Genomic DNA, 72,089 nt, shown 5'->3' with positions numbered 1-72,089 from the left:
CCTGCTTGGTCCCTCCACCCAGAAGAATGGGTTTCTCCTGCGGTTCCAGCTGCCTGTGTTGTCACACTAATCCAGGCTTAGGACACGCCCTGGGGAAAAGTTGCTAACAAAGAAGTTGCCTCTTCACAGCTCACTTCTCTAAGTGTGATTCCTATTCACAATCTTCCCTCTTTTGTTTAGTTTTCAGAGTTCACAGGTGGTTGGTTTTGTAACTTCTTCTGCAGGAATTGGTTGTGTAGGTTTATTCCACCATAGTGGAACCAGAATCAAACACATTTTTGAAAACTGTTAAAATAACGCTAATAGAATTAAGAAAAGAGTTGTTGCCTATTTAAATTATTACAACTACAAAAGACAATGTTATTGGCACAGCAAAAGATGAAAGTTTTTTAAATGCATGAAAGATAATATACCACTTAGGAATCTGGAGGAAAAACACACTGGAGAAAAATAGTTTCACCTGCACAATAATAGACATAACATGCACCAGTAGTATGTTTCTATACCATAAATATAAAAGGCAACTAAAGCTGACCAAACACATGACAAAAACCAGCAACATGAAAGAGAAAGATGAAAATTTAAATAAACAGAAAAAAATTAGACCTTGGAAAAATAGAAGTAAATCAGAGAAGCAGAGATATTTCATCTGTAAGACCAAACAAGTTGCAGTAAAAAAGGAATACAGAACAAGAAAAATAAGATTCTCAAAATAAAATTTTTAATATATGGATCAGAAAAAAAATTTTTCCATCATGTTGAGTATAAAACAAGAAAAATTACCTCTAACAGCTCGATCCAGGAGTTCTAATGTTGACAAATCCAATATCGGAAGTTTGAGAAATAGAGAACAAAGCAAACAGAGAAGAGGAAATTTTTGCTGGTTATAAAAAGATTTCCTAAAACTGGAGTATGACTCTTCAAAAAATACAAGTATTGCTAAGTCCTGAATGAAAAAAGTTTCATGTATCCTTAAAAAATATTTAAATACCAAAGGTATAAAGAATAGTAGCAATAATTGCAGCTAACATTTATTGACCATTAGCTGTATCATCTACTCTTCTAAACACTTAACAGTTATTAACTCATTTTATCCTCGTAGCAACCCTTTCAATTAAATAGCATTATTTTCCAGTCACAGATGACGAAAGTGAAAGAAAAAGAATGTAAGAACTTTGCCCAAGTTTATACTGATAGTTGCTTTAGAAATACCAATCTAGAGTCACTGCTTCCTTTTTTAGTGTATGGATGGAATTTCTATGGTGTCACTACTTTTGGCTGTCTTCTCCAGGTGCAGTTCCATATCTTTCTTCCAGCAGTACAAATAGGACTGTCAACCATTTTATCCTAATAAGTGTAACCCAAACTTGGAGCTGTAATTAGATTTACTAATGAAGGACCCCAAACGTCTTCTTTTTGAAATTTTAAAACTGTCCACCATTTCCAACACAATGCCTTGGGTTCAGTTCAACTAAATATGTATTTGTATCACTAGTATATGATCGGCTCATTGGAGTGGATTCTGAGAGAAATGAAATGATGAATAAGCAATGCCTATCCACAGAGACGTGATAACGTAACAGGGTGAGGGAGAATTAGGCAAATAACTATCAAGCATGATTAAATAATATTTAAAAGAGGAAGAGATCACATCTGGAAAGTCTTTGGGAAAGGCAATGGCATTTGCCGTGGACCTTGCCCAACAGACCGGATGCGGGCAGACAAAGATGTGGAAGGGCAAGCTTTCTAATAGAGACACAAAAACTCAAAGTCAGCAAGGCTTGAATCAGCTTGAAAAGTTACAGTGGTCATGTTTTTTATTGATACAATTTAATGACTGAAATTATTTCATATCAAAATCCCAAAGCAACCATTTGAACAAGGATTAATTTGGTCACTTCGAGATGAAATTTACCCTGAGCTGCAAACTAAATACATTTCTCAACTCCATCTTAAATGGAATCTTACCAATTCAACCTGAGGTATATTACAGGAACAAATGAAGAAGTATTTAAAGTTCACAAATCTTGATCCCTTTTCCTTCATTCAAATGACACTCACAATTCCAAACAATGTGTTCCCTAAAAGCATCGGATTATGGAACCACACATCTGACAATTCTTGTTTACAAAATGGCGTGTAAACACCTCTCAGGATCAGAAAAGCACAAAGAGGGTTTTGGAGCTGGGGTCAATGAGGATATGGGATCATGAGAGATATGCAGACTTAGACAGAAAATCTGTTGTCACATTTTTCACACTTCAGTTGCTAATAAAAACTTGGTAATGATGGCAGAAGTCTTCTGGAAACACTTACGACATTGGTAATGACCCATACTGGATAGATAAATCCAGTACGTGGCCATGCTTAAGTAAAAGAAATTCTTATTACCTCATTTGTCTACTAATAAGTGTGTCTTTGAAGGGCCTTTTAAATATTATTGATATGGTGAGTGATAAAAGAAGACTGTTACTGCCTGAAAATACTGAATAACTTCCCTTCATTATAGCACATCCACTGGAGTTTTCTCAGTTTGCATGAAAGGAGAGTCAAGGTTCAGAAAAGTCTGCTTTTCTTATGAAGAAGAAAAACATGTCCTTGCTATTTTTTTTTTAATTCAGCATTATTTGCTGATTTTAGATGCCTTCTTTAGTGTAGTTGTCATGTCAGCTTCAAAAGTGAATTTAATACAATCCACATCTTGTATTCTACTCTTTGACTTTGAGGCATGACCTATCTTGACTTAAAATGCATTTATTACTTATCACATAGTTACTAAATTCCAATGTATGTCAGGCAGTGTTTTGGACAAAGTGGACTCAGTTGGAAACAATTCAAACAAGAGCGCTGCCCTCCTATAAAGTTTTCATCCTGGCACTACACGTGTCACTAGAGTATCCCTCCTCCCAAATTGGAAACTCCAGCATCCTTCCACCTTCTGCATTCTATTTGGTGCTAGCACAAGGCCTTGAAGGTTAGTGCTTACTAAACATTTACTAAGTAGGATTTTAACTTTCATTCTCCACCTCACATTATAATTAAATGTGTCCTAGTATTCTTCCTAAATGAGTGACAGGATAGCGCCGCAGAGATCTCTGCTGGGACACATATCTAGACTACATGTCCCAGCCTCCCTTCATAGTTGTGACCACAAGACTAAGTTCTAGCCAATAGTACATGAGAAGTGACTCCCTAGAAATGTGGCACCTCCACGCCTACTCATCAAATCCTCTCATAAGAGGTCCCCTGTGCTGTTGAATATTGAGCCCCACAGAGTTATCAGAAGCCAGCACAGCCCCTGCCAGACTAGGTCTCTGAATTACTGTGTGGAGCGGAGCCTCTCTACTCACGTAGATCTGCCTTGCACTCCACAGAAACTAATAAAAAATGTTTAAAAAAAATGATGATAAAAAAGAAAAAAAAAAGAAAAATAAACTCATTTCTATGTTGTATGCCATTAGTTATTTTGAGTATACTTGTTATGACAGCAAACTTATCCAAATTCATAAACGTCTTTGCACCTTGTACAGAGAAAACTTTAGAATTCCAAGTGATAGAATTGAATATTAGGAAAAAAAGAGAAATCCCCTCCCTTTTGTGTCATAAACCACCACTACCTGCAGTTAGTAGATTACTGCTTTTGCTAGAAAACACCAAAGATCACAAAATCACAGATTTGCCTCTCATTTAGATCTTTTATAGTGAAGGAAGTGATAGCCAAAGTGAAAAATTATTTGTATGAAGCATTTTTTCCTCTGTAGTCAGGAATTCAAAGTTGGGGGGAAATGAATATATTTAACCTTTCCAAACTGCCATAGTCTCATTGTTGAAGTTGTAGTTTATCTAGACTTAACCAGGAGAGTTGTCAAAATTTACCAACAAACCTATTTTACTTTTACTCTTCACCTACAGTTCCTCTCTTTACCTTTTACCAATTTCCCTTAAAAAATTGGGAAGATGCCTTTCAAAGTCCCTTTCACTCTGAATCCAAAATACAATTAAACACATTTGATAGAAGTAAAGGTTAAAGCTGATTATCATACACACACACACACACACACACACACTCACACACACACACACACACACACACACACACTATAGCTCTACACTAGCTCGCCAACAAATTAAACATTCTTTTCTAAACAGAGAAAAACATGTATTTCTGAAAAGACGGTATATTTTTTCTACCACTGCGTGACTTCATTGTAAGTGGATATGGCTTAGCTAGAATACTTGGACCAGAAAATAAATGACTCCTGTCGTCCTGTGGGTGCCAACTACGTTCAAGCATGAGGGGTTGCTGGCCCGCCGTGCCAGCATACAGCACCTTCGCAGGGAGGCCAAGGCCCTCATGCTCCAGCAATACCAGACGGCGCTCCGATGAGGCGGGCTGCTTCTGGCAGGTGGTCGCACAGGAGGTAGTAAGTGAAAGCAGCACAGCATAAATAGTTCCAGTGAAATACAAGAATAATATTCTGGCGTCCCCAGCTCGTTCTCTCTCATTCATGACTCACGATAAACATATATTCTGATGGACAAATGGCTAAACTACCCCAAAGAAATAAAGATTCACCTCCAGCCTCTAATGGAAACACTCCGCTGATCTGGAAACCTTTCCCCCTCCAGTTAAGCAAAGTTTGAACAGATCTGATTCTCTCCTCATTGACCTTGGAAATTTGTCCCAGGCTGTTGGCCATTCTGGTCATCTCTTCTAGACCAGCTGCTGTCTTTATATCAAGGGGGATTTGGAGCATTCCATGGGTCAGAAGAAGGTAATGTGTTCTGGGCCATTTCTAATCCATGGAAAGCCCCTGGTGTATAAGATTGAACCAGCCAAGAGAGAGAAAGAGAGGAAGACACAGAGAAACAGAGACAAAGACAGTATTTGAACCAGGAAAAAAAAAATGAACTAAGATTCTAACACATCTATGGACAACTAACGAATTAAAAGTGTACTATCTCTAAGAATTAAGACATTTATTTTTAGGGTAAAAAAAATGTAATTTCAGGGTTTTATACTCTTGGGAAATAAAGATAAAAATTCACAGAGGCTCTTTTCACCTTTAAAATATATCTTACTGAAACTTGGTGATGAGTAAAAGAGAATTCATTATACTACGCTCTCTAATTTCAATTAGAATAGGTTTGAAAATTCCCCCACAAAAATTATAAAAATAAAAAAATAAAACATATCTAAATAAACAGTAATACTAAAATTAACAGGGATTTCTCATCCATTGGCCACATTTATAACTCTATTTCAATGAAGTTTCATTTTTCAGAAATGTCTCTATTTCTACAGATAGAATTATTAAGAGGTTATATAGCTCAGAAACAATAAAAGTACTTTGTAAATGAGAGGAAAACAAATTTTAAATAAAATAAAATAAAACTAGAAGAAACAAAAGTTTCTGGAACTGACTAATCCTGGGCTACAGGAATTGCTGGGAGTGGAGGTGTTTGACTTAGAGCTCCAAAACTTGTCAAGATTTCACAATTTGCATCTTTGTGCCAGACGATATGATATAGGGATGAGCACTGAAATCAAATGCCAACACAAAAGTCGGCCTTTTAAAGTTTCATTTAAAGTTAAATGAAACACAAAAGTCTGCCTTTTAAAGTTTATCTATTCACAGCAAAATTTAACTGGTCTGTTCAGGTAAATAGACTCCAAAGTGAAAAGTAGCACAAACATCAGAGGTTTTAAACCTGTTCTCGTTTAATAGGTCAGAATTTCAAGTTTGATTAAATTTTACTCTCCCCTGTTGCCTGATTTCTGTTCAGCCTAGACTAATTACTTTCAGGACCTTGCTAATTGGGATGACTAGCAAAGACAATTTATCATGTGGCTCATCTTTTTTAATATTTTCAATATTTAGTGTTCAGTGTGTTTATCAAGTTATAGTAAATTAGATTAGTATGCACAAAAACGTCAGCACGCAGTTCCCACAATGTAGCATTTCAAGGTCATCATTGACCCATTAATCGTCAATAAGCCATTTGAGATTATGTTACTAAATTCTGTATGTAATTATAACTTGGCCATAGAAAAGTTTTCCTCCATAGGGATTCCTGGTAAATTGTTCTTTCTTGGCATTCTCCTTGCCCATGAAATGAGGAAAACTGAAGTAATTCTTCTTTTAAATTGAGATGCCCCTTGAGGTGACAAAATCTTAATGTGAGCATAGTGATCAGTGGAAAAAAATAATGACCAATAAAGGACTTTAGTCTGAAAAGTTGGGAAAACATATTTCTATACAAGCCTAAAATTGAAACCAGATCCCAAACCTCCCAGGTGATGCTGGCTACATGCCCCTAAAGTACAGGGGGATGCTGCCACCATCCGTCACTCTTAACTGAGCAACACACTGTCCCAGGGCTCCAGAACCTGAGACCCAAAGCCTAAAACTGTGGGATATTTATACTACCCACTCTGTGGCAGCCCTCCTGGAACAGCAGGTAATTGATCAAGTGAGTGAACTACCCAGGCAATTAATGAAATACTCACATACATCAAACACTGCCTTAGTGAGAGCATATGACTTCTGAGGCTTCACTGTATGCCTGGGAATTTACATCCAGGATCCCACAGAATCCTAACAGCACTGGAAAGCAGTTCTTATCCCCCATTTTACAAGTGAGGAACTGAGACGCAGAGATATTAACTAACTCGTCCAAAGGCATAAGTTGCAGAGCCAGGATTGCAGCCTAGGTGTAGGAGATGTTGTTGGTGCCTTTTCGACATTCTCTTAACCTGTCACTGACTTCCAGCTTACTATCTGCAACTGCACGCCTTCTCCTAATGCTTCTCCTATCTTTGTTCCCTGCTTTGCCAGCTCTTGAGGCAGGCCAGAAATGCCTGGGAAATAACTCTTCTGGAGCAGCTCTTAACCAATGACTGGCAGGAACTGGTGCACAAATACCCCAGTTGTCTCACTCCTCGGTGGGAGAAACACTGGCTCCCAGATTTTCCTACTGGGATCAAGCTTGTTATCCCATAGTGATAACATACCTTTCATTGGCCACCCTTACTACCTGAACTGCTGCCTCTACTCCCCCACCAGGTTTTCCTGGGATCGCCTTGCAAATAAACTACTCGTCTCAGGGTCTGCTTCAGAAGTAAGCTACACTAAGACATAAGGTCTTCTAATTCTATATCCTTATGATGCCTCCACTTTTCTGCACTGGGTATGTGGCAATCAGGAGAGAGACAAATGCCTAGGATCTGACATTATATTAATAATGAAGAAGATTGGGTGTTTAATATACATATCAGTCTTTCTCACTGAGTAGTAAGTAGGCTGCTTATTGCAACGGTTTCATATGTTACACCTTTGACGCCACTACAGTCTGGCACACCACTACTGGATTCCAAGTATTTGTCACTCTTTTCATTTCCGAGGTTGACTATATACCCCTAGGGGGAAAGATGGACATCCCCTTTCCTCCCTGATCACTTTTAGGCCTTTCACTATTGATGCCATATACTTTATTGGAGAGGTCTTTATGTCCCTGAGTGAGAAGACCATCCTTTCATTGTGGGAATGTGAGCAGTTACGCTTCTCTGTTAGACCTCTAGATTAGGAACTCCATAAATGTGTGGGCAGAGTTGAATACGAAGTAGAAGCTGAGATTAATCAAAGAGAGATGATCTGGGGGCAAGCTATTAGAGTTGTGGGAGCCTCACAGAGCAGACACAGAACACTTTGCCCGATCAAGGAAGAGTCTAGTTCAAGTTAAATCTATAGGAAGAACTTCGTGAATTCTGGGGTGCACTTGATTTGTGCCCTTTATCGTGTTCAGCCTTCAAGACTCAGAGGTGGGCACCACACAGGCTCTGGCTCTTGGAGCCCACATTCCATCAGCAGAGACAGATTATAAACCAACACTGATGAGAAGCATACCATGAGAAGTACAAGAAGAGTCAAGTGTTTGAAGTGCTGTGTGATTGGGAGAGGATGAGAAGCATTCTATTTGGGGCCATAGGGGAAGAGGAGAGGTCTGGGAGGCTTCACAGAAGGTGACAGTTGAGCTGGATTTTGAAAGTCTGAAAATGAATTTATCAACAAAAAAAAGATGGAATTGTGTGGATGGTTTTGAGAAGAGAAGATTTAACCCAAAGTTTTTGGCTCTAAACAGGAAAAAAAAATGATATCCCCTTACAAGTCAGATGCTTAGAGATATAAAGTTACAAAAATATTGAAGCTATATATTCCTACCTTGGAAAGATGGGGTGGGGGGGATAATAATAGCTAACAATTATATAGTGTTTAATCTTTGCCAGACACTGTTCTATGTGTTATACGTATAATGACTCATTGAATTTTCTCACAACGACCCTATGTAATAAATATTACTATTATATCATTGCAGATGAAAAAAATTAAGGTATATAGAGGTTAAGAAAATTGATCAAAATCACATAGCTATTAAATAAAGCCAAGTAATCTCACATTAGTCTTTGCTCTTAATTAGTATACTACAGTCGTCTTTAGAAATAAAGGCAAATTAAGACTAACAGAAATAACTACAGAAATTTGAAATAGGTACTAACAAAAGTGAGTAGTATTCTTATGTAAACTTTATTTCTTTTATATGTTTATACTCTTATATGGTCTCTCAATATAGTTACTTGAAGGCACTACAGTATATGGTTAATGGAGTTCTGGCATCAACCAAACGAGGACTTGAGTAATATGGTTATTGTATAATAAAGAATTTGTTCCTGGGAAGTACCCTCTAAATCCTTGAAGTTCCCAAGATATAGGCGTGTCTTTGTCATTCATGACAAACCCTGATAGTTCATGTTAAGGAAATGTCTCAGGATAAGGGCTAGCCACATCAGAAAGACCAATCATGTGAGAGGAAGGTTATGGGTTTGAGCCACATGATACCAGCCCCCCCTCCAGGGAGGAGATACGAAGATTGAGTTCAACCACATGGCCAATGTTTCCTCAACCATGTTCTCATAATGAGACTCCAATACAAACTCTGTACACTGAAGCTCCGGTGAGCTTCCTGGTAGGTGATACAAACACTGCTGGAAGGGTAACACATCCCGAGGACATGGAAGCATCATATTTGGGATGTCTCCAGACTTCACCTCATGGGTCTCATCTTTTAGCTGATCTTGATTTGTATTCTTTATAGTAAAACTTTAATCCTGAATCTTGAGTTCTGCGAGTCACTCTAGTGAATTATCAAACCCGAGGGGGTAATGGAAACACCCAAATCTGTAATCAAGTGGTCCAAAGAGTGAGTTGGTCCCAGAGGCCTGGGAACCACTGAACTTGCAGCTAACGTCTGAAGTGAGGGGAGTACTGTGGTTCTGTGTCCTTAACCTGTGAAGTTTGCCCGAACTGTTGGTAGTTGGCATCAGAATTGCACTGTAGTGATCAAGTTGACAAATAAGTATGCAATGATTACTATAAGTAAGATATTATACTCCATCAGGAAATTTGTAGAAAATGAGATACCGTCTTAAAGCTATCTTAAAGCAAAAGAACACTGAGGCCTTTTGAGAAACATTATATTTCTTTATAAAAGCTTGTTTGCTTACCTGTATTCACATTCATTTGCATGGTTCTTGGTGTAGTCAGTACCCACTGTAGGCCTTGCGGGCACTTACAGGTGCTCCAGGTTTTCAATGAACTAAACCATCAAATAAATGTGACTTCATCCAAACAAAAACAAAAATATTGATTCAACAAGACTTACTTGTTTCATTTAGGAATAAATTTAACCAAGGAAGTAAAAGACATGTACTCATAAAATTATAGAACACTGAAGAGAGGAATTAAAGAAGATATAAACAAATGGAAACATATACCCTGCTCATGGAAAGGAAGAATTAATATAGTTAAAATGCCTGTACTACCCAAGGCCATCTATAGATTCAGTACAATCCCTATCAAAATACTAACGGCATTTTCCACAGAACTAGAACAAATAATAACAAAATTTATATGGAACCATAAAAGACTCCAAACAGCCACAGCAATTCTGAGAACAAAGAACAAAGCTGGAGGTATCACGATACCTGATATCAAATTATACTACAAGACCATAGTAATCAAAACAGCGTGGTATTGTCAGAAAAACAGACACATAGATCAATGGAACAGAATAGAGAGCCCAGAAATAAATCTATGCCTATGTGGTCATTCAATCTCTGACAGAGGAGGCAAGAATATACAGTGCGGTAAAGACAGTTCTATTCAATAAATGATGTTGGGAAAACTGGACAAATACATTTAAAAAACTGAAAATGGGTTACTTTTATGTGCCATATACAAGAATAAACTTAAAATGGATTAAAGACTTAAATGTAAGACCCAAAACATTAAAACTCATAAAAACATCCAAAATTTATTTAAAAAACTCATACAACTCAACACCAAAAAAAAAGCCCAACAATCCAATTAAAAATGGGCAGAAGACCTGAATAGACATTTTTCCAAAGAGGACATAAGATGGCCAATAGACATATGAAAAGAGGCTCAACATCACTAATCATCAGGAAAATGCAAATAAAAAGCCACAATAAGACTGTTTGACTAGTGTCAGAATGGCTATCATCAATAAATCAACAAACAAGTGTTGGAGAGGATGCAGAGAAAAGGGAACCCTTCGCACAATTGGTGGGATTGCAAATTGGTGCAGCCACTATGGAAAACACTATGGAGGTTCCTCAAAAAATTAAAAATAGAACTACCTTATGATCCAGCAATTCTACTCCTGGGTATTTATCTAAAGAAATCCAAAATACTAATTTGGAAAAATATATACACCCCTGTGTTTACTGCAGTACTATTCACAATAGCCAAGATACGGTAACAACTGAAATGCTCATCAATAGACGACTGGATAAAGAAATTGTGGGACATGTATACAATGGAGTATTACTCTGCCGTAAAAAAGAATGAAATCTTACCATTTGAAACAACATGGATGCACCTAGCTATTATGCTAAGCGAAATAAGTCAGTCAAAAAAAGACAAATACCATATAATTTCACTTATATGTAAAATCTAAATAACAGAATAAATGAACAAACAAAACAGAAATAGTCTCATACAGAGGACGAACTGATGGTTGCTGGATGGGAAGGTGGCTGGGGGAATGGATGAGAAAGATAAAGGTATTAGGAAGTACAAATTGGTAGTCACAAAATAATCACAGGCCTGTGAAATACAGTATGACGAATGTAGTCAATACTGTAAAAACTATATATGTATGGTGTCGGATGGGTATTAGACTTATCTGGGGAATCACTGCATAAATTATATAAATCCCTAACTACTACTCTGTATACCTGAAACTAACATAAAATAATATTGAATGTCAACTATAACAAAGATTATATATATATATATATATATATATATATACACACATATATATGTATATATGTATATGTATGTATGTATATATGTGTGTGTGTGTATATATATATATATATATTATATATGTATATATCTCCACAGGATGTAAAATACAGCATAGAGAATATAGTCAATGATATTCTAATAACTACCATGTTTCCCCGAAAATATAAGACCTAGCCAGACAAACAGCTCTAATGAGTTTTTTAGAGCAAAAATTAATATAAGACCTGGTATTATATTACATTAAATTAAATTACATTACAATACATCATATTACATAAGACCTAGTCTTATATTATAGTAAAATAAGACCGGGTTTTATATTAATTTTTGCTCCAAAAGACGCATTAGAGCTGATTGTCCAGCTCGGTCTTACTTTCAGGGAAGCATGGTATGTTCGATGTCAGATGGGTAGTAGACTTGTTGGGGTTATCACTTAGTGAGGTGTAAATGTCTAATTATTATGTTCTTTTGTACATCTGAAACTAATATATAGGACTTAATTGTTTACCTTCTCTCAGTTTGATTCCTAACTTCTTCAAGTTGTGCAAGAAGATGCTAGATGTTTAAGACACCCCTTGGTTATCATCAATGCTTTTATCCAATCGTTCATTCATTAGTCACATACAAATTGGCAACCTACTGTGTATCCAGCATAGGGCAAGAGATTGTGAAAAGAATACCACACTCAGCAGTTTTCTGAAGCTCTAATTGCTAGCTCTGTGACCTGATTCAGTATATCATTTGCCCTTTCTGTAAAATAAGGAGATTGGACTAGATCACATTAGTGGAATTATAAAAGTCCTGTCCAATTCTATATGCTCTTGATTCCTTGAGTCAGCCTGCATTTCCTAGGAGACTGAAGCATGAGGCCCCTCTTCTTCACTGTTTGCCAACTTTCTTGTGAGCCTTCCTTCAGCTCATTCTCAACCCCCCTCCTTGTTCCATAAATCTGCATACGAAAGGACCAGACATCTGTAGTTCTCAACAGCTTTGGTTTTCATCAGTGCCTGTGTCATCCTGCCTGCTGAAGCTGCTTTTTAAAGGGGCCAAGCCTCCTTTCAACAATGCTAAATATTTTTGAAGTTACAAACCAGAACATAACAAGCTTACAAATAGATAAAACTGTAGAGTTTTTCCACAGGTGGTTAAACTAACAAGAGGACTTCTCTGCGGGAGCTATTCTGTGATGTAGGATAATCATGGAGGGGAACAAAGCAACACTGGAGAAGCTAGGGAAGAAAAGCTCTGGGGTGAATGGTAGCATCATGAAAAGAAGCAGGAGAAAGGGAAGGAAACGCATCTTAAGAGAGGACATTCTGCATGTCACATACTCTGCTAGGTGCACTATTTATGTCAATTTAAATTTCCCCATGAAACCCGAAAGGAGTCATAGCTGTTGTAAGGAATGATAATGGAGCTGAAAGGACAGCATTGCTAGAACAGCAAAGACTACTTCTGGTCTTGCTAAACGTAAGCAAAGGTAGAGAAATAGATTTTAACACACTCATACCCTGCCACTCCTTGTTATAATTCTTTTCATGCTAACCTTATCCCACATCCTATATTAAGTTATGTCACCGATTTAGAGATAGTGAATTGTTCTATGGCAGCTGAGATAAGCATACAGCACCAGACATTTAAAATATACCAAGAGAATAGAAACCGTTAGCAAAATATAGCACTATGGTAATTTAATATGAGTTTTGCATTTCAAAGTATAAAACTCGTGGTCCAAGAATGAGCATTGGCTTGGACATGACCTTGAAACCACTGCCAAAGATTCACACATGCAACTTTTATACCTCCGCCCCCTCCAATTGCTCTGAATAACTGGCATTTCCCTTTGCAATGGTGAAATCAAAATGCTTTCAAATACTAGCACTTTAAACTTCTGACTTCAATATATTGTAATGTCTGACCTCTGGTTAATAGCTGATTTTCACTTTTCAGTCCTTTAGGTTTCATCTTTTGTAATTCTCATTGATGCTATTTACTGAAAGAGCAGAGCCAGGGCTGAAGAAATAATGCCCTCAGATAAGAAAAGGAAAAGTTGTAGAACTTTATCAGAAATGTAACACTTAGAGCTTTTAAGAGTAATCAAATCCAGACTTTGTTCACAGGAAAATGAAAAATGTAGTTAGTCACCTCTAGCTTCACTTGTATGATAATGGATACTCAAGTATGTAGATTCATGAAGGTTACAGGATGTAGGTTTCCTGTCATCATTTAAATGATAGACATCCTATGGGATAGGACCCCTGGGACAGTAGAAAATGTATAATCTTTGGAATCTAGAGGGCTGGGTTTTAGTACCCCCTCATCCACTTAGAAGTTGTGTAGCCTTGGGTAAATGAATTGACCTACAGGGACCTCGGCTTTCCTTTTCTCTCATTTATTTATTTGTTAATTAAATTTATTGGAGTGACATTGGTTAGTAAAATGATATAGGTTTCAAATGTACAATTCTATAATACATCATCTATATATTGCATTGTGTGTTCACCACCCAGAGTCAGTTCTTCCATCACCATATATTTGACCCCCTTTCCCTCTTCTACTACCCGTCCACCCTCTTACCTTCTAGTAACCACTAAACTGTTGTCTATGTCATGAGTTTTTGTTTGTTTTTCTTGTTCGTTTGTTGTTTTCAGTTTTATATTCCACATGAGTGAAATCATACGGTTCCTGATTTTTCTGATTTATTTCGCTTAGCATGATCATTTCAAGATTCTTATCCATTGTTTAAAAAGGAGAAGAACAGAAGGAAGGCCGAGGAAAGAACATAGAAGGAAAGTAAATAGTAAATAAAATACGTACCTCTAAGGATGGTAGTGAGAGTTGTATGTTTGAAAGCAGTATATGCAATGCAAAATGTTATATATACAAATGCCGTATTATTTGTAAAAAATGACACTTTAGATACCATTAAAATTCTCTGCATATTGAAAAACAAATCCAAGAAACAAGCTGTGTTTGCCAGAATACATAATAAAAGCATCACGTTGAGATAAATTGCAGAATCTCCACCTTAGGACAACTGAAGCCGGCTCTTGTTGAGTGCCAGTGTACGTCTGCCTTTCTGGGACATTCAGCTGAAACCCACCCCCTCTAAAGAATATGTCCTTTTTCATCAGCACCTTTCACAGATTACAGACTTCTCAGTTTGACTTTCCACTGGATAGGTTTTTCCCTGTAGCCGGAAGTCCTGCACAGGGTAGAAATGCTAGCCCTCAGACTATACAATAAGCACAGTCCCATTGACAATAGCCCCTGTACTGAAATAGAATGTGGGGATGAAGGGTGATCATCTCGCTGCACATTGGAGCTGTTAGTTCTGGTTTGGTGTTCGGTAAAGAGAATACGAATCAGGACATGGAGTCTTGTAATAAAGAGGAACTAATGGAGGTAATTAGGAAAGAACACCTGTCGGTGAGAAATCGCCACCTCCACATGAGCCATAGCCAGCCATATCTCCCAATTGTCATTCACAACAATGGAGAGCCTCTGGACTGTGAATGCTAGCAATGATGGACAGCAATAAAATTCGCAAATGAGTTTTCATATTGTCTAATAAAATTCTATGACTTTGTCAATCTGTGTTGACACAGACCTACACAGGACTAGATGATAAAATGTTGTAATGGGGAGCTAATTGTTTCCTTGCATGTACACATTTGTTTCTATTTCTATGGTTCTAGATGCAAATTCTGGCTTTCTTATAAATGACCATGAGGATAGTATTTGAGTCCCTTGCCATCAAATACCCTATTGCCTGAAACATTTCAAGCCACACAGGGCTATAAATGGGCAGCAAAATGAAAGCCCCAACACATGGATCTGAAGTTAGGGGCATGTGGAATTGGAGTCACTCAAACATGGCTCAGAACTGTACATTTTAAGTAGACTATAAATGAAAGGTGGGTGCAGTCATAGAAGTTGTAGACTAGGGATTGCTTTGTGTCTGTTTCAAAGACGTCACCTTGAAAAAGAATAAGAAAGAGTTTTGTGGTCCTAAGTGAGACTCAGAAGATAGCATTTTAAAAGTCTACTTCTATTTTATGTAACTGCCAATTTGTGCTTCTTAATCCCTCCCGCTTTTTCACCCATCCCTCTAATCCCCCTCTCATCTGGCAATCATCAATTTGTTGTCTGTACCTATGAGTTTGTTTCTGTTTTGTGTGTTCATTTATTTTGTTTTATAAATTCCACATATAAGTCAAATTGTATATTTGTCTTTCTCTGATTTAATTCACTAAACATAATACCCTCTAGGTCCATAGTCAGGAGGATTTAAAATATAGCATACGGAATATAGTCAGTAATATTATAATAATTATGTATGGTGTCACATGGATAGTAGATTTACTGGGGTGATCACTTCATAAGTTATATAAATGTCTAATCATTATGTTGTACACCTGAAACCAGTATAATACTGTATGCCAACTTTAACTAAAAAAATTTTTAATTACAAAATAAAATAAATGAAAAATGAAAGAATATGCCTTAAAAAATCTACTTCAATTCACAAATAACTTTAGAAGTTGTAACCTGTGAAATGGAAAGGAGGAATCAGAGTGAGAATTCACAAAAGACTGCGGTTTGTTATACATATACTTCATGTTTACTTGATTTTACATGCTCAGCACGAAACATAGAAGAACAAATAATTGTGGAAAGAAAGAAGGGAGGGAGGAAAGAAGGAAATTAGGTTTGTATACACCTAAGTTCTATGTGGTTAAAACTTTATTTAGTTTACTACTCTACTCCCATTTGCTAGAACAGGGCAAGCATATAATAAATGTTTGTAAATATCTATTGAATAAACAAATAAAAACTCAGCATATCAAATTTTGTCTTGTTGATTAGACAGAATGTTCATCTAAGTTATTATTTTAATGAAGCCTCAAAAGATATAGAATTGACAACTCTCTTGTTTGTCTATTGAAAATCAATTTGTGAGTCACAAATACACTACAAATATAGTACAAGCTCACAAATACAGTACAACTACCTAGTCATTTTCTGTATTAAAGGTGGGAGGAAACATTTCTGTTAGAATGATCACCTACTAACGTCTGCTTGCTGTGAATGCATATATTATACTTTACTTGGAAAAGTCCTTTATTGATCTTTGCTCCATTTCTCTGAGATAGCTATTAAGGGGTAATTATGCTTGCTTCTTGCCTGTCTCATAAAGGATTATGGAATTAACGCTAGTAGCGTATTTTGGATTGTTGGAAATAGATTAACATAATAATCATTTTAGAAATGAAAATTGAAAAATTGAAAGAAAATCACACTCTTGAACTTGATGGCATCTGAGAATCAGATTTCATAGGGATTTAAATCTCATGAGAATCAGTTTTCAAAGCATTTCACCCAATGGAACCATAGTTCACAAATAAATATAAATCAAGTGTGGAAGCAAAAATTACTTTCAATCTCATATTCTCCTTTTGTGCCAAAATACATTCAAAATAGAAGTATAAATTTATGGGATACTTAGACCCCAAGTTCTTAAGTAAACCAAATATGTTGTAGGACAAAAGAGTATTTTGTGTAAAATTTTCACAGAAGATTTTAAAAAAACATTTGACAATTAAGATTACAAAAAACATATGACAAATTATCTTAAGTAAAAATAAATATGATAATACTATATCAAGACTGAATACATATGATATACAATATAGAATTAGCATTGTGGTTGGAACTTATAAAAGTGAAAATTTGGGAAATTTACACACAGTCTCTCATTAAGGGAGGTTAAGTGATGACAGTTTCTTGGAAAGAAAGAACTGGCAGAGGTTCTCAGCCCAACCCCCTTCCAGATTATAAAAAACAATGAGTTGCCCCCTGAATTAAGAAGAAAAGGTAAGTCTCTTGACTTTAGTAAGAGCACTTAGACAAATCCTTCAGCCCTCCTAGACCTTCCAATTTCTCTGGACAGGCCAATGAGCACTGAGTTATGCAGAAAGTGAGAAATCAACATCAATATGCTGGCCTGAAGACAACTGCAACATGAGTGCTTACAGAAGACACGTCAGGAATGTGAAAAGAGTATTCAACCTGAGCCTGGTGGGGGCTGACCAAAATCGCCCCATGTATAAATCCACCAGGGCTCGCCTGGCCTCTACTCTTCGGCAGCCCTGCCTTTGAAATGCGATGCTCAATCAAAGCTGAGGTATACCTTTGTTCCTATCCAGACCGATTCCAAAATGATAGAGATGTATGTCCACAGCAGCTGGAAGGGCACTGCCTCGAGGACAGAGCCGCCCTCATCCTATCCAATCCAGCTAACGAGGAAACAGATGTGTGTTTCTCCCCTCCATCGCCAAGGTGACCAGTGCTTTCTGTGAAGACTCTAAAACGTCCTGGCACCCCTAAAAGCTGTTTACCCGAGCACAAAACTTAACCATCTACTTAACAACCATCTACAAAACTTAACCAGTAGAACTGTGATCAAGTCCTTCTCTTAGGTCAAAACCACAAGAGTACTTGGCATTCTTCCAGGCTCCACATGCCTTCATACATCCAGGCTTTTGCACAGGTTGTATCTTTTGCCTGCTACACCCTTTCCATTGTCATGACAGCTGAAATGGCCTCTCCTGAAGTCTTCATCGACACACATTTCCTACCCTGCCCAGGCTCAACAATGCCTGTCATCCTGAGTGACTACGTCACTTCACACCTGATGCTATTCTATTAGGACCCTATTCAAATTCAACAATTTATGTGTTTAAATAACAGCTCCATTTACTAACAACTTGCTATGACCTTGGGTAAGTTATTTTCCTTCTCTTGGTCTCACTTTTCTGGTCTGCAAAATTAGGAGATGGACTTGCCAGTCACATCTACCCTTCGATGCACTGATCTTGGCCCTATTTTAGACATTCAGTATACGGTGTGGACAAGGCTAGAGTTTTGTCCTCCTCACCTTGCATCCTATTAGAAGGGAGAAGAAGAACAAACAATAAGCACATGAACAAAAACTAATTTCAGATACCATTAAGAAATGCCAAGATGAAAACAAGGTGATGCTGTAGCTGGTGATGGGGCTGGGGAGGTGGAGGGAGAAGCCTTGCGCCAAGGTGGAAGGGGAAAGCCTCTCTGAGCAAGGGAAACTTCAGTCAAGAACAGAACTGGGAATAGAGGCAGCCTCTGCATCCACATTCTAAGTAGAAGAAACCTCAGCGGTGCTCAAGTGGGAAGGATCTGGGTGTATTCAAAGAGGATGAAGAGGATAGCAGAGACCAGGACCCACTAAAAAAAGGGGGTGGGGAAGATGATGGCAGAGACATGAACAAGTAGCAGATCATATGGGGCCTTGTAGAGGTTTGAATTTTATTCTGTTGCAACAGAAAAACATCAGAGCCTTTTAAGCAGTTCACATAAATTGCTTTATACTTTAGAAAGGTCAGTCTGGTTGCTATGTGGATGAGTGGTTTTGTTGGAAGGGGTAGAAGCTGAAAAGCCATTTAGGAAGATATTTCTACAGTACAGATGAGTGATTCAATGACTTGGGCAGTGTAGTAGCAGTGACATGATCAAAGTCGGGATACCTTTTGAAGGTAGAGCCAAAATGAACCACTGATATATTAGATGTAGAGAAGAAAGGAAATTCATCAGGAATGACTGCTAAGTGTTGAGCCTGAGCAAGTAGACAAACACTGAGGTAGGAGGATGTACAGGTCTCACCCATGCTAGGACTGAGGGATCATTGGACATCTGGATGGAGAACATGAAGTGGGCAATGGAACAGATGAATCTAGAGCTCCGGGGAGAGGGAAATCTGGGAGTCGCCTCTTGAGTCTGTGGTCTCCTGTTGAGAACCATCAGAATGTCCACAGGAAAAAGCCATGGAATTAAATGAACTTGCCGAGAAAAAGAGGGACAGGAGAGAAAATAAAACAGCTGAAGAGAAATACTAGAACTTGACAATATACAGATCTGAGGAGAGCACCAGGAAAAGACGTGGAGGAAGTGGAGAGGAAGTAGGTAGAAATCAAACAGCAGTCATGCACAGTGTCCTAGCTCTGGATAAGAATGTGTTCCAAGAAGAGAGAGAGAACATCTGCTGTTGAATGAATAAGAGAGTACTGAACACTGTCTTTGGCAAGAAGGAGGTCATTTGTTTCATTGTTGTTGTTGTTGTGAAGTATAATGTCCAACAGTTCTGAGTGCCTAGTTAATATTCGTGGTCATAAAGTTGAGATGATTTCAGCTACCCTAATGGTGTAATTTTCTCCATCAACTTTCAGTTTTGTGGTCCAGGCAGGGAGGTGTGGACTGATGAATTTAATTAGAATATGGGCCTGCTTGGCAAAACGTCAAAACAGGTTATTTTAAGTTTCTTCTGACCTCCAAATTTTCATGACGTGAGTTTTATTTTATTTGAATCTAAAATTTCAAACTAATTTTCAAACTAACTTTTTTTTTTAATTTTGCAAATTAAGATTACTTATGGTTACATGCAAAAACTTGACAATGAAATAATGAGGAGAGGGATCGTTATCAAACATGCATGTTATTTAAGTCACAAACGTTGGACTAGAAATACATATTAATCCAAAACAAATGCCATGGTTTAGTCTTCCAATATGTTTTGCTTATATTTTGCTTTCCTTTCTTTTCCAGTTTGATCCTTGAGAAGTTTAAAAGAATGGGCTATGATAAGCTTGATGCCCTGCCAGAGGTGGCCAAGAGATATCCAAAGTCAAAGTTAGAGTTGCCATAAAAATTCTTTTAAAACAAGACTAAAGGAAGCAATTTATGGATTAATAGAAATTATTTATCTCAGTGAATAACTCAAAGATTAACTGTTTCCCAAATTCTGACATCTTATAGAAGGCAGCATTTGTCTTTTTTGCTTTATTTTAGGAAAATCTAAAATTAAAACCTACTGTAAATTCTAAAAAAAAGTGGTTTAACTCCTGAAAATTTATTCAGTCTCATGTTAAACTCTAACATACACATTTCTAGACTTGTAAACATATTTGAATTATTTTAAATTTAAATAGAAATAGATTTGTTAAAATCCGGTTCTCTGAAATGTTAAGGAAAGTATCATCTGGCTTGATTTTTATAAATGATATGTAATGAGTTTTAGAAAATACTATGGAATACATGCTATTTGGAGCAAGAATTAATGATTTAATGCTACTTCTTGTGAAACATTAATTTTTCCTTAGTGTCCACTCAGTGGACAAAAATAAGTAATTGTCATTCTCAGAGTGAAGCGATGTTTAACTCTTGCTAAATTCATTTTGTCATAATAAAGAAAATCAACTTGGATTCCAAACATTATGAGTGACAAAAAATTTTTCAGAGCATTCATTTTGTGTGTAGACGGCACCTGAAGTCCTCCGCTTTAATCTAAATGCAAAAGGCAAAGTGAAGTCAAAAGTCATTTACTGTTGCTTCAGCCTTGACATTTCTTAATGGGACAGAACAAGCTGGTAAAAAAGGAAGGCTGGACAGACAGGCCTCCCTATAATGGGGCAGTCAGGGAACCCTCTAGCTTTCCTCACACAGTGGCCATAACAGCAGCACCTCAACAAGTATAACCATACCTTGCATTTATACCATGCTTTCTAGTTTACAAAGTGCTTTTCATATTGGGCTTGTTTCTTTTTAATGAGAGGGAAAGTTATAGGGAGGGTTTTATTCCCTTAGAAGGCAGGAGACTTTTGGCAAGATTTTGAATCTTTCCTCTGTGGCCAATTAGTGACAATTCCACTTTTGCAAGACAGCCGTCTCCCTGTCCAATTTGACAAGGCAAAGCAAGAAGACTGGCACTGAATTCGATGCCAACAGTAGTTCAAAATCTCACCACCCTCAAAATAGGAATTCAGATGCAAAATTCCAGGGCTTGCTTCATCTGCTCTGGCCACCACAGAGGCTGAACCACAACCAGAGTCGGCTTCTGAAAGAAGCAGGTCGGTGGCACTGTAACTGGCGTAACGTTTCTGCAGAGGAAGTTTGGCAGCATAGTTCTGATGAAGGCAGAATTGCATAATTGTGCAATCACGTGCATACCAATATGTTTCTCTCAGCCTTGTTTATAGCAGGAAAAAAATTAGAAGTGACAATATTAATCAATAGGTGGTTATCTAAAGTATGGTACAATTGTTAACTGGAATATTGTGTAACCAGTAATTAAAATACAATGGAATACCATCTGGGGATGGGTAGGGTAGACTAAAATAGTGTAGGACCTTGTAGGCTATGATAATACAGAACTGGGACTTTTTCTCCGTGTGAATTAGAAAGCCACTGGAGATTTTTCAATGATGAGGAGACAGGGTTTGACTTACACCTGCAAAGGGTCACTCTGACGCAGTGTGGAAAAGAGACTGAAAGGATTGTGGCAGGAAGAGATGAAGTTGTGCCAGGAGCGGGTTGATGATGGCTCAGAGCAGGTGCTGCCACCCGTGGAGGTGGGAAGAAGTGCCGCAAATCTATGAAGAGTGAAGGTCAAGAAAGCAGGATTCTCTAATATACTGGATATCGGGTGTGAAAGAAAGTGAACAGTCAAGAAGGCCCCCAGTCTTTTTGATTAAATAGATGTTTATGGTGTGTGTGTGTGTGTGTGTGTGTGTGTGTGTGTGTGTGTGTATGAGTAGACCAAAGCAGAAGAGAACGTACCCCTCAAAATAACAGGGTTGTCGCTGAGTAATTGGTTTACAGAAGATCTTTATTTTCATCTTTATACTTTTGTTTGGGATTATGCAAGGAACATGTGTTGCTTCAATAATTTAAAAGCTATTTAAAAATAAAATGATGCCAATGAGAATGAGAAACAATTTGCTCCGGTATATATATTTTTTGGTCAGCCACCTCTTGTTGCATAACCACCAAACCTCACAGAATAACAGGCAACCACTCTGGAATATGAAGGAATATCTGACCCCCAACCTGCCCAGTTTTAGGATTCATAGCAAGTTGCAGCTCTTTATCTGGGTCTTTTCTAACTGAAGGAGAGAATTCACTAGGGCCTCCTACACGATGAACCTGAAGATTAACACCATGGAGTCAGCACACCTGCCAACCAAACCACATAAGTAAACCTCCATCTGTGTAGTGAAATGATTCACTCTTATTCTTATTAACCCTCAGCGTTAGCATATTTGAGTCTACCTCCTTATTAAATTTTAAATTTTCTGTTTATATTTTCTTAAGCCTTATGGTATATATGCTTTTTTTTTTTTTTTTGTTAGCCACCTCGAATCCTTTTTGAAACGTGGGGTAAAATAAATACATACATAAATACTTGAATGTTTTTCTCCATCTTCCCCCCTCATTCCAGGTATATCTGTTTTATTTACATCTTATTCAAAAGCATGCTATTTACTCCCCTAACTGCCTCCCTCCTTACTGCGCAGTTGTCAGAACTCATGAGGAGAACAACGCAGCCAAGAAAAATATTCACATAAAGGTCTATATTCAGTGCCCATGCTGTTTGAAGAAAAGGTACAAACAAATCAAACGTACAAATATACACTGGGCCTGGGAGCCATGCATGAACTTGGGCAGATACTTCCTCAGCAGACACACAGGACAGTGGGCATGGCTGTACCTTTGTGCGTGACTACGAGGGATGACAACGAAGTTCACGAACTTGTTACAATGATGTTGCTAGCCTTTCTGATATCAGAGGAATTATTCATTATGAATTTGTACCAACTGGACAAGCAGTCAACCAAGTTTATTATTTGGAAGTGCTGAAAACGCTGTGTGAAAAAGACGAAAATGACCTGAATTTTTCGCCAACAATTCATGGCTCTTGCATCACGACAATGCACCAGCTCACATGGCACTGTCTGTGAGGGAGTTTTTAGCCAGTAAACAAATAACTGTGTTGGTTACAGTTCCTCCCTACTCACCTCATCTGGCCCCCAATGACTTCTTTCTTTAACTGAAGACAAAGGAAATATTGAAAGGAAGACATTTTGATGACATTCAGGACATCAAGGGTAATACGATGACAGCTCTGATGGCCATTCCAGAAAAAGAGTTCCAAAATTGCTTTGAAGGGTGGACTAGGTGCTGGTGTCAGTGCACAGCTTCCCAAGGGGAGTATTTTGAAGGTGACCGTAGTGATATTCAGCAATGAGGTATGTAGCACTTTTTCTAGGATGAGTTCGCAAACTTAATTGTCAGACCTCTTCATTCTGCAGTGGAGATTAATAAAGCCCCACTGTGACCCAACGCATTGCAAGATGAACAAAATTGCTTCCATAGCAGCAGTAGATCTTCAAGCATTATGTAGAAAGACTTCTGATGTCTTGTGTAAAACCAGATCCCTCTTATTTCTTCAAACCTCCCTTCTCCAATGAAGCTTCATGTTCACTTTTTTGTCCTTCAACACATGCATTCCTGGAACCTAAAAAAATTGGTGGTGACTCCAAGCTGTGCCTCTCCCCAGCTACTTATGATGGGGACTTCTGCATTTCCAGCTTACCTCCTGGCAAATATTCCCACACTTGGAAGTTAGACGTGCAGTCTGTGCATGTACTAAGCATGTGGCTTTCTGCATATGTCCGCACATCATTTTTCAGGAAACTCTGTTTCACACTACGCCAGCTTGATGAGTAGCTGTTGTTCACACCTACTGAGAAATAACTCCATGTGAGAATAATACCTTTACAACTTTGAAATGTCCTCAGACAGACTTCTCATCTCCAGGCCATCAACCTGCTGTGAACTCTCATCTTGACTTTTCACACTTACAGGCAATAGTCGTGCAACATACTGTCAAACAATATGAAGGTTTGAGGAAAAGGGGAAGAAGTGAAAAATTAAATTGGAGCCTGATCATCTTTCTACTGCTGTGTAATTTTTAATAATTGAAAAAAATCCAACATCCATGCAAGTATATCCATATTTGGTGTCTATGTAAAATTTCTGCTGTCTTTGAAGTGTGTTTACATTTCCGATTTTGATCGACATTGTTTTGTTGAAGATTCGCGTATGAATTCAGCTTCTGAAATTCCTGTCCTCAAGATGCTTTCTACTTACATCTTCCTTAAAGTAAGTTTTTCTGGTCAAAAATCGTAATCTTTATTTTAAGGGCACAATTATTACAATACTGGGGCAATTGAAAGTTCGGCGTGAGTGTGGTTTCAACAATACAGGAGCAATTGAAAGCTCGGCGTGAGTGTGGTTTCAACAAACTGACTTTTCTCTTTGAGAATTATCCAGAAATATTTTTACCAGTCCTATTTGTTTGAAAATCCAGTAAAATATAGACATTCAATTAATACGTGTTATAGCAACAGATAAAATAACCACCTCTTTTATTCTACAAATAATTGTTGAGCCCCTGAGATGAGCCCCTCAGACGGTGTTGTGCTACAGATTCTAAGGCGAGTCTAATGTGGACCTGGACCTAAAGGAAACTCACTCATGGTCAGAAGAGCTGACGTGTTGACAATTACACTTTCCCTAATTCAGCAGGAACATTTCTCGACAAGGCTTCAAATATACACACCAAACTTCTCATTAGTTTTTAGTGAATTGGAAAGTTCAATTAAGTAGAAACCAGCTCACTTTAGTGCTTAATTCTTTCAGTTAATGCCCAACTAGTGCAACATCTGGAACTCAGTTCCACCAGGCAGAGGGATTACTGTGGACTCTGCACCGTGTTAGGCACTGAGGATGCAAAGATGAGAGAACATGGCTGGGAGGGAGAAGGACAGGTTAATGACAATCCTCCTGCCAGGACAGAAAAGTGGGCTAGTACTCTTTACCTGTAATTCTGAGTACTAAGGGGAACAATAGGAGAGTATACAAGATATGGGGACCGTTCGTGCAGGTTAGAGAAAGGGGATAGGCAAAGAGATTGCATTGAGGAGCCTTCTTTCCACGTGTGGATGCAAATTTAGAAGGCCTGAATGGGCCTTAACCCAGGACACCTTCTACTAGTTGTTTTTTAAATTTTCCATTATTGGCTTGTTTCCTCTTGATTTGCCCCTCTGCCAAAAGGTCAGTATAGGCAAAATCTGATCAATCAAATCTGAATAGTTTTACCCTGTTTAGTAAGAGTTGTCATGATTATACATCTTTACTCGCTAAATTTACAAGATGATTTTGATGTAAATCATAGTGTGGACCTAAAACTAAAAGAATGTTTACATGTACATGCACCTATAAAACATAAGTATATACGTTTATTTCAGGATATACAAATATACATTATATACACATACAGAGATAATATGAATATCCTTGACTATATATTTGTTGTCAAACATTTAAATAATCATTAGGTTGGTGCAAAAGTAATTGCAGTTTTTGCAATTATTTTTAACCCTTTAAACTGCAATTACTTTTGCACCAACCTAATATTAATGTCAAATATTACTGAGAATAGTTTAGCTATTGACTTATAATAAAATTTGTACCAAAAGTTCAAGAAATGATATATGGAAACATATGAGCCTTGGGAAATTTGTGGTCAACCAATGAACGCAATGAGCCTCGTAGCACAATCACTACAATACTTGCTTCTAGAAAGGTTTTTTTGTTTTTTGTTTTTTTCAAATTTCTCAAAAGGAAGGAAAGATGTTTTTCCAACTTAGCTTGAGAAAATGCTTTGAAGTACTTTATGACACATGAATAGACATATGTCTTAGGAAAATTAATCTGCAGTTAGCATCATTTATGTGTTTAAGAAAGCCATGTAAGGTAAGGGGAACCAAATTTCCCAGACAAACCATTCGATTTCATAATAGTAAAACTTTGAGGGACTGCATAAAATAGTCATAATTGAGTTTGCAGTGTTTAAAATTCTTATCAAAACTCAGCATGTGAACTGTTTTATCTGTGAAAGATTTTCAGATGAATTCTGAACACCGGGATGGAAAGTGAGTCAGAAACCGTGATGCCATTTGCCGATTGCTTCTTCCTTAGCATGGCTAGCTAGCCTCGAGCACAGCTGGCCAGCCAAGAAGTGGTAGGGGTCTAAGACATCTCTATCAACTGGATAGTAAGTGCTTTCACCAAGTTTACCAGTAGTTACATCCTCCAATAAAACAACAAAATGAAAATGCACACTTCCTCGTTAGACATAACAGGAGACATTGAGTATTTCAGGAAGCAAGTGATTCAACTAAACAGACTCTCCTCTGGTTCTTAGATCTATTGACACCAAAGACATGAAGAAAATAATTCTGTGACAAATCCTCTTCAAATTACCAATGCTCCCTAGTAGTCCTTCTGTGGCAGGAATGAATCATCATTTTTTTTCTCAAAGGAGACATAAAAAAAGAATTGTAGTGAAAAGATTTTGAGAACTCAAGAGTGGGTTGGGCAGAATAGAGGGTGGTGTCGGCTGGTTTGGGTTCCTGAATTGTTGATCGACCATTTATGACTGTGATAAAACTTGTCCATTGGAACAAGAAGCAAGCATGGACACATTTTAAATTTATAACCATGGCCACATAATTTTGATTTAACAGATACTTTCTTGGATTGATATATGCTTTCTGGTCTTTCTGTCTCTTTACCTCCCAGAAGGCAGGTTAGTCATCTCTATCTCCAGTACCATGTACTTTCTAGTTTTCAAAGAAATGAAAGGAATTTAGAGCTGGACAGGGGTCAAGACGTAAATCTAAACACCTCTTTTACAAGCAAGGAAATCCTTTCTAAATACTAATATGGTAAAGACCTAATGGAGGCTGTGAATACCTGGTAGTCCCATAGGATGCTCGCAGGCAGCCAGGTCCCAGGCTGAACCACCCCACAGTACCCAGCAGGAGAAGTTTCTTAGTAAACATCTATTAGCTAAACACTTCTGGGTTCTTTTATAGAATTGTTTAAAACAAAATATGTGATCAATCTTCGTAAAAGCTGGATATTCGAAAAGAGGGCACCGAGAATTTGGAAAACCAGAAATTCTTCTCTTTCTCCAATCTGCTTGCCCTTCCTTTTATTCTGATTATCGAACCTGCTCCCATGTTATTGGGGCATAAATTAATGCAGTTCCTGTGCTAAACATTCTTCCTGGTAAATGATTCTTGTATCCGTAGGGTTTTTCCCCCTTTATCCATTACCACGAACGAGTTCAAAGATTCTGAGATTCTTCACAATTAATTAATTTGCTTATGAAGGACATAATTCCAGCTAACATGGTACGTCACTACCAAAGTTCAAACCAGTGCTGAATGACAACCCAAGTTTTAGAGACATCTAGTTTGTTTATGAGAACTGAGCTGAAGAAATAAGTTGACAGTCAAATGATGCTTTCAAATGAGAGACAGAACTTTGCAACCTCTGCCTTTGGCACTGAGTGAGTACCCCTTCCCCATCTCTTAAAGATGACAATTACTACAAGACTACAGATCCAAATGATAAACACAACAGCATTGGGGAGGTAGCAAATCTCAAGTAGGACCACCCAAAATCGTTAGGACCATTCATTTGTATTGTATTTTTGCCTCAAAGAGAACTATTTGTTCCTCTGTCCCTTTTGCAGCCTCAAAGCCTGTTTCTGGGCATTGGATCAGAATGATATATATATATATATATTCAGGGAGTGATATATAACTGCCAACACAGATGGAATCTGTCTCATAGTGGTGTATGTGTCTTCCAGGTCTTTATTGAAGTGCCCCCTTATCATTTTTCTGAAACAATGGCCATTGAGATAAGGATTGGAGCACTATTCTTTGAATGGTTACATTGCAGAGCTACTTGGAGATTAAAAGAGCTGTATAAAGTATGGATTAAGTGTTTAACAGCAACAGATAATCTGAAGAGTTTTGCAAGCAGAACTCTCCATTCTCCAGTGATATGACTTCTGGAATGTACAAAAGGATGTGAAAATTCTAAAGAAAGTTTATTGATCAAAAGTATCAAACTTCTCTGTTTTATAGAAAAAGAAGTATTTTATACCTTCTGGACTTATAAAGACCACAAATTTATGTATCCATGTGGATTGCTTATACGTGTACCTGCTTTAATGTCTGTGAGATCAAATACCATCATTAACAGATACCACTTTTAAAATATGCCAGCTCTGTATCTGGTCTATTTCCTTGCAATAATAACTCATGAATTTCTGTTAGCAATTCCTTCTTCAATTCATCTTACATTTCTCATCTCTATTGGAAACAAAATGATAACTTCATGTTCAGAAGAGCTTGTAAGCCTAACCATTACACAGGTTTCAAAACCATTTTTCACAAGATAGGGATATGATACATATGAAGCACCCCAAAGCACCATTTCTCTTGGTAAACACAATGTGTTCATGATTTTTAGAGCCCAAGTAACCAATAAACAAACCGATAAATAATTCCCAAAAAAAAAAAAAGAAAGAAAAAAAGAGAGAACGTACCATCTCTAATCATATTTATTCTAACCGGGAACAAAAGATCAACATAAGTTGTCATCTTCCTCGATACAACCCTGCCTTAGAAAAGTTAATTACAAGATCCCACTGAGTCTGACATGTAGTAGGGTAATGAAAACACTTCCGTTTTAGAGAATTACAACACAGTACACAGAGCTCACAAACAGAATGAATAATTGAAATCCAGAGCTTTTATGCTTCAATGAAAAAAAACACAATATTTCATGGCACATAAATTTATTCAGCTTATTTGCATTAAGGTTGAATGATCAAAGCACTGTCCACAGGAAAATAGTGATGGTACCTTGATTTAAGTGTGATGAACATTCATAAATATTCTTAGGAAGCAAGATGTACCTACATTTAATCAGCACTTATTAAAATTTTATTCCCTATAGTTATTCAACAGGATCTGTGGTATAAAAACATAATTACAAAAATCAGATTTGAGCTCATTTGACAACAGAAGGGTTTTATGGTGACCTATCTCCAAATGTTCCTATTTGTAATTAAATGCAGCGATCAGCAGTAAGGATTTTGAAGCTGTTTTAGTAGTTCCGCTATTCTGCTTAACATGTGGCACCCGTAATAATTAAAATGATACTAACACATGCACAATTTTATGGCCCTTATGGTGCAACCCATTATGCCAAATAAGGGCCTCTGTTTTCACAGCATACTGCACATGGTCTCATTACACCCACTTTTCTTTTCCTGTCTTCACACTAACAACTGTTAAAGTGAATCAACACACGAAACGTACTATAACAGCTTAGTGTTTATGATATGTGTGCTGTTAGTCAGTGAACAGGAAAATCTAAACATTTACTGTTTATGTAAAGAATAGCGTTAGTGTTAGCGAATTGCTCGGGTCTGCTTACTTTATTATCTAGATCACAAACGTAATGATGGGTTTCAATGGCATCTATATTTGCACTTTGTTTTGTTTTTCAATGCAGATGTCTATAAAAACCAGGAGAAATTTGCATTTACATATCTTAGAACAGTTCTTCTCAACCATAAGCTAATTTAGGGAGCACTTTAAAAAAAAAAAAGATAGATGAATCAGTATGTGTCATTCCCTCTAAAAAAATAAAAAAGGAAAAAGGAAAGGAAAGAAAAGAAAAAGAAAAAAAAAAGAAAGAAAGAAAAAGAAGAAGAAGAAGAAGAGTGAAAGATTTAAAGGTATTTGAAGATGATTTCCCCTATAACATACCAAGGCTCGATCTGGTTTATCTAAGGTGCTAAAAAGCAATAAACCGTTTTTATGTGGTACCACACTAAAATGTACAAGAAACTGGGAATTTGAGATTCGTGCCATTTTATCATGAATAATTTTGTAATTAAGAAGCTCCTCAAAGACCTCCTACACTCATTTTACAGTCATCCGTTCCGAATGGCATTCAGTCTTTTTGTTCTGGGACACGTTCCAAAGTAGTTCCCATCGGTAGAACACCAATGGGTTGGGCAAAATCTCATGTCTGCGTTTTATATTGCCATTTTTCTGAACATTAGTTGAAACTTCAGATAAAGAATAATCACCTTTCTTCATTTTTTCCTTCTTGAGTCAAACTCAATTCTGTCCAGTTAGGAATTTGCCATGTTGGCGCTCACCCGGCATAAGCTGAGCTGAGTAGGCCTTGAATGTTAACAGCTTAATAGCTCACTTGATTGCAAAGATACAAAAGAAAAATGCTCACAGATTGCAGCCTTCACATGGTTTGGCTCTGAGATCTCATCAACAGTGTGACGTCGACCAGTAGAGAACCATGTGGATGCTGTATGAGGACCATGCGCTCGTTACAGAACTGTGAAAATTTGTGGGACCGCAAAATAAAAATTATCAGCCAGGAAAAAAAAAGAAAAAAAACAGCAAGATGAGACGTGGCAGGAGGAAAGCAGCTTGAGAAAGACCTAACACATTCTCCTATACAAGCTTCTTAGTAGAAAGACAAGGAACATTTAATATTATGTAAATGTCACAGCAGGTCCAACAAATCTGTCAGAACCCTAGCTACCCCAAGCTCAGAGTGTCACACTCAGACACCACACGAGGAAGACTCAACCCTGTTAGGGTGCATTCTCCAACTCTGCTTACAAAAACAAAACCCACTTTGTTCAACAATTAAAAAAGGCATAAAGCTTTCCATCTGAACTTGAAGAAAGTTGTATTCGGCGATCCCTATTCTTTGATTAAAATAAGCGTTTGTAATCAGCAATAGTGTTTACTACACTATGATCAAAAACAAATAACCCACTTCGTTTGTTTCTTACTGCAAATGAATCAAATTAGAAGCCATTAGGAGGACTCGCTGTTTATATCCTTGTTTCAGCAGTGGTAGTATTTGAAGTTTCCTGCGGTAAGTTCATTACTCGTATTTTGTCCAGAATTAGTGAAGCGTGCTGAAAATTGCTAATGACAGATGTTTCTCCACTCTGTCACACTTCTTGTATCATTTGATTTGGAAAGCAACATACGGTGTTCTGCTCTATCAGTATGTCACAGACTGTCTGTAAACAGCTGGTCATAACTCAGTTCAGTGAAAACCATTACTTTCCAATGAAGGGCTGGACACCCTCCAAATTGCATTTTGGCATGGCCTCGGCTGCATAATGCACAAAGTTCCTCTGTTCTGAGGTTACCTAAGGAAGATTTCTCACTTTCCTCACTTGTTTTTATGGTTCAGAAAATAAGAGTGTTTTCTCAGCAGTAGATATAAGATCAAGAGAATATGAAACAAACTATTTTAATGAGTAAATCAAACACACACAAAAAAATCTACAAATGATACATTGCAAAAGACAACAACACAAAACCCACCCAGAAGTTTGTATCTTACCATTTCTAGTTATGCCTCTGATTGAAAGGAGCATGCATTATTAGGGTCAAGACCCACAAGATGACATATTTAAATGTCCCCGATAAAATAGTTGTGTCATTTGAGCATGACCATGTGGCTATTCCATGATATCTGGTAACAGCGAGAAGTACTAAAATCATCCCCGTCATTTATAAATGCTGAAATTCAAAGAAATTTGTCCTGCTTTTTTTTTTCATCTGAAACTCATCAAGTCGAAAACCAAATATAAAAATCATGTAAATACAAGGTAATGCACACTCCGTTTTAACATGAAATTTTAAAACATGCTGACAATTACATTAACAATGCCAAGTTATTTGAATGGTCACCATATATTGAACACCAAGAAATCATTAGCAACACCTTTCAGCAGGTTTGGAGTTTTGTCTCCCCATGAGGATAAAATCTCTCACTGAAACCTCTGGATAGAACAGAGCAGAGATAAATAGAGATATTGAATATCTTTAAAACCACTAGGCATTTCCAGATCCATAGGACTTTCTGATACATATGAATGACCTAAACAAAAGAAAGTGAGCCCATTTGAGGGATTGGATGATAAAGGGACATGCTCATTCATTCAATCAAATATCCATCAACAAATATCAAGTACTTACAGGTATCAGATAATTGCTGGAGATACTTTTGTGAGACTCTTCTATGCGCGAAAGCAGAGACTTATGAAAACTGAACTCTAAAAAGTATGCTTTTGCCACCAGGCAAACCTCACCTCCTTTGAGATCAGGGTCCAACATCACCTCTCTGAAGCCTTTTCTGACCCGCACCCCCCCCGCCCGCCCCCCCCCCCCCGACCCAGGTAGAGTTGGCCCATATTTGGGCCTTCCCCATACATTCCTATAACCACTACAGTATTACAGATAGAGTGCTGCGGGAGCCGAGGAGCGAGAGTAATTCATTCTGTGAGAGAGTCACGGGAGACTTCAGAGGAGGTAACATTTCGCTTGGGTCTTAAAGGGTAACTCACCTGTGCAAAGTAGACATTTTAGAACATCCCAATGAAGAAATATGTCCTCATCTACTATAAACATGCAACACTTTGAACATCAAATGCCACAAGAGTAAAGACAAACCATGAGAAAATTCCAAGAAAAAGAAACTATATATATACATTGTGAAGCATCTCTTTAAAACAAGTTATTTTACCTGCATCCAATTTTTCCCCATTTTCTTCCAGGCCAATGTTTTAATAGCTGCCCTCTTCTCTCACAGATAAAATCAATAGATCCTGTGCATGAAAGGAAGAAGGGTTAGACAATTGGTCAAAGATAATTTTTAAGTGAAAACACATATACTTTAAAAGTCATATCACTCATTACACCATTGAGTACAATTGGTTTCACAAAACATTAATATTTTAAGGCAATGCTTGAGTAAGAGGTATTTCCATATGATTTGTAATGGAAGACTATTCCAGAAAATTACTTTGTATTAGTCTTGATTATATTAAAAAAAAAAAAAGAAATCTGCCTTACTGTGGGATATGTTCTTCCTTTTGAAAAATAGGCTCTTTGCATTTGCTATATTGTAGGTTTCTTGACTTAGGTTTACTTGCCCAATTGAGATAGGCTGGGCCACTGAAAAGCATTATCATCTGTAAATGCAGTGGCAGAAGGGGTGAAAAAAAAGGGGCATTTCTTTCTGCCAGTTCTTGAAAGGAAATTAAAGAGAGAAATGTCTTCACCACTGTTATCCTTTTCCTCAACCCTCTCTTCTCTTCCTTCTTTGAATATATTACCTCTATTTATGATAAATCCCCTTCTGTAGCTCACCTGTCACTCCTCTATTTCTGCTAAAGCACTTAGTGAAGCACTATTGCTTTTCCATCATTGAGAAATACTCTCACCTAGCATTAAAAGTAAGTGCTGTTCATTTTTTCAAAAGGCAGTATAGGAAATTCTGTAGGCTGATTGTGGCAGGTGGCGATAATATAAAATTAGTATTTTTGCATGAATATTACAAAGCGATTTGTCTTTGCTTTTGTTGCTATATTTGCTGTTATTTCGATGATGACTTTTCATTCTTTTTTAACTTCCATTGATGGCCTTTTTTTTCCCCCTCACTGTAAGTAGTGCTACTTCTAAATATGAGCTACGGCTCCTAGAGCAGATGGGTGAGAAGAGAAATAATTTCCACCCTATAACTTGTTAGAAGAGCTCAGTGCCTTGCCAGTTGGCCAGGAGTTTCAGTACTCAAATACAAAATACACAGATTCTCAAAGGTTGGTCCTCTATGCGGTTCTTATTCAAGTCTCTTGAAATCTTAATAGGGCCAAAAAATTATTCATTGAATTTTTGACTAATGAAAATTGCAAGTTATGGCCAACATCCTATTGATAGTCCCCTATTGTCCTTCTGATTGAAATCTTGGCCAAAAAAAAAAAAAAAAAGATACCATTTCTGTTCAATATATCCAAAAAACTCAAGGTCACTGATGGACATTTTGCCTCAATGAACATAAATTTTTTAACTGTTTCAGGGAAAAAATGCTTTGCAACAATACATAACTAGAGCTTTTAAGGAAATAGCAGAGTGAGGAGAAGGCATAAAAAATTGATTTGTTGTGCCAAACATGTAAAATTATCATGGTATACCGGCTCCTCCCAATTCGTGGATTGAAGATAAACCAACACAAATTATCCATGATAAAACAACTTAATAATGACTTCATTTTATTCAATTCCATTGAACAAATGTTTATTGAATATCTACTAATTGTAAAACTCTTTGCAAGGCATTAAGAGAAAAGAAAGATGAGTGTATTTCCAAGTGTGGAAATGTTCCTAAGGAAACCAGTGGAAATGACTGTACAAATAACTACAATTCAAGGCCGTACTATAAACACACCTGACATAGGCATATCTATGTGTATAAAATCTCTAAAAAGTGTTCAGGCATTCTCTAGTTTCCAATTTGGGTAGCTAGATCCCCATTTTTCACCAAAACAATGCATAAACCCGTGGTCCCTGCAATTAGATTACAAATAGCTTTTGATTACCTAAGTCGTGATTAATAGAGTACCTATATAATTTATCACCCAAACAAGGACACTTTGAGAGTGAAAAGTTATGCTATTAATAATCATGCCAAGCCAATAGGAATAAAATGGGATTGTCCCAGGCAAACAGAGAGGGACACAGGGTCACCCTATTGATTACCTAGTTTCAGTATAACTAACACAATATCATTGCCCTTTTTCTGCTTCTTCCTGCTACCTGCCTTTAGTAGGCCATTTTGTTTTTTCTTATGTAGTATTTCATGACGGACAAACCAGGAATAAAATAAGACTGTGTCAGATCCATCAGTTTTGCACAAATAAAGACTGAATGGAAGACTGTTTAATGAACACCTAAGGGCCAGGTACTGTACCAGGTGCTGGAGATACAGAGATATGAACAAGAAATTTCTTGTCCATATTTTACTTCAACAAAATTGGGAGAGGTTATATATATTCATAAAAATTTTAAATAATAATTATTTAAATATTTTTATTTATTATTATTCTAAAGTATATTTTAATTAACGTTGAATATTTTTACAAATACAGGCTTTAAAACCACTGAAGTGCATATGGTAAGATATTAAGTGGAGGGAGCAGTGAAATCATTCTTCTGCAAATGACTTTAATTCAATTTTCCCATCCATGAGTCATGATGAATTTCTCCGGAATGTCCCTTACTACTTCCTGCCTCCTTTCCATTTCTCCTTTTACTTTCTTCTCCAGGTCCACGTAGAAGATTATGGAGGAGAGAAAGGGAGTAAGCCATGCAAATCAAGGTTATAAGGGCATGGAAAAGGTTGGTGGGAGAGAAAGTCATCCAGTGTCTGCATGTCCCATCTCAAATCCAGGTTAAAATGGCAAAAAAAAAAAAAAAAAAAGAAAGAAAAGAAAAGAAAAAAACAGAAGGTGCAATGAGCTACATCAAATTGAAAAGAAACACCAAAATCAGGTCCTTCAGGAACTCTTATGGAGATTTGTTAAATTATATGCATAATGGGGTCAAATTTAAGGAAGAAAAATAGTCTAGCAAAGCCAGAAAAGGCAGAAAGGTAACGCTCTACAGAAGCAACAGTCATGGGAGCAAGAGGGAGCATATATGACAAACTCAAATGTCTACGAGAACAGCCAGGTGATGTGAATGAAGGACATGATCCAGGAACAAGATGGTCACGAGCACATTATGGAATGGTGTGGACTGTGGTAAATTGCAGAGCTGTGCTCTAGCTAAAAGTGGCAGCAGCTACTCAGCAAGAGCCAACTGATTGCTATGTGAAACCTTGGAGCCAGTTCCGCCAATTTTCAAGAAAAACTAAAAACAAAAAAAAGCTTTTAAAAATCTCATTGTTTAGTGTTGGCAATGAAGTTCAATGGAAAGCTATGTGCACGAAAGCTGGGCCTCGGGGATGCCAGTCTGGGACTTCTGCAAGAAAATCTTTCACTGGCACATGGCTGCAGAAAAGCATAGGGCTTTTCCTCCTGTTTCCAGGCATATTTGCTTTTGCCTCACATCTGATCCTTTCAAAAAGAAAACCTATTAAGAGGAGTATTTGCATGTATGTGTGAGTGTAACATGCAGACTTTGAGCTGTTTTAAGCATATGAAATAAATGTTTATCATGTGTTTTTAAAAATGCATTCTAAAAAATGTACTCTATGATGCAAATGTGGAAAATTGCCATATTAACAATTAAAATGAGGTTGAATCGTACTTAAAAGTCAAGTTGACTTCAAGAATTTGACAATTCTCATTTTTTCCCCTCCGCTCTACTTTCAGTTAACCAATTCCATTTGTATTCATTCATTCAACAAACATTTATGGAGCACCCTATGTACTAGGCTCCATTCTAGGTGTCAGGGATACAAGACAGACAAAACCCCCTGTCTTCATGGAACTTACATTCTAGTGGGAAAGAGGACAATAATTAAACTTAAAAAGCAATTCTACCATACACATAGGGTAGGAATATAGGAAACTTGACAGTAGTGGGATTCAGGTTCAGAACTTTCAGTTCAAATGTGAAGAATGCCTAAAACTAAAATATGATCAGATTCGTGTTTTGAGACATCTTAAAATATCAAATGTTAAAAAGAAATCATTTATCAACCTTGTTTAGGAATTTGACATAAAATGTTTAGATCACTGGAAGATAAAATGAGGAAGTGAATTATTAAGTGTATGATATAGAAATAAGAGTGAAACGGTTTACTACAATCATTATATTACCATTGTTATATTATTTAACTGTTTTATAAAGTTGATAAAATATTGTGTTTTTTAACAAAATTTAAGTAGTAAAGTATAAAGAAAAAACTCATCCAGAAATAGCTATTGTTAGTATGAGATAAATTTCATCTCTGTATATGTAAAATAGAAAGATGGATAGATGGATGGATGGATGGATGGATGGATGGATGGATGGATGAAAAGACTGGCTTTTAATAACTGGGGTCAAACTACATATCCATAGTGTTACAGAACATATCCGTGGTTAAAATCTTGCCTCTGCCACTTTCTACTGAGTGACTTACCACACCGTCTCAAATTCCCCATTTGATAAAGAAGATGCTCCTTACTCATAGTATTTTTGTAGATATTAAAGGAAGTAATCCATATACAGCGCATAGAACAGTGTATGGAACATACTAAAGGCTCAGTAAATGTTAGTTATTAACTGTTTCATTAATCCATTAATAATATTGGTTTAATCCTAAAATTATTTTTTTAATTCCGCTTTCTCCCTTTCCTTTTCAATCTGTTGTTTCATCATCACCTTTGAGCTATTTATTTTCTTATTAGGTTATTCTTAAGTGGGAAGTGCTCATGGGGAATTATTTTTAGTTCCTTGACAATGCATTCAGTGATCATTTCTTCTCCTCTCCTTCTTCTTCTTCCTCTTCCTCTTCCTTGCCTAGCTGCCATGCTATCCCTTCCCATGTTGCCCATACTTAGCTGCTCGTCTCTGTTTTCTATTTACTCTCATATGACATACACCACTTCTTTTTGACCTATCTTCTGTTCCTTTTCTTCACACCAATGCTGAATATTTAGTGTTCTGTGCGTCCGAGTAGGGCATTGGGAGAAGGACAGCTGAACCGAGGCTCTGCGCAGTCTTAGCTGGGCCACTGGCTCTCTGCGTCCACTTCCTAGATTTGAGAAAATTATCTGCAGTACTTGAATTCATGCTACTTAGTGAAGGAAAGGGAAGAATCTCATTTCTGCAGAAATGCTCTTCTACTTCAGATTATTTCCCCATGCAACACAGCCTGGGGGACTTCACCACCATCTGACTCTGCCCCCATTTTCCACTCCTTCATTTTTCCCGTAGTCATTTCTCCAATTCCTCCCCAGAGAATCTCAGTTCAGTTCACACTAACCCTGTAAGGTTCTAAATTATACTTCCAAGCACCTTCACTTGCTTTTCTAACAAACAGTGCCATCTTCTGCAAGGAAAAGTCATGCAAGAAAAAGAATGATTTGTCTTACTTGTCTAGGAGAGTAAGCAACTTAGAAAGAAACCAAATAACAGTGAATAGTTAACAATGAATGGAACATCCTCTAAATTGGTTATATGGAACTATTAGGAGTTATATTGACAACGAAACCTTTAATAATATGATGTCAACTATGCAAATTATGTAACTATTTATACATTTACTTATTTATATACAGTATGAAGAAATATATTAAAATACCTCAGTATTATTGTTAGATTGCAGGATTATGGAAGATTTTGTTTTCTTTCTAAATTTTCTACAATTTTTAAACTTTTCAGATTACATTACTTAGGCTAACAGTAAACAGAATTCAGAAAGCATTAAAGAAAAAAATAATTTTGTAGCATTTTCAAATGCAAAGTAAGACAGAAACATATACTTAGAAAAAAACAACCCTCTCACACCAAGGCTAAATCTTAATACCCTGTTTTCCCAAAAATAAGACCTTGCCAGACAATCAGCTCTAATGCATCTTTTGGAGCAAAAATTAATATAAGATGTGGTCTTATTTTACTATAATAAAAGACCGGGTCAATATGATATGATATGATACCAGGTCTTATATTAATTTTTGATCCAAAAGACACATTAAAACTGATTATTTTCAGGGTCTTATTTTCTGGGAAACATGGCATGGTTCTTACAATGCATAAGCTCCCACATTTATTTTTACTAACATAGGCATCATAACCCAGCAAATATCAACAAAAAAACCTTTTGTGCGACAAAGTCAATTCTCCAAAATTGTGTGATGATGACTTTGGTGAGAACTAACAGATCTGCTAATATAACCTCCTCTCCATTTGTCATTCAGCTAGCTATTTGTTCTTTCAAAGGACTGTTTTTACCCTAAGGGCCAATTTTATTTAAAAAAAAAAAAAAGAAGAAGAAGAAAGAAAATATGCAGATGAATTTTATCATCTTCTTGCCTTCTTCCACCTCCTGAAAATGAAGGCGAGCAGTGCTAATGCTTTACCTTTTAGGGGTAGTACAGATTGCCCCCACAAAATGAAAATACTTCAGACTATGCCTGGTCATAAGGAAAACTCCTGCTTGCTCAAAGAAAGGCATGAAATCAGGAGTTGACAGAGATTCTCATTCAGGAAAGAATTGTCACCATTTTTGCTGTGCTCCGGCCAGAACAACATATGGCAGCCCAGCTGACAAATATAATCTTTTCCTCTTTTTTTCCCATTTCACATGCACATTTCATTTGTGGAATATTAAAACTTCACACAAAGTGCCTGTTAACCCCTTGGCACCACAGCATCCCTTGTCTGGGTTGTGCTATTTCCCAGAATCCTCCCATCCAGCTGTGAAAGGGTTAAGGGCAATAGAGAGGGAAGGTGGTCAGAGGCCTCTGACTATCTTCCATGCTTCCATTAGGAAGGGATGACTCGCAGTGTTTTCAGGCAGAGTTGTCTTTATGTTAAAAAATTTATAGCTTCCTGGCTTCTATATAAACTGCCCTGTTACCCAGCATCCCGGAGCCTTTCAGTTCCCAAACCAGAGGTTTTTCAGAAGCAGCTGCACTTACATCCTGCTGTCCACGGGGCCAAAGGCAGACCCACTCCCCATTCCACATCACATTGCTGGCCCTGGTCCTGAAGGAAAACAGCCTGCACATGTGATTTAAATAGAAAAGACAACTTTGCTCACTTGTCCACCACCCTCCCCAGAGAGAAGCATCGGTTCAGGTTTACACATCTCTGCTGACAGAGGCAGTGTAGGAGGCCAGCTCACACTCACCCACATGACACTGCAGAACCCCTCCCCGTCCCCCAGACCCCAGGCAGCTCACACACACTTCCAGTGAGATGTGTCACTGTATGATTTCTCTTTCCATTTGCTCCTTCATATTTTGTTTAGGAAAATTGCCTAGTGTAAAATAAGGCACTCAATATGTATTTGTTGAATAAATTTCAAGCATACAAAAAAGCAGAAAATAATGCAAGACATATGCACATTGATTTATCACTGAGATTAAGCAGATGATGCCATTTTGCCATATTTTCATCAAATGACTCTCTCTTAAAAAAAAAAAAAAAAGTTTCAAAAGTACCTGACCTCACTCCGCATTCCTTCTCCACCAGGTTACCTACTTCTCTGAAATGGGTGTGCATTTCTCCCTTATAAATGTCCTAATACACATGCATGCGTCCATAAAATACATACAAGTATACTTCTGGTCTGTCCCTTTAATATTTTCCATGAATAATATCATGCTGTACATACATTTACATACGTTTTGCACTTAACATTCTGCTTCTTTGTACAATTTATTCATGTTGATTTCTGCAGATCTAGGTCACAATTTTATATGTGATGTCATTTCCCGTAATTTCAATAAACAAAACTTTACACATTCCCCTAATAAGGAACAATTAGATTATTCCACGTCTTTGCTATTATAAACAAGCTTGCTTTAAACATTGTCGATCGTGTCTCCTTATACACGGGAGCCATATGTGCTCCAGGTGGACACCAGGGCGTAGAACAGCTGAGTCCTGAACTGCATCATCTGTTTTACTAGACTGACAAATTGTCTTCCAAAGTGATTATATCCGTTCTTGTCACCCTCGATTGTAAAAGTTCCTGTTTCCCCACTTTCTTGCCAACATTTGGCACAATCAAACTTAATAATTTTGGCCAAACTGGTATGTAGGTGATACCTTTTTTTTTTAATAACGTTTTCCTTTCCCTTATTATTAGTGAGGTAGAGAAGCTTATTAGACATGTGTTTTATCTTCTTTGCAAATTTCCTTTGCCTATTTTTCTTTTAGATTGTTTGCCTTTTATTGACTTGAAGAAGTTTTCTATAATATAAATATTATCATCTTCTCCAAGCCAGTCAATAGCTTATCTTTATACTTTGTTTTTTGCATCATTTTTGCCATATGTAAAAAGGTTTTATTGTTATTGTTACTGAATATAGTCAAATTTATCTTGTTTATGAATTGTACTTCTTGTGTCTTATATAGGAAGTTTTTTCCCATACCACAATGCTAAAAAAAAAAAAAAAATTCACTCCTATATTTTCTTGTACAGTCAGTTTGGCTATAGTGTTTGTTTTGAAAATACAAATTTTTTCCAAGAAAATTGATATAATAAAAAATATGAACATAACACAAATTTCCAAATTTCTGTCAGCAAGAAACACTAGGTGAATGCAGAGAACAGCGAGCAGCTTAACCAAGCTGTGCAGGAAAACGCAAAACGCACCTCAAACGTCTACCAGCTATCTCAGTTCACAGGTATGTTACAGGCCACTCACATCCACATCTGGTGTCACAACTTTCCATGACATTTCAGATAACCTCTTTCCACAACTTCACAATAACTCACCAGCTGAAACTCTTCTGATATCCTCTCCACAAGCAACCTTTCAGGTTTCTTCAAGGTAAAGTGCCATACTTATGGCAGTATTTATGTATTTTGTAACCATTTAACATAAGAAAAGCTGTGTTTCCCGTTTTCTCTCCTATCTCTCTTTTTTGTGTATCAATGATGACGTTTTCTTTAAAAAAAAATTTATGAAGTTTTTGAGCATTGTTCCCCTAATTTCATTTCTCCCCTAAGCCCTGTGCTTTTTACCATGAGATTTTGGTATGATGGGGTGATTTTTAGGAACACATAGTTGTGGTATAACAAAGCTGACTTACGAGGTTTATAATCTTATACTTTCCATCTAGATATTTAATTCATCTGCAATTTACTTTTATGAATATTGTACTATTGAGATCATTTTCTAAAATAAGAAACACTACCTAGCCTCCATTTTATTAAGACACATTTTTTGTGGGTTTTTTTACTTTTCTTGTCTCAATTTCACTAGGTAGGACATCCAGAGAAAAGTTTGATCGAGACTGAGACCAATGATACCAGTAAATTTTAATGCTTCTCAAGTTTCATGATTTAAAACATTTGCAGATTTTTGGAAGATATATTTTCTTAGGAAAAGGAAATTCCCTTTTATTCATAGTTTGCTAAACAAGATTACCATGAATCACTTGAATTTTATCAGATACTCTTCCTATTTTCTTTTTTAATCTCTTAATGTGGTGCTTTATAATAATGGCTTTGTTTAATGTTAAACTTTGTCTTTTAGAGATAAATCCAAATTTTCTATGAAATAGATATATGTGGTTGATATTTATGTGTGTTTGTAAGTGTGTTATGAATTATATAGCACATGTATATTTTTCTGATATTTTTATTTCAGTACAGTTTACAAAAATAGAATTTAATCATTTCAACTGTACAGTCTGAGGAGTTGGGGAAGATGTACGCAAATACAGTCATGTATCATAATCAAAACATTCCATAACCCACCAAATTTTTGTCTTCCTCCAATTTTACCATGAGGTGTCTTACTGTGGTTTTCTTGAACTTTATCTTACATGAAGCTCATTGAGCTTCTGGTAACTGTAAGTTAATGTTCTTGACCAAATTTTGGAAAATTTCAGCCTTTATTTCATCAGAAAAGTTTTCTACGTATTTCTGTCTTCTGGGACTGTAATAACATGTATATTGGAATTACTAATATTAGAGCTTGAGTCTGTTCATTTTTCTTTCGATTTTTTTCTCTTTGTTTTTTGGATTGGGTCATTTCTATTAAAGCATCTTCAGGTTCATTGATTTTTTTCTGCGATATTTCAAATATGTTTTTTTAGTCCATCCAGTGAATTTTTTTATTTCAGTCATTATAGTTCTCAGTTCTAAAATTTCCATTTGGTTTTCACAGTTTTCATTGAGATTCCCTATTGGTGCTCTAATTTTTATCATGTTTTGCTTTAATTCTTTGAACAATGCTTTAATGTTTTAATCAACTTCTTTAAATATATTTCTAAGATTTTCTTTGAAGTTTTCATTTGCTAATCTAATATCTAGGCCCACTCAGAGTAGGTTTCTATTAACTGTATTTTTTCCCCTTGAGTAAGGGTCACAATTTCCTATTTCTTTGGATCTCTTGTAAGTTTGGTCAAAACTCAAAATTGTACATAATATATTAGAGAGACTATGGATTCTATTTTGTTCTGATGTTTGGCAGTTAACTTCCTGGATTCTAACTAAAGAGTCTGCCCCTGGTATGGTAGACAGTTACTGCTGTCTGTGTTCACTTTTTTCTTTCAGCTTCTGATTTTTAAACTGGCTCCCTAGCCATCTCCCCTATTCCTGAGTAATTTAGTGATCAGCCATGGATTTGGGAAGAGATATTCTCTACCTCAGCTTTGTGCTGTGTAGGGAACTCAATCTGTCAAAATCTCAACAAACACTCTCATCACAAGCAGGCTTGCCTTTCCAGGATAGACCTCTATTTTTGCCTGCTTTTTCTCTGGGCTCTTGGGGGAATTTTCATTTATATGCAACTCCCATTCTCTTGAGAAGGGAGAAGGGCTGAAAATGGATAATGACCCACCATGCCTACGTGATGAAGCCTCCACAAAATGCCCCAAGTGCAGGGTTCAGAGAGGTTCCAGGTTGGTGAGCACATGGAGGTGCTGGGAGAGTGGTGTGCCAGGAGAGGGCCTGGAAAGCTCCGCCGTGTCCTGCATACTCGCCCTATGCAGCTCTTCCATATGGATGTACATTTATATCCTTTACCACACCCATTTACAATAAACCAGTAAATGTAAATGAACCATTTTCCTGAGATACGGGAGTTGCTCTAGCAAATTAATTGAACTTAAGGACAGGGTCATGGAAACCTCTGATTTATAGCCAATTGGTCAGAAGCCCAGGTGACAACCTGGACTTGTAATTGGTGTCGGGGGGGAGAGGGACAGTCTTCTAGGACTGAGCCCTTAACCTGTGGGATCTGACACTATCTCCAGGTAGACAGTGTCAGAATTGATTTAAATTGTAGGACACCCAGCTGGTGTCACAGAGAATTGCTTGTTGTGAGGAAAGAAAAAGCCCATACATTTGGTAACCAAAGGTGACAGAAGTGAAGTGTTCTATATAAAAGTAAAGAGTCTTACTAAAAATATCTTTATTTTTCCCTCCAATCTTGATTTATATTTTTGATATGTGTTAAATTCTAAGTAGACAGTTTTGGGACAGTGTTTTGAAGATGATATTCCACTGTCTTCTGCATTACACTGCTGATAATCAGAAATCTTCTTTCAGTTTAACCTCTTTTCCTTTATAGAAGATCTGTCTTTTCTCTCTAGCTACTTTTATAATCTTCTCTTTGCCTTTGGGGTTGGTTCTGCAGATTCACTGTAATATATTTACGTGGATGCATTTTTATTAATCTTGCTTGGAATATGTTGTATTTCTTGAATTAGTAGCTTCACATCTGTATATTAATTCTGGAAAATTCTTAGCCTTTGTCTTTTTGAATATTGCCTTTTCTCTTTTAGTCTCCTTTTCTGGGACTCCTGTGAAATTTCTGTTGAGCTTTCTAATTCTATCCTCCATAGTTTCGAGACTTCCTTTCATATTTGTACCTATTATATAGTCAAGCCATATTCTGGGTAACTGAACTGTTTCATTTTCTGGTTCAAATACATCTTTAGTTTGCTAATTCTTTCAATTCGTTCTTCCATTTTGTTTAGTTATTCTAATAACTTATCAGTGGATTTAGCTGATTTTTTTTTTTCTGGTGATTTGAATTGTGCTAATCTTCCCCCACAAGACTACAGGCTCTGTGACAGTCAGGGTAGGGTCTTACAATTATATCTCCATTACACATCACAGAGCTACCCACCTGCAGATTCAAACCAATATAACATTGTTAAAAACGAACAATAAGCCAACAATTGAGTTTTGACTTTAATAGGTTAACAGGCCAAATATACATACTATTTTGTTCAACCAACGACTATCACAGTGATTGACATTTAATTATCCTCAATATGTATTGAGAGAGAGAGAGAGAGAGAGAGAGAGAGAGAGAGAGGGAGGGAGGGAGGGAGGGAGGGAGGGAGGGAGGGAGGGAGGGAGGAAGGAAGGAAGGAAGGAAGGAAGAGAGAAGCATATGTAGTGGTAGTGTTCAAAGTCAGAGAACAGAAAAACTCCCTGAGATCATTATCTCTCAGTGTTTGTTTGCAAATGTACTTGATTAATGAAGGAAAACAGCATTTTTGAGTGTCCATAATGTGTCATGTTCTTTCACATATGTTATCTCATTTAATCCTCACAGTTATTTATGGTGGTTAGTATTTCATCTAATTCATAAGTCAGTAATTTAAACAAGATGCACAAAGATAAAAAGGAATAGAGCCAGCCTTCAAACTAATTTCTTGGGTCTCCTCATTCCAAGTACATTGTCTTACTCCTTATGAAAAATTTGGTTTAACTTGAAAAGGTAGAAGCTTCGTGACATCTACAAGTTGGATGCATAAGGCACAGGCTTCTGATTGTCATCTCCGTGGGCCACCTACAGTTTCTATTGAAGTTGATCAGTGTAATACATTAGCCTGTGCCTAGACATAGCCTGCAGCACTGAAACAAACTTGTGAAAGAAAAACAATGCTGACAGCTCAATATTTCTTAGCTAAACCTTTCATTCATTTTTAATTTGAATATATTTTAAGTTCTTGATAGTGTTCATTTTATAGATGGCTACATTGTTAAAATTACCAAGATTTTTGATGAAAAAGTTCACAGAATTTTAATGTTGTGTGGATCAAAGCTTTGAAGGTAGAGCCTACAATGATAAAATAAGAAGACATATCATGGCTTGTTCAAGTCTAGCCATATTCCATGATAGAAAACTAACACAAAGAACACACAGTGAGTCAAAAACTACATCCTATTTTCAGCAAATTAAACATTTTATTAATTTGAACACATTTAACCTTTACTGTTTTCTTCCAATTTCTTGTATGAAAGAAAAAGAAGAAAAGGAAAAGTTACTTGAAAACCAATGATTATAACGATCACAAATCTGCTCAAGCAGCTTGACAGCCAAATCAGTATCTCCCATCCATATATTAATCCTCAGGAATCTGGATTAACAAAATCACATTTGTTGGGGGTTTTGCCCATTAAACTTTTTGCAAGTGTGTTGAGTTTTGTGGTAGGTTGGGTCTGTCACTCACAGGAAAGGCAGTGAAGGAGCCAGTCCTGCATCACCTTCAACCACACCTCTCACCAGTCCCGAAAGTTGTAGACTTACATATAGGCTCACCACGCACCTCTGTCTGCCTCCTACAGTGTCATTTTAGACCTATTGTCTCATTGTAATTATTAAATAGTGTCTCCTTTCACACTCAAAATTATAGCAGTTTGGACACCAATGTGTATGGAAACCCACGCATGCCAACTTAGAAACTATGTTCTAACTCGGTGCCTGGTGTGAAAACATTAACATTTTTTCAGAAAGAAGCCACCATCCAATGCTATGCCTTTACAAAAGCAGAAAGTCACCTTGGAGATCATCCTTTTTAATTGATCTGTACAGATGAATGGCCTCTTTTGGTTTAACACATGTAAAGTGTGAAGTCACTCATACCACTGGAGGAGAGGTAAAATGGGACGCATTATAGTTTGTGAAAGACTGCCTCTGGTGCAGGACCCTCAGTAGACATAGCTGGCTACCAAGGCAGCAGGAAAATTTATATGAAGATTCAGGGGTCTTCTAGAGACCAAAGAAATGAAAATTCTGATCTCTTCCTTGTGTAGTTTCAATCTCATTTTACTTCTTTGATGGGTTAAAATATTTCTACCTGAGGTTTGCTGGCAGAGAAAACACAAACAAACAAAGAGGTCCCCAGAAGAAATATACCGTATGGGATCAAGAGTCTAGATTGGGGACTTAGAATCAAAGTCCTGGAAGTTTATGAGTGAGAAGGTAGTTGCCAGACATTTGCATGATGTATTTTGGGAATGTTGGTAGAGTGTGTAAATTCAGAGCTTTAACCATGAAAACCTAAAGGGCAGTGGGAGAGGACAGACTAACCTGGGCAGCATCAGCTTTCAGCATCTACAATTAGGAGCCATCCAGAACTGAATTCGACTAGTGAGCTGATAAGAATTCCCAGTTCTCTCCTTGTAAGCACAAGTCACCACTTGAGACAGAGTAAATGCCTAGAGTTCTTGGATAATTCGGAGTCAAGGAAAACCACAAGAGGCAGAAAATGGACTTCCTGCTAACATGAGCAACTAAAGGGATTTGATAATTAATTGGGAGAATAAAAAAGATATATGACTGTACTATTGCTCAGGAAAAAAAAAGTTACCATTCCAAACCACCATAATTCATATATGAGACAGTCAGGGCATTTTCAGATGTTTGATGAATAATCAGTTAGTTGTGAGAAATGGAGAAATCCTCTCATACATGATATCTGGAGTAGAAAGGCCACTGCTCTAACCAGCTTCCTTAACGCCCAGCTCTCGGTATCTGACTCCACGGACAGTCTGACTTAAAAGCAGCCATATGGAGAAAGAAAGGCAGTTATAGAGACATTTTCAACTCTGACAAGAAATCTGCTCTTGGAAGAAGATAAGCAAGCAAGGACTAATTAGTAAGTGTAACACTGGCTCCTTAATTAAAATCTCCCTTTAGATTCAATGTATTCCATGGAATGACATTTAATAATATTGAGTTATAGTTATGAATGAGTTTGCCCAAATGTTTTCATCTTTGATTAAAATAAACATTGCCCACAGAAAAACAACCTTCCCAGGTTAAATCATCTATGAATAGAGCTTTAGCAAATCTTTTTTATTTTGGAGCTCAGGTCGCCTATGAGTACTGGTTACCACAGGGTACCCTGAGTATACACTTGTCAAAAGCAACCAAGTAAGGTCAGGTGTCCAGTACTATTGCCACACACTTCAGCAGTAAGAACACACATATACACATACATTCATACGTATACATGCACATGAGTATATACCAACAAAAGATAGCCCTCCATTTAGACAGCTGTAAGAGAATGAGAAAGAATAAGTCTTTATTGTAGCTTCAACATAAAGCTGCCATGACATCTTCTGACACCATGATGGACTATCTGCCCTTGCTTCCACTAAAGATATTTTGTTGAGTGTGGGTAAAGAGCAAGGAAGAAAAGAAGTAGTAACAAGCTTTGAATGAACAGGATTTCCTTTTTCTGGAATCACTTGTTTTTGAAAAATAATATTAATGCCCAGACATTTAAATCTACAGCTCTGTTCTATTTCACTTCCACTATTGTTCATGGTGGACCACTTTTCAGAAGAACCAGGATCCTCGGGTCAATAGAGAGAACTGTATTTGCTATTCACCATATGGGTCTGATTTTCTGACATACTCAAGGCTGATCAGGCTTTGTTCATTGGGGCTAAAATGTAGCATCGAGGATGATTTTCTTTTGCTGGAATTATGGTTAGTTGTGAATGTGTCCAGTTAATGAGAATTCAGGATCAGGATCTATGTTTTATTAATTATTGTACCCCAAAATAAACAGCTGTGAAACTGAAATTGGACTATTACCATGATCTTCTACCTAGTCTTCAGTTGTAAGCGACATAAAACCTAACCCAAATGGCTTATGCAAAGAGGCAATTTATTGGTTCATAAAATTGATAGTCTGGTAGTCGGATTAGTTTCAAGCATGGCTGAATTCAGGAGCTCAAAGAATATCATCAGAACTTGATCTCTTGGTTTAGTTCTCTTTTCTGTGTGTTGGGTATTATTCTCAGGCAATTTCTAACATTTTGAATACAAGATGGCTTCCGCACCTTTAGTTTCCTGCCCTCCCAGATTAAAGTACAGCAAAGTAAAGGAAGCCTGTTCTCTAATATCCCCTGAAAATCCATGAGACTTTTTCTAATTACATAAGTTTAGGACTCATGTTCATCCCTGAATTATTCAATACGGCCAGAAATGAGTATGTCCATCACTGGAATCAAGGCAACACCCTACTCAGAGATGTCGGATTATCTGCCAGTAATTTAGCACCATTTTCCCTCTTTTATGCTCTCTTCCTCACTGCAGATTTGGAAGCCTGAAAGCTACATTGCTTGCAGGGTTCCTGGTTAAGTTCTGACGGTGAGAGATTTGGAAGTCAGAGGAAACACAGAAGCCATGTTGCCCCTGGGGTGGTGGGAGAACGGTATATGGGCTTTGGCAGAGGGTGGATATAAAGTTCTTCTAAGTGTCTTCCTGCAAATCATTAAACTTGATGCTGCAAGTATCTGAGATCATTGCCAGAATTTCTGTGACTGTGGTGCTTTTTGATTTCCTGTCCACAAGTGACCGTTTCCCTGACACTCTCTTCCCCCATTTTGCCAATAGCATCACAAGCTTCTAATTCCTGCATTAAACCCTTCCTGCTTGAAGTTTCTAGAATGATTTCTGACTTCTACATGAACTCTTACTGATACTTCAGGTCATATGAGTTTAGAATGGAGGTTGGCATATCCACAAACCAAATCTTCAGTTGTAAATAGAAAGGAAAATGAATGAAGACGAGGTGGAAAACAAATATTCACTCCACTTCACTTCCATAGCATCATCCTAATCTATTCTATACACCATAGGAATCAATCTTTGAACACAACTTCTCAAAAAAGAACAGAAAACACGCCAATAGCATGGATGAAAAACCTACAGTAGTACCCCCTTATCCACGGGTTATACTTTCCAAGACCCCCAGCGGATGCCTGAAACCATAGATTATACTAAATCCTATATATACTATTTGTTTTACTATACACCCATACCTTTGGTAAAGTTTAATTTATAAATTAGGTACTGTAATGATTAGCAACAATAATTAACAATAAAATAGAATAATGATAACAATATACTGTCATAAAAGTTATGCGAATGACTTTAGGACCATTACTAAGTAAGCTAAGGATTAACTGAACACAAGCATTGTGATACTGCAACAGTCGATCTGAAAACCAAGACGGCTACTAAGTGACTAACCAGAGAGGAGCATGTACAGCATGGAGACACAGGACTAAAGGATGATTTATGTCCTGAGTGACCAGAGCAGGATGACACAAGATTTCATCACGCTACTCAGAATGGCACACTATTTAAAACTTATGAATTGTTTATTTCTGGAATTTTCCATTTAATATTTTCAGACCACAGTCAACCGCAGGTAACTAACAGCATGGAAAGGAAAACTGCAGATAAGGGGAATTATTGTACAGTAGCTTCCGTTGTTTACTGAACTGGGAAGAGCAATCTCATCCTGTCCTTCCTTGGCCCTTCATATTTAGGTCACACTTATCTTTCCAGCCCTATCTTTCACCATCCCTCTGCATGTCCTACAGAAGTAATAAGAGACAAGCTCCTATTCTTGGAACATATCCTAAGCTTTCCTGCCTCCATGCCTTTCTTCATGTCATTCCCACTATCCAGCCTCTCTAGTTTCCGATTTCTATAAACCTCTTTTCACATGTCCTATAAGCCTCATATCATCTTTGCAAATATTTTTCCTCTTCCTCTTCTTCTTCCTCCCCTTTCGCCTCACCAGCATGGTTAACACTTAAAAAGCAGTTGCCAGGTGCCAGACATGACACTATCTCTTCACATCCAATAACCCAGTTAATCCTCAAAAAGCTCGGGCAATAGGAGCTATCATTAGCCCCAACCTATATATGAGGTACCTGAGGCTTGGAGGGGTTCCACCCTTGCTCCAATGTCTGGTGACGAGTGGCAAGGCTAGCACTTGAATCCAGATCCATAACTCCCAATCAAAAGAATTCCCGTCTTCCCTGAAGGGTCTTGCAGAACTTATATTCTATCTTGAATCCATTTTTAAGAAGAGTCAGTTAGTTTTCTCAGTTCTTTTGCCTGAAGACACTGGCGAAAGGCCCTCAGGCTGCACGGCTAGGATGCTTAGTCACCTGCTACCTCAGCCTCCCTGTCACTAAGGAATTTCTTCTTTCTTGACTTTTCAGCCTGCTTTGCTTCTCCAAGACATCTGTCTCCACTCCAGCTGGGTCTCCTCTCGTTTCATTTCATTGTCCTGGCATCTGATAATCCTTCCTTCAGATAACCTCACATGTGCCTGACACATGAAATTTTTTGTATGTAAAATACATGGAATAGCAGCTGTTACAAACTGTTTAGCAGGCAGCATATCTGAGCTAAACACAGCCGGGTAAATTTCTATTTTGATATTTAACTAAGGACTTACTTTCAACATAATTATGCCAGATAATTATGCCTCGTAGGGTCTTCCTTCGATTTAAGAATCTAAAACAAGTGTGGAGAATGAAGCAGCTCTATATTAGGCTGTCAGTTTTACGACTGTACTGCCATTGCTGCTTCTGGGTGTTAAAGAGAATGATATCATTGAGTAGAGTTTCGAATGAGACCAACGAGTACAGTAAATGCAGCACAGTGTTATTCCCTCACAGTGTTGTTATTTGACCACCAAAATCTACTTGACACTTCTGCCTGGGCAGGTGACTTCCCCAGTAGAAATACATTTTCCAGCCTGTTTTTTACTAAATTAGAATGTAAGCGAAAGTGATATGAGCAACACCCAGTCACTTCCTTAGAGGGGATGCTTTGTCATGGATTTATTTTCTGTACCCTTCCTGAGCTGGAACACAGATATGCTTGCAACTCAGAGATGAAGACAAGCTATTTGCCAACCAACACAACTCACTTTGGGGCATTTGTACGGTCTTGTGAGGGAGAAAAATGAACCTCTATTTTCTTCAAGCCACTTTAATTTAGATCCTCCTTGTTTAGAGATTTATTTAGAAATTAGGCATCTCCCTAAATAATAATAATAATACACATAGACTTCAAACAAAGAATTGTGTTCCCTTAAACTAAAACTCAGTGTAAAATTATATAACATACAGTTGATCCTCCTTACTTGCATATTCCATAATTGTAAGTGCACCTATTGCACTGAAATCTATTTGTAAACCCAAGGTCAATACTTCAGGCTCTTTCACAGTCATTCATGGACATATACAGAGCAGAGAAAATTTAAATTGCCCAACTTGCATATGTCCCCCACTGAGGATGAGCAAGGCATTCTTCGGCCTTCTTATTTCAGCCGTCATACTGTGAACAAGTGTCCTTTTCATGGTATATTTAGTGTCACGCAGTTCACATTTTTGTACTTTTCTGAGAGAATTCTACTCTTTAAAATGGTCCCCAAGTGTAGTACGGAAATGCTGCCTTGTGTTCCTAAGTACAAGAGTCTGTGATGCACCTTCTGGAGAAAATACACATGTTAGATAAGCTTCCTTCAGGCATGCGTTATAGTGCTGCTGGCCCTGAGTTCATGTTCATGAATCCACAACATACGCATATATTAAGTAACGTGTCTTAAAAGAGAAACATACATAAACAAAGTTATATATGATTGGTTGATGAAAATGTTGTAACCAGGGGATTGCAGGAACCTAACCTTCCATTGGTGCCAGGAGTAACGAATGGTTCAGTATTCACTAACTCCTTCACTAACTCACTCAATTTATGGACCATAAATATTGTGAAAAATGAGAACGGACTGCATTTCACAGCCTTGTCCCTTATGTTGGTGTCATCATGTGGTCCCATTCTAAGTGATACTTGCCAGGTACATGAAAAAAAAAAGGAATAAAGAAAACCCACGAGCTTTACCTATATATCTGGGGGTATGGTAAAGAGCACTAATAAACAGTAAATAAAAAGTGTATTTACCTGTATTATAGACCTTTGGGGGCAATAAAACTAAGAATATAAATCAAGCACAGCCATCCTACCCTCTCCAACATACTCATGGTACAGAAATGTCAATAAGGAAGGAGCACCAGGAGGCACCCAGCTCAATCCCTTTAACACAGATGAGGAAACCAAAGCCCAGGAACCAAGGGTCACACTATTACCTGGTAATAGCGCAGAGCAAAAAGCCCAGGTCTCCCAGCTCCCAGACCAGGTCTACACAAGGCTTGCTAGGTATGGTCACAGGAAGAGAGCAGATTCTTTCTTTTGGTGCAATGAAAGAAAGTAGATGAACTGAACCCTGGGAGACAGGAAAGTTGGATGGAGAGCCAGGACCACCTTATTCTAGGTTCTTATGATCCTGAATTGAGCCTGACCTGACAGTCAACCTCTAACCTTTTATTTGAGATCAACAAACAGTACTGACTTGCAAGACCGTGTACTAGTCCCGTGTCCCTGAACTTTTCTAGTTCTCAGCAGATGAGTTTATTTCTCTGAAGAGCAAGAGCTCTGTGTTTTGAATTGAATTAAATACCTTGACCCTCAGCTCTGCTTGCTACCCTGTTTTGATCATATAATTTTGGCATTCGTAAGTGGCCTAGTTTTAAGGACCCAAACCCTTTCCTCCAATATTATAACTTGCCCCATTATCACCATTATGTACTGATCCCATCTAAGTAGTAATTTCTTAACTAGAATATTCTATAGTCCTTTTGTAGCTTCTGAAGCATAATTATTTGATACATGAGTTGGTTTTTTTTTTCCCAAATGACTTTCTGTCAGATGGTTTAAGGACACTGACTCTACTGAGAGAAATGGAGGTGCATTCCTGAAGATCAAACCAGTCTCTCCTCAGTGATGAGTGGGTGCGCAGAAAGCCTTAAAAGGTAAGTTCCTAGAGGACAGGCACCTGTTCAATAAGCATGACTACACACAACTAACACAGGGTGGGGACTTTTAACGAATATTAGCGGACATGGTGACTGCAGCATGCTGAAACAATGTCTGCACAATGCCAAGAACATCCAGATGGATGTGGAGAACTTAGCCGCCACCACATGCTTCATCGGCACTGGTGTCTTATGGAAGCAGCCAGCATGGATCTCTGGGGCCTGGAAGAGTTGCCGGGCAAGAAGCCAGAGGGGAGAAATATTGCCAATATATGTTGAAATTAAATTAATTAACATTTCTATAGCTCTCTACATGGTATAAGGGAATTTGATCAAATATAGTGTCTCATTTAACCAGAACAACCACCCTATAAACTGATATTATCATTTGACGCCTTTTACTGATACAAAATTTAAGCCTCAAGAAAGTTTAGACCCAATAGCTTGTGAAAGTGGAGCTAGGACTCACATGCTTGTCATATAAAAATGACTGAGGGCTTGCCACCTGCCAAGAACTTCTGACACCAATGAAACCATATCCTTGTACTGTAATCTATATCCTCTATATAGACGTGTTATCATAGAAAGGGAAGGCAAATATAATTGGGTCATATTACATTACACACCTGGATTTGCATATATGTAGATATCTATATCTATATTTATGTCTTTACTTTTCTATGTTCCTACAAAGCACTAGGAAGCAAAGAAGAAAAGTAATAGAAGTGGAGATAAGTTAGATTTATTTGAAATTCAGTGGATTTTGTTCCATGAGGCCCTATAACTACAAACGTGGGCCCAGACAGGTATCGCATACCTTCTTGGATTATCCACACCTAACAAGGCATATACTTCAGTGAAGACAGACAATAATAATCCCATATGTTTCTAAGGTTCACACATTGACAAAGTCATGCAAGTTGCCAATTTTGCATTCCTGAAAATTGTTCTAAGTAATGGCCCTAGTTTAACGGTATTGTGCTCCAGAAAGAGAGCTCTGGGTTTATTCTTGTTTCTAGAACCATTCGGATCAATACAATTCTGTTTGCACTTTTATTCACCAATATATGTTTACTCCCTCTAGGTCATAAATAGTTATCCACAAGAGTGGCTTGATTTTAGGGGCAAAAAAAAAGATATGCATAGAAAACAGCACTGAGTTTGAAATCACCAGTTTCCACAAATTGAAAAGAGGAGAACCAAAGTTTCCTTCAGGAAAGAAAAAAAAAAAAAAAGTGCCACCAGGCAAGAGACAACCACAGCCATGTGCAGCAAGCTTCTGAAGTTTCATGGCAACTAGGAGATAAAAATGAGTGACTGTGTGAAGGGTACAGCCATTTATGTGTCTCCTGGGATAAATGTTACATGCTGAAGCCTCATATCTCACAGCCAAATCTTATATTCAGGGTGGACTGATCTTTCTAGAACATTAGTCACCTCTCCATAACAACAACTTGTACTTCCACCAAGAGTAGGATTATTGTTGATGTCAAGAGATATTCACAGATGTCTATACCCCGACCCCTGCCCGGACTTTTAAATTCCTCCTATTCAAAAGTTTCAGAAAAAAAAACACAAGATTGTAAGTGACATCCAAGCAGCCAGATTTGGGGATGATTAGACACTTCCTAAGCTGCAAACTATATAACTCAATAAGAACATACCATGTTTCACTGAAAATAAGACCTAACCGGAAAATAAGCCCTAGCATGATTTTTCAGGATGACATCCCCTGAACATAGCCCTAATGCATCTTTTGGAACAAAAATTAATATAAGACCTGGTCTTATTTTCGGGGAAACACAGTACGATTCATGTCGCATTTACACAAGTTTATATTTTGAGTATCCAATGTAACATGAATTACACACATTAGAATTTCATAATTTTATATAATCATGCACATGAAATAGGTACCCTATGCCCTTCTCAGATTTTTTTTTTCTATCTACCAAAGGTTTCCATGGGAAACACTACCATAATCTCTACATACTTGAAAAACACAATGTTTTACAGCAGAGGTCAGTGACGATGGCCAGTGGTCCAGTGGTCCAGCCGGCAGTTTATTTTTGTATGGGCCATTAGCTAAGAATGGTTTTTATAGTTTTAAATAACTGTTTTAAAAATTCTAAAATACAAACAAAATAAATAAGACTACGCAACAGAAACCATGTGTGGCCTGCAAAGCCTAAAATATTTACTCTCTGGCCCTCTGTAGAAAAAGTTTGGCGACTTATTTTAAATGATGAGCTGCAAATAAATACATTTAGTTTATTTCCTTTATTCAGTCTCTTTGTTTGTTTGTTTTAATGAGGTATATCAATATCACATACCTGAGCTCAGGGATGGAGGCTGTGGTCTCTTGCAATCAACTGTGGGTGCCTCAAGTGCTATGTACAGAACCCTGAGGCCACACTGAAGTGTGGTGGAAAGGACGTCATTATCAATTAGTGAAACCTCCATAGATGTAGAAGGGTGAAATGGGGGTATGAGCTCCACACATTGCTCTACTTGCCTTACCTCTTAGGGAGAGATTTTTAAAGTGTAGTTATGTTTACATATGTAATTAAATATGCAAGGGTATGAAACACACTTCTTAATAAGACTACCTGAGACAAAAGCCAGCCTTGGCCTGGACTGGATGACGCCGCATGGTCACTGGGTGACTGAGCTAGCTCTGCAGAGCTGCATAAATGAAATGCTTGCACCCAGAGAGTCAGATCATTTTTTCAACGGGGCATCTCCCAAGTGTGGGTTGCAGCTTAGATGCTCCGGAACCCCAGAATCTCTGCACTCGAGCTTCACAATCAAGCATGTAGATCATTTTAGCAAATATTCAGAAATATTGGAGGAGTGTTACAATAGCCAGGGATGGCCTGGCTGGCTGTTTCCTTATAGCAGATTACACGTTTTCATGTGCCAATTCTCTTCCTCCGCTTACGAAGGAAAAGAAACCAGTGTCCAAAGAGAAAGGTCATTTCTTGGGTCTGCCGTTACAGGTTGAGACCAGGAAGTGAATTCCTTCCACCTCTGACAAGGGCACAGACTGAAGCACCACCTTGCTGTCGTGCTTCAGTTTCAAAAGCACAGCGTGGTATATTTCTGTGGCATTGCTGCAAAACGTATTACCTCATCAATTCATTTCTGAAAGAGTCAAAATAGTGGAGGCAGTCTATTTTGCCAACACTTTGAATCAAAGCTGTTTTGAGTTCTTCAGGCACCAGAAAGCAGCATTAATGAGCCACATCCTCTCCCAGTGCTGATGCAGCTTTGGGGTTCAGAACGGAACACAACATATTCATTCACTTGTCCATTCACTCAACAAATACTAATCGAGGGAGGACTAGCTGCCAGATATTCTACTCAGCTCTGGAGACACAAAAGGGATCAAAACACAGTCCCTGGACTTAAAATCCAGAAGGAGCAGTAAATGGTTAAGCAAATAATTAAGGGGCAGTGTGGTAGGAAAAAGTTTAAGGAAAAGTTTAAGATTCCGTGAGAGCATGTAGGAGGGTGCTTTAACCCCTGTCCTGTGGGGACAGAAGTCAGGAAAGGCTTTCCAGAGGCGTTGAAGCCTCTAGTGAGCTCTGAAAGACGAGAAACTGGACAATATGACTTGACTTCCACAGGCACCCACATGCTTGGGGCGTAAAATAGGTAACACACTCTGGATCTCCGGCGGGTAGCAGGGACTTTGAGGGGTGCGTGATACACACGAGATAGCTCAGGATAGGACTGGACACAGCTCTTGGAGCAGCAGGGACTGGGCCACACCCAGTTATTTAGGGCCGATCAACTTAATTGGACACTTGTGTATGCTCTCTTCAAGAGACCTATTTTTAAGGTTGCGACATAAAGATAATTGCATACCATAAAGACATAAAACAAGACTATGACAAATTCTGGGTAGAGTGTAAGTTCCAAGGACTCCCTCTATATTAGTTTGCTAGAGCTGCCATAACAAAGAACCACACACTTGGTATCTTAAACAACAGAAATGTATTGTCTCACATTTCTGGAGGCTAGAAATCCAAAATCAAGATGGTGACAGGGTCAATTGCTTCTGAGGGCTGTGACGAATAATCTGTTCCATGCCTCTCCCATAGCTTCTGGTGGTTCGCTAGCAATCTTGGAGATTTCTTGTAGATGGTATTCTTCTCATGTCTCCACATGTTTTCCATCTATACATGTGTCTTTCTCTTCACATGATGTTCTTTTTATGAGCACCAGTCATATTGGATTAGGGGCCCATCCTACTCCAGTATGCCCTCATCTTAACTAATCACATCTTCAATGACCCTACTTTCAAATAAGGTCACAGTCTGAGATACAGGGGGTGACAATTTCAAAATATGAATTGGGGGGTCCGCACAATTCAATCCATAATACGCTTATATAAGACAGAGTAAGGGAACTTCCTTCCTGCTTTTCTCCACAAAGGAGTAGCAGCAATGACAACCTAATAACATCTACAAATAGAAGGGACTGGGGTCCAGCCCTTGGAGCCAAGAACTCAGGGTGCCAGAGTGGTAGGGACAGGAAACTATGGGGAAAAGCCCAGCATAAGGATAAAAATCACCCCATTTCAGCTCCAAGTCCCGAAGTCATTGTTTCTTCCACCTTGGCATTATGCCTGAGGTCCTAGTCACTAGATCACAAAAGGAGGCCCCCTGAAGGTGAGAAGGTTCCCATGTGCCCCCGCACCCAACAGTGAGGTCAGGTAACCCTCCTTAACCACACAAAACAGGCTCTTTCCTGTTCTCAGGTCAGGAACCACAAAGCTGGATGCTGGAAGCAGATCCTCCAGGCTATGTGAAGATGGGAAAGGAGGACAGGGGAAGAGGAAGAAAACCGAAGGTCACCTGGCCGTGTCCTGGTTCAGAGGCTGGAGCCCACGGCTGCATGTTATTTTAGAATTGGGTATGGCACACCAGCACACCATCACCTGCCTGCAGTCACTCTCCTACCAGCGGAGGAATTAGGCTAATTATGTCTCCGGGCAGGTATTTCCCTAGTTTTCGGGGAACATAGACATAAGTGGGAAAGTTGCTGTGGAAAGGAAACTGTGAGCCATGACAGGATGGCAAGTGAGCAATGCAAGAATGCCTCAAAGGCCTGTTCTCCCCAGAGCACTTGAGTTCACAGTTCAGAACGAACTACTAGAAAAAACAGGACACAGGAGACCTCAAATGAGGTCAGTTAGGAGGCTTGCATGTCACAGATGTCAGTTCATCTAACTCCAACCTCCTTTATTACAGAGGGGGATGCTGAGGATTCGAGACATGAAGAGACTCGCCTAAGGTCCCCCAGTGGGACAATAACAAAACAAAAACAAAAACACAACACTGTATTTCTAAACTTTCCACTCAAAGCTCTTTTTACAACACCATTTTGCCTCAAATTGCTTGCCACCTGTATTAGTTCACACAGGCTGCCATAACAAATTGCCACAGATTGGTGAGTTAAACACCCAGAAATGAATTTTGTCAAATTTCTGGAGGCTAGAAGTTTGAGAATAAGGTGTCAGCAGGCTTGGTTTCTTCTGAGGCCCCCCTCCTTGGCTTGTAGACAGCCATCTTCTCCCCGTGTCCTCACAGGGTCTTTCCTTTGTGCGTGTCTATATCCAAATCTCCTCTTCTTGTAAGGACACTCATCACATTGGATAAGAGCCCACCGAATGACTTCAGTTTAATTTAACTTCATCACCTTTTTAAAGGCTCTGTCTACAAATACAGTCACATTCTGGGGTACTGGGAGTTAGGGTCTCAACATATGAATTTGGGGGGACACAATTCAACCACAGCTTTTGCCCAGGAGTTCCTGCTCCATAATTTGCTTTGCTGGTGCCACATGACCCTGCCCTTTTGACAAAAACCTATTGGACAGGGGCCAGTGAATTCATGGGGCTCCGTCTTCTGGTGGCTCAGCGGCCATTAAGTTGTTTGTTGTGACAGCTCTGCCCAGTAAAGACAATGGGATAGACCAATTCAGGCTCTTTGGAAGCAGTTTGAACTCAAGACATAGGCCGAACACTCAGCAGAATCTTAGTGAGGCAAAAGCAAAAGGAGCAGGCAAGGAGAAAGTAGCTGTGAGGCTACACCATGGTGAGCTCTAGAAAGGAAGCACAGTGTCTGCTGCTGCTGAAGAGAGAAAAACACCTGGACACTAGAGCCAGGCTGGACTCTAAATGAACTTCCAACAACCACGCTGCTCAGCGAAAAAGGTCCTCAAGCTGTGCTTGCGTTTTGAAACTGCCAATGTGTGATCTTTCTGATTTCCAGGAGTATCCTGAAGTTAAGAACCAATCAACAAATCAACACAACTAATACCTGAAATAACCATGGTAAACCAAAAGAACCCGACTCTAGATCGCTCTTTTTTCCTTCCCTGCCTACGAAATGCATGCTCCCTCTGGCAAAGAAAACACTCGAGCATATGCTTTCTTTTTTCTCTGAGACTGGGAAAGCCATGAGGGATTGAAGCAGAGCTGAAATGGTCCTGCTGCTCCCTGAAACGAGAGTAAATGGAAAGCAAGAGCCTGGAAAAGCAAAGTCTACCATGGCCACACAGCAATGGACTGCTTTCATTCTGGTTGTATCCCTAAGTTTTGTATGGATCAATCTGATTTCGAATGTAGTGGAGAGAAGAAAGAGCAGAAGGAATGGGATTCATTCAACAAAGCCACCAGGAATGTCCTCCACCCACACTGTACTCCTCACTTCCCTCTTGAGAACATTTTGAAACAGGGACGTTTCAAGAATCTAAAGTCATTTATCTCATTGCTCGTAGCTCACCCCTTTACATGGCAGTTTATCACCTATCTGCTGTCTTCATGGTATTACCTTTAGGGTTTTAGCAGTTAGATTCCATCCTTTGTCATTACATGCAAAGCAATGATTTTTTTTTAATTTCTTTATGTTTTTCTGCTTTAGATTAAGCCCTCTATTCCTTTCCCATTTCCATTATTCACTCTAGACTTCCTCAATTTGTCTTTATCTTTCTGATAGCCACGATCCCCAAATACACTACGAGGTTTCAGAGGCATTAGTTGCAAGCTCCCTCTGGGATAGAAATCAGGTCCCTGGATTTTGTTCTATTTTCCCACTGTGTCTGTGCACCGCTCCTCACACAGGAAGCAGAAAACAAATGTTTCCTGTCTCATTCCTTTAATTCAGGCTATTTGTAGCAGGAGGGCCTTCTCCCTCAGGGCAGTGGGACTGTTCATATATCTCACATAGAAACACTAAGATTCTAGCCTTCTCTTAACTGCTAAATGATGTTTAGCTGTATCACTATCTCGTACAATAGCTTCTCTTGTTGACCTGAAGCCACGTTGAGGCTATCGATTTACTTCTCATCCCTACGTCTTTCCATCAGCTCTGGAAGAATTCAGATATGCAACATAAACTCGTCTCTGACCCTAAACTTGCTCAATTACCAATGTAGGGATGGAAAGTCGACCAAAAAAAAAAAAAAAAAACAACTTAACACAGCACTACTTCCCTCAGCAACTTAGAGATCTTGGACCAAGCTGTCCTTTTTAGAATTAATAATTTCTTGCCAAGAGATGCCCCAAAAGACTTCAGAGGCAAAACCACACTGACAATAGCTGATGAGGATGCTGCAGGGTTAGCTGAGCAAATACGTACTGTATCTCCTCCAGGAAAGGGCTGGGGGAAGGGAGTGTAGCCTGTGTGTGCAGTAAAAGAAAAAAAAAGTGACTTATTTCTAATCATTCCTAAGTACCCTTTTTTTTGTAAAACAGTTGAGCTGTTAACTTCTACGCTAAGGCACGTATGCACTTTGGAAAGGTAATTTGAAAGCGAGTTGAGCCATGACAAATAGGGACAGCTGGCCTAATTGAATCATTTGATCTAAGACAGCTCAACTTGGTTATCCTCACTGCAGCCCACGCTGATATTAGCGAGTGAATCATTAGCCATGAAATCATGTCGACTTTCCCGACTGCAGCGTTCTTGACATGACAGCGATCGCAGTCTGCCTTTCATTATAGCCCCAATAAGTTCTTTACTCTGTCAGGAAAACAACAGAGCAGCTTGCAAAACTTTCAGGCTCAGCCGCAGAGAGTCATTTGCTCCAACATGCCGCGTAGAGCATTTCACAGAAAGACAGGGCATGAGTTAGCTACAGGAGCAAGCTAGGTGATTCTAAGCAAGTTTGCCCAGGCTGGATGTGTTCAAGCCCCTCCAGCACACATACCTGCAGTTAAAATGCAAAAGCAGTTGTATGTTGTAAGCACCAGTTTGTGGCCACTCGGGAAAGTGGGCTCTAATGGAGTAATAATAAATACTTTAACACGTGACCTACAGGCATCCCTAATGGGAGTCTTCGAGTATAGAGGACATTCCTGTCATCTTCAATTTAGTTTTTGCAAAAGGAATGGAAGGGGTGAGTTCCTCTTTGCAGTGGGTTTGTCAAAGGCAGTGAGGCATTTAAGAGAGCTCAAGTGCAGGGGCCTGTCCATTGAAATGCGGACATGTGTGTGGCTCCACACAGCACTAAAGCCGTAGGGAAACAGGCCACCTCCCTAACTGGCTTCCTCACAGGTAGAGTCCTTCTTAGGTCCTCCTCTCAAACTGTGCCTGAGGGGGCATGGCCTCAATTCCCCGGCTATCAGGAACTGGGACAATGGCTTGTGAGGACCAAGAGGAACGAGATGGGGAAGGAGACAAAGCCAGGACAAGATACATGGATCTCTGCTTTGAGCAACGTGGCCTCATCCTGCTGGAGCTTCTGACGGGTCTCTGCGAGGCGTCTCTGAACTGTCCATGAGGGGAAGAAAGGAAGAGGCACTTATTATTAATTTGCTCCTGCTCCTGGCATCAGACCCGCCCCGCAAGGCTGAACTCCTTGCACTGTGCGGTTTACACGCATGTGAGTGATGAGCTCTGCCCTTGCCTGTGCCCCACCACATATGAGAACACTCAGGACAGTGCAACCAACACAGGGCACCAGTGGGGGCTGCTCCACAAGCCGTGCCAAAGAGCTGCCTAGACCAGACTCTCGGCCTAAGTGGTGAGCTGATAAGATTTTGAAGCAATCGTATTGATATGAGGTATCAGAAAGAGAAGTATAGCATGGACAGAGGTCATGGCAGATAAAATGTCGACAAATTGATACATTCAAAGATTTGAAAAAATGTCTCAGTAAAGAACAACATTCATAGAAAAATTTCATGCTGAAAACGACATCAAATTTAGAAGGGAATATATAGCTAAGACTGAAAAACAAGAATGGATGTGGGTAACTTTCACAACAGTCCAAAGAGTAGGTGAATCTGAAAAGCAATAACAGAAATTTCTGAAAATTAATATTGAGTTGGGAAGCCCCCCAACCCCAACACTGGAGATGTGTATGTGCACATGTATGGGTACAACAATCAATCTGAATCACAAAATTTCAGAAACTGGAAAGCAACTTGGAAGTCATCTCCTCCAAACCCTCTAGTATCACCGATGAGAAAATCAAGCACTTCAGATCCCATTGCTAGGTGGTGGCAGAATGAGCTCCTGAGCCCAGATCATGCTTCACTTGCTGGAGAATCTGAAACACAGGACCAGCTTCACCATCTGATGAGAGCATGGTGCATCGGTGAGAGTGAGATGACATATAGAACAGGTCATTTTGTAATAACCCCACTCCTCTACATGACAAAAATATGTTCATAGTAACCATGATATGAAACACATAAAGATAACAGCCAGAAAATAATTACAGTGAAAATATTTCCATGTACTGCATAAATATAATTATACCAGGAAAAAAACATTGAAAATTTAAATTAAAATAACTATTGTAGTACAAAAAGGGAAAAAAGCACAATGATTTATTCAATGTTTTTTAAATATACCTAATGATTTGAACTCTGATCCATTGGTTACAGTTCAATATAATAATATTTTATGCATAATATTTTATGTCCAGAAGCTAATTTATACATTTTAACAAAACCAAAATATCTGCAAAAATTTAGGAAATATTAAACAGTGCCTCTTATGTAACTTTTTATTTCCTAGATTTTTTAATAGTTAGTTGTAAAGCAATTAACTTTTTAAAAAATATGTTTTAATTTTAAATGCATATTCAAATTCTGTAAAATAGTTCATGCAAGTTGATAAAATTTGTCTTTATCAAAAAAAATCCTACATTTGCCATTTGCACTCAGTTTTACTGTTTTAAATTGTAAATACTAATAAAAATTATGACTAAACTATACAACAACCATCCTTGAAAATCACCCTAAGTCTAGCTGAACAGAAGTCCTAGAACTAAGGACATACAAAAGAAGCCATGTCAAGACTGGTAGGGCGGAGATGCGGAATGAGCTAGTCCCACACCCATGTGAGGCAGTTAAAAATTGGTAGGGATATCTTGGCTGCAGAGGTTCCCCTGAGGAGCAAGGGGTCCCAGCCCCACACCAGGGTTCTCAGCCCAGTGTTCCAGTGCCAGGAAGAGAAGTCCCCATAACTTCTGGCTGTGAAAACCAGCAGAGATTGTGGCTGAGTGAGACAAGGGCAACTGCAATCCCAGGTGCTCCTCTTAAAGGTCCCATGCATGAACTTACTGACAGACTCACTCATTCTGAACTCCAGCACTGGGGCAGCAGCTTGAAAGTCTCGAGGGACATATTGGGAGGAACTGAATTGTCTGGCTTCAGAGCAAGGGCTCCAGGGGCCCCTTTCACCCAGACAGAGTGCTGGCAGAAGTCATTATTTCTTTTTTTTTTTTTTTATTAATTTATTTTTAATTTATTGGGGTGACAATTGTTAGTGAAATTACATAGATTTCAGGTGTGCAATTCTGTATCACATCATCCATAAATCACACTGTGTGTTCACCACCCAGAGTCAGCTCCCCTTCCATCACCATACATTTGATCCCCCTCACCCTCATCCCCCACCCCCCAACCCCCTTACGCTCTGGTAACCACCAAATTACGTTCCCCAGATTAATTTTCAAACCCCGTGGCCATCCTGTGGTCACCGACTGCCCTCCAATCCCCTCACCCTTCCCCCCACCCCCCACCCCTCCCGCCCATCTAGCAACCCTCAGTTTTTCCTCATTGTCTCCCAAACTGTTTCTGATTAGTTCATTCACTTATTCTTTTCTTTAGAATCCGCAAATAAGTGAGAAATGGGGAAAAGCTAAAACCATTCCCCCTAAGATCAGGAACAAGGCAAGGATGCCCACTATCTCTGCTTCTATTCAACATAGTTCTGGAAGTTCTTGCCACAGCAATCAGACAAGAAAAAGAAATAAAAGGCATCCAGATTGGTAAGGAGGAAGTAAAGTTATCATTGTATGCAGATGATATGATACTATATATAGAGAACCCTAAAGACTCCACCAAGAAGCTATTAGAGCTGATAGATGAATTTAGTAAAGTGGCAGGATACAAAAATTAATATTCAGAAATCAGTTGCATTTGTATATATCAATAATAAAACATCAGAAGGAGAAATTAAAAAAACAATCCCATTTACAATCGCTCCAAAGACTATAAAATACCTGGGAATAAATTTAACCAAAGAAGTAAAAGATCTATACTCAGAAAATTATAAGACACTGAAGAAAGGAATGAAGGAAGATATAAATAGATGGAAACACATATCATGTTCATGGATAGGAAGAATTAATATAGTTAAAATGTCCATACTGCCTAAGGCAATATACATATTCAATGCAATTCCTATCAAACTGCCAACGTCGTTTTTCACAGAAATAGAACATATAATCCTAAAATTTATATGAGACCATAAAAGACCCCGAATAGCAAAGGCAATCTTGAGAAATAAGAACAAAGTGGGAGGTATAACAATACCTGACTTCAAATTATACTACAAGGCTACAGTAATCAAAACAGCATGGTACTGGCATAAAAACAGACACATAGATCAATGGAACAGAATAGAGAGTCCAGAAATAAATCCACGCCTATATGGCCATTTAATCTACGACAATGGAAGCAAGAATGTACGATGGAGTAATGACAGTCTATTCAATAAACGGTGCTGGGAAACCTGGACAGACTCATTATTTCTTTGTTGAGCCCTCCCATCTCCCATCACGCAGACACAGGTGGCTGCCATATGGAGCCTCCGTCAACTTGGCTAACACTGTTCACCCTGCCCTGGTAATGCTCTGAGACCTGGCCTCACCCAACTTGTGGGCCCACCCAAGCCACTTCCATTGGCTTTTCTATATAAACAGCCTGTCTTGGCTCATGCTGTGGACTTTATTAAAATTCCTCAAAGGTTCACAAACCTCCAGCAAGCAGCATCTGGCCTCGGCGTGCCCCATACCTCTTGCTAAGCATCCCCAAGCCCAGCATTAGCAGCAGCCAGGCTCAGTTTGAAGCTTAGCCTCTCCCAGGCACCTCCAAGGCCAGCACTGATAGAAGACATCTGTAGATTGCTTTATAACTTATGCCAGGTGGCCCCAGGCAGGGTCCTGGAGGCTAAACTTGGCCCATGGCAGGGCCCCTCCCAGGAGGCTCCAGGACTAGCACACCTGGTGGCTGACTTGAACCAGGCCAGAGCACCACCAAGCCACCTCCACAGAAGACAATCACAAGGGGCAGACTGGGCAGGCACCAGAGCCCTGCTAAAGTGAATCCTGCCCTGTAGGCTTAACCCCTGCATAGCAGCTCCCCCACAGTAATTACAGCCAGTCCTCACAACCAATCAGCCTGAGGATCAATCCCTCCCACTGATATGCCAAGAGTAATCAAGGCTCAATTATAACAGGCAGGTACACACAATCCACACAAGGGGGACACACCTGGAGTGTCCAGCTCAGGTGACCAGGGAGACAGCACCACTGGTCCCTACAGGACACCTACTATATAAGGGCACTCTACTAATACCAGGAGACATTGCAGTCCTACCTAATACATAGAAACAAACACAGGGAGGCAGCCAAAATGAGGAGACAAAGAAACATGTATCAAATGAAATAACAGATGAAAGCTCCAGAAAAATAACTAAACAAAATGGAGACAAGCTATCCACCAGATGCAGATTTCAAAACACTGGTATAAGTATGCTCAATGATTTCAGTCAGAACTTCAACAAAGTGGTAGGAAACAAAAAATGGAGACAGAAAACAACAAACAAAAAGAAAAGAATAACTGAAATAAAGAAAACATCCTAAGCCATCTCTAAAGCAGAGAGGATATTCGTGGGGGCAGTATAATTCTTCCAGGAATGGACCAAAACTGTGCTAAAGACCTGGTAGTCAGAGAGAAACAACAGGGCATTGTCTCTGCCACGAAGAAATCCAGCTTAAGAAATGAAATCCATTTTAATGCCTATCTGAAAATGCTGCATCAGAGACCTGGCTTTGTGCAAAGTGAGACAAAAAGCTATTGCTATTGCAATGAAGTTGGAAAAATCCTACCATCAGGCTGACCCCCTTTTTCATATTTAAAAGAGGACTACTGTTTTTACCGCACCTTGCTGGGATCTCTGGCTAGCTTCCTTTTGCACTGTAACAGTTGGTCTGTCTGAAAGAGCAAACTTGAATCAAGATGCTATAGGCTGAATATTTGTGATTCCCCCCAAATTCATGGGTTGAATCCTAACCCCAAAGTGCTGGTATTTTGAGGAGGAGACTTTGAGAGCTGCTTAGGACTCCAGGATGGAGCCCACATGGATGGGATTAGAACCTTATAAAAGAGGCTACAGAGGACCCCTTGCCCCTTCCACCATGTAAGGACACAGCCAGAAGGTACTATTTATGACACCAAATCTGCCAACACCCTAATCTTGAACACCCCAGCCTCCAGAACTTTGAACAATACATTTCTACTGTTTATAAGCCACCCAGCCTGGGGTGTTTTGTTAGGGCAACCCAAATGGACTAAAACACAAGGAGAGAAGTAAGCATCCATACAAGCCCTTCTAAACTCCGTGTCACTAACCAAAAGTTAGGAATAATGGAATCCTTGACAAAGGGATTGGTTGCTTCCAAATTTGTGATTTCGTTTCCATTTTTTCACAATGCAAATACCCCCACTGATTTTTCAGGGTTAATTGAACAATTTGGAAGAGAGTATGCCCACCATTTCAAAGATGTCCAATGTTTCCCCAAATATTTTCATTCTTTATTCTTCCCTGATTTGCACATCATTTCCTCCTGAACAGACAGCATGCTGTGTGCCAGCTGGACCTGGGCGATAGTAGGTTTGTTTCCAAAGCAGGTTCATGTCTGGAGCATTGATAAATAAAAGACCAACAAAAATTGACCAGAAGATGATTTTCTAGGAATATGAAGTAAAACAATCCAAATCTGGATTGCCATCATTATACAGTAGGAGAAAAAAAAAAACTTTAATGTGTTAAATGAAGATACTCCACGTCTACAAAAAAAATTTTTTCAACCTAGCATTCCAATACTTCCATGTGCTTACTATCTCCTATAAGGAAGAAAGGAATGGAGGAAGAGAGGGAGGGAGGGAGGGAGGGAGGGAGGGACCGAGGGAGGAAGAAAAACATTTTTAAATGAGTTAATTTGCAATAATTTGTTTTAAATAAGACCAAGTAGTTCTAGTTGAATATCCAATATTCACAGCATGTTATAAACATCACTAACTGCTTTGTGATTAATAATGTAAGAAGTTTCCCTCAGTCAACAACACAAAATACTCCAAGCATTGCCAGTGAGTCACTTTTAAGTTATCTGCTACTCAGCTCCTATCAAAAATCCTGCTGTTAAAAATTATATAAATAAGCAAACAAAAAAAAATGATCTGAGATTTACACAGCAAATGTCCTCTTCTTGTTCTATCCTTCAGCCTCTAAGAAATATATTATTTAAGTTCTTCACAAGCTTGCTTTCCCTGAGCTGTGGTTTCACAATTAGGAAAATTTAACCTTGCATCTGTTATCAAAATCATGTTGCAGGAAACGACACTGTCCACTGTCATATGTGGGCCCTCTGCCTGTATAATAAGTAGTCTCCTGTGAGTGGTGCTTTGGAATTCCAGGGAAAGAAAAGCTTTGCTTTATCTGGGGAATGAATTCTGGGAATTCATGCTGGGGAAGTGGGTTGGTCATGAGAAGTCTGACCTCAGTTCTTATCTTTGATGGCTGACAGCTTTAAGCCTCTCCCCCTTGGGTCCACACCTGGACCGGCTGATAACAAAGCCCCTTCTTTGGCGCCTGTGGGAGATTCAAACCACACAAGTGCCCAGAACCTTCACCCAGGCCCCACCTCTAACCATGATCGACAACCCAGGCTGGGTTCTATCCCTTGCTCTCTCTCAAGCCATTTCAGCCCCGCTCTCCCCAAAAACCTCAATTATATAAGTAACTAATCATTTTGTTCCCTCTTGCTATATGTGTGGTATCATCAGTCTCGACATTTCAAACAAATTTCTGGTTGTGGGGGTGCGGGGAGAGTCCCTCTGCTTGGCAGGGTGACCATAGCAACTACCTTCTTTCTGAAAGGAGAACTCAGTTATGTACATATACCTCCCTTTTCATCGTGACCAATGTCAACACCAAGTCATTATGGCAGGCCAGGGTGGTCCGTATATTGTGGACACCTGGTGGTTATGTACTCGAACTCCCAGAGCCAGCGGGAGGCCCCTTCTTCATGCACTCCTAGCGCCCTGTCCTCCCTCGTCAGGGGAACCAGTCTGACCCTCCGCCAGCCTGTAAGCTCTTGGAGGGCAGGTATCTACCCCAACATTCCCAGTACCTAGCACTTAGCCAATGTTTGATCAATGAGTAACTGAAAGAATGAAACTTAGGTAGAGAAGTGATTTGTCTAACAGCCGGGCAAAGATGAATAAGTGTCACATAAAAATAAAAAGAAGTTTCTTCTGTAGCTTAGAAAATGAGAAATACCCAATAGCACTCTAATACAGTTCAGCTGCCAGTGTGGTTGCTAATTGCCCAGGACCTACACCGCCACAGCCACCTGCATTGAAATACTGGCGCAAATCACAATTTATTTCCCAAAAGTTAAACTTCATTAAATATTAGTTTAATTTAATGTTTTTCAGATTAATTTAAGATTAATTTATATCTAAGCATTTGCACAGCCCAAGCAGTATCTCTCCTTTCTGTCATTTCTATCATCTCACAGGCAGCAGAAAAGGGCAAAATGTATGCTTAAGAAGCTCTATGACAGAGTAAGTAGGGGGAGATTTAATTAAACTATTACATATCTTTTCCCCAGATGAGAAAAAAGAAAAAAAAACCCATAAATTTACCAGTGAGGAGAGTGGTATGCATGTTAGAAAGCCTGATAAACAAAAACTCTGCAGATATGAAAGCGGTGTTTACAAAATGACTTGAGCTGAAAATCTGAAACTGTATTTAACCCTACATTTCCTTCCTAAGTCTACTCATGTGTATTTATGCCAAAAGAATCTTTTATCTCTTGTTGCTAGAATTTATTTTCAAGCAAAGGAGAAAAAAAGAGAGACTGTTCATTAAATATTCAGTAACATCTTTTGGTGCGTGACTGTCTTTTCCAGAGTCATAGGATCTTAGACCTCAGAAGAACTCTGGGGAAAATCTAGTCCTGGGCAAAATCTAATGCTATGGAATTCACACCTTTTTAACACTCAAATGACATCTTATGTGGAAATGACTGCTTCAAACAGATCAAAGCAAACTGTTTGGGTGAACTCGGGGGAGGGGGATCTGAGCCTTCCCCCAAATCCCCCTCATTTTCAGGAGCTTCATCTCCAAGCACTTCCCCTTCAGTCCCAGAGTTCTGCAAGCACAGTCTGAAATTCGCTCATTTAATCCAGCGTCCCCATGTTACAGATGCAAACACTAGGCAGACAGGGCCAAGAGACTAGTGAACCTGCACTGATAAAAAAACAAATCTGCCTTAACCCCCCTCCTCCCCTCCTGACTCACTGCTCTTCTGACTGCCCTGTACAGCACCCAGAGTTCCCTGTCCACAGGGATGGACAGGAACAACCAAACTGACCATCCAGGTCTGGAGAGGGTCTAACTAGAGGGAAATGGCCACAAAACATGGCTGTGAGCAGAACGGCTGAGCCCCTATGTAATGAGACTGTCTGCTGGTGACTCTTATTTAATCACTAATATCTGCAAATGGTTTTGTTAAAAAGAAGCAACAGGCTCGAAAGGGAGTTACTTGGGCTAAGCCCATGACACCAAACCAAAACTTAATACCTGACCTACATGCAGCTTCGACCTTCCCCAGGAATGTAATCCTACAGGTCAGTCCGGAACGTTCTGGTCAGCACCGATGAGGTAATCCTCCTAATAGACCCTATTGTCCCTCAAAGGAAGGTCCCCTTGTCTGAAATGTATATATATATTTTTTTTTTGTCTGGACTTTCTTATCCCATCCCATCTCTGCCTTTAAAAACCTTTCCCTTTCTGCAGTGCTCTGGAGCTCCTTTCTGTTTGCTAGATGAGATGCCGCTCGATTCATGAATCGTTTAAGAAAGCCAATTAAATCTATAAATCTTACTCAAGTATATTCTACTTTTTAACAGATTTGGTGGCAGCGATAGAACCGACGTTGACTTCCAACAGCTTCAGGAACACAAGGAACACAGGCAGGGTACCCAGAGACCCCTGATTTAGTTCACTGTCGTTCTCACTGTTTCATAAGGCTGTGGGTAAACTGCCTCTCAGCTTTGAGCTCCACCCTCCTTGAGTTGAGCTCCCAGTCTAGTTGGCTTTCCAGTTCAGGGCTTAGCCAGTCAGCTTGAGTTGGCAGATGGTTTCACCTGGAACCAAGTCCCCAGCCCTCGGTTTGGTCTGAAATTGCCCCGTTGTTTGGAAATCCTTTCCTCAGATCCCGTTTCCATTCCCACTGACTGAGGTTTGCTGCTTTAGTCCACGCTAGGAATCGCTGGTGGTGCACGTGGCCTTTTCTTGGCCAGTCCGCAGTAACATTTTTTGGTTATCGCTGGTGTGTTAAGGTGCACGTGTTTGTTTGTCTTCTTTTGTGTAAAAAAAGGCTATTGCTAACAGAGATTCAGAGGCTGAAAAGCCACAGACATTGGGCACAGGTCAAGCATTTAAAGGCTGTTAGAGCACGCACCAACTCAAGAAGACTCTTGTGATAGGATAAGCTGGTCACAGAATGGGTTACATTGACACTAAGTTACTGCCATCCTCAAGAAAATGTCTGTGCTACGAGGCACACTGTAAAACACCCCACAATTGTAAGTGCTGCAGCACACCTGAAACCTATGTAACTTTACTAATAATTGTTACCCCAATAAACTTCAATTAAAAAACCTCATTGCAAAAGGCTAATAAAAAATTAAAGACGCAAGAGATCAAAAACAAAAGCCAATAGGACTGGCAGGACTCCTACTGCTCTCCTCTATCCTTCTTTACCTGAGTACTCATGTTTTACTAATTCTGTCTGAACTGCCTTTCCACTCTGAAGAGACCATTAAACAGTTACCTTTTAAAATAAA

The sequence above is a fragment of the Rhinolophus ferrumequinum genome, chromosome 14 (assembly GCF_004115265.2).
Source record: "Rhinolophus ferrumequinum isolate MPI-CBG mRhiFer1 chromosome 14, mRhiFer1_v1.p, whole genome shotgun sequence".
NCBI classification, from domain to species: Eukaryota; Metazoa; Chordata; class Mammalia; order Chiroptera; family Rhinolophidae; genus Rhinolophus; species Rhinolophus ferrumequinum.
The sequence above is the reverse complement of the archived record's forward strand: the minus strand, read 5'-3'. Positions refer to the sequence as shown.